Here is a 72089-nt window from a genome sequence, read left to right as displayed (position 1 = left end):
ACTAGGGGCTTTGCCTCGGCAAGCCAACCTTTACCAGCATCGCCATACCGTCGCTTCACCGCCCATCAGACAATGAGAATGCGGATCGAGTCCCAATTTTGGGAGTCACTTTTCTTTGGATTGCTACAATAAATAAACCAGGTGCTATTAATCCTAGTATTTTTTGCTTGTTTGGGTTTATTTTTCCCAAGGAATTATTACTCTGGTTTGTCCATCATCTGAACACACACTAGTAGAAAACAGACCATTAGTACCGGTTTGTAAGGGCCTTTCGGCACTAAAGGCCCCCCCTTTAGTACCGGTTCGGCACGAACCGGCGCTAAAGTGCCACCACGTGGGGTGAGCTCGTGCCCTGGTATGGGGGACCTTTAGTACCGGTTGGTGTTACCAACCGGTACTAAAGTTTTTTTTGAATTTTTTTTTTGAAAATTTTGGAAAAAATTTGGATTTTTTTTATTTTTAATTTTTCTGAATTATTTGATGATTTAGTCTCTAATCACCTCTCTTAACTGCTCAAGTGTGGATCACTCATTCCAAATCATCTAACTTCCCGACCGGTCACCCATCCCTCTCACTCCCCCAGCCCGAGCACGCTTAACTTTCAGGTTCTATTCTCCTTCGTTTCCGAGTCTACACTTGTTGTTTTCCTGACAAATGTAAGCTACCAATCCTATTAACCCTCAGGAGTTTAGCTTGAGCATGAAGTCACATATTTCACCGTTTGAGTTTGAAACTATTATTCTAAAAAAACAGTAATTATTTAGTAACGCTAATATTTCTTGAATAAGTTTGACCATAGTTTGACCACAGTTTGACCATAGTTTGACCAGATTTGACCAAAATTCAAAAAATTGAAATAATTATTTAGTAACGTTAATATTCTTGAATAATTATGTAGTAACACTAATATTTCTTGAATAAGTAGTTTGACCATAGTTTGACCACAGTTTGACCATAGTTTGACCAGATTTGAACAAAATTCAAAAAAACTGAGATACTTATTTAGTAACACTAATATTATTGCGTAATTATTTAGTAACACTCTATATTTCTTGAATCAGTTGTTTGACCAGTTTGACAAGATTTAACCAAAATTCAAAAAAACATAAATTAGAGCATATCTTTTTTCCTTTAACAATTTGTCATTTCAAAAATTGTCCTAAACCCTAAACCCGGGACTTAAAACGTCGGAAACTCTATGCTAAACAGTAAAAACTAAGGGTTTAGACCATAAAACCTAACCCTAAACGCTGAAATCTAAACCCTAGCACTAAACGCTAAAAACGTCCAAAAAAACGTCTAAAACGCCCAAAAACTCTATTTTCCCTTTGGAATTTTGTGATTTTAAAAAATTGTCGAAACGGAAAACTGGTTCATGGCACGAACCGGTACTAAAGGTGATCGTGGGGCCCCGGCCTGACGCCAGCCTGCCACCACCCCTTTAGTACCGGTTCGTGCCACGAACCGGTACTAAAGGTTCAACACGAACCGGCATTAATGCAAATCCGTTCGAACCGGCACTAATGGTACCATTAGTACCGGCTCAAATACAAACCGGCACTAATGTGTTTGACCCTTTTTCTACTAGTGACAGGTCTGTCAAATGATGGCCGCATTGACGACGGTCGCGTGGTGGTTCGGTCAGTTTCCGTACATAGTCTGGCGAACGCCGCATCCGGAACTCGGACCGACCTGTGAATTCAGGATTTGCCACACCTTTACCGCATCACGCCGACGCCCTGCATCGACATTGACTTCGGCGCCAGGCCATATTCCTTTTATTACTCACTTTGCATAAATTATTTATTATGCAAAAAAATTAATTTATCATTATTATTATTATCTCCGGTTTGCACTATTTTTTGTGCATAGGTAAATGATTCGGGTTGGACAGTGTTGTCACCTCGGCGTACTGACATACCACGTCACCTTGGCTGGACGGGGGGCTTCGTCAACACCTCATTAACCCACGCCGGGGACTTCGGTGGCCTGCATTGGTCGCTCTATGTCACCTCTTCGGAGTGCCGAGTTCTTCGCTCAGCCACATCGGGCTTGGGGGCTGAGACCTTGTCCCGCACCAAGCTCGGACCGCGTCATCAATGCCGAACACATTAACCAGCTAAGTCGCTTTGATGCCCAAAAACTCCCAGTTTTAAATTTTGTTCGATTCGACCAAGCATTATACCTTTTTGGCAAAAAGTGGCTTGTGAAAAACTTCCTTGTCGAAACTTTGTTTGTGACACACAAATTCAAATACCCCGTTTACTTGGGGGCTTCCTTTATGAAGCTTTTCCTCTTGCATATGATTATACTTGTACGGCATCGTTCCTTGTTCGTGTATTACGCCACAATATGCACCATATTGACTTAAGCGATTTGCAAGCTGGGTTGCCTCACTCCTGTGTTTACCTCTACGTTCCTGATTATTCGGCTAGGGAGTAAAGGGAGCACCTCTGCGATTGTCACGATCGGGTCATCCGAGCCGGACCTCAGACTGGGTGAAGCCGAAAGCTAGCGCTCTTACTGTTTTCAATTATGGTCGGCACACAACGGAACTCATGAGTACAAAATGTCTATTGCACAAGTCTCATAGTAACAATGAGCACCGAAGAAAGGTATCGGTGGGGGCACTATTTTCTTCGAAGATGCTTCTTACACTTCGTTAGTAATATAGCATAAGTTCCCTGAGCACGCTTTGTCTATTACAGCCTTATGGCCTGATTGCCTGGTTATCGGAAACACCGTCGATATTCTCGACAGGTGGAGTACATAACACTTTTCGGCCCTTGACCGAAGAGGGAGAAGCCGACGGTCGGTTAAGACGCATATAAAGTTCGGATGAACACAGATATGATATAAGTACTTTGGTGCATACAATCATTATACATAAAATTCTTTTACCCAAGTCACTTGGGGGCTATTAAATTTATATGAGCCGTTTTATAATAAGTGTTCTTCTTCTTAGTCGGTGTAAAGTTTTTTATTATTATTTATCACTCCTTTTTTCGACACGAGTGTGTGGTCACTAGCCAGGGAGCCTAATATCTCTCTCAAAGCCGCTAGAATTTAGTTTGCTAAGCTGGCCTAACGAGAAGTACTCCGCCTTAGGGATAGGTGGTTGAAGTCGTAGGCTGACCCGCTTGGGGTCTTAAGGTAAGATGTGTCATGATAAAGCACGACAGAAGCACCTTTTTTTTCTAAGACCAATTTTCGATTTGGCACCGAACACTTGATCTAGTTCGGGCGTCCAGTTTTAACTGAAGTTTTCTATTTTCCAAGCCTATGGCACTTTTAAACTATTTGTGTGTTTCCAGCATTAGTCCCGTAGTGCAACGCCGGACACCTTTAGAGATTCGGCAAAAACATTCTCGGATATTGCCATATATGCATCGGTTTCGAATTGTGTCTTCGGTCAATAGTTGGGTTGCTCGACTCCTGTGCTTGCCTCCTACGTTCCGCTTTGTTTGACTAGGTGTGCAAAGGGAGAACCACTGCAATTGTGCTTCCAGCTCGCATGGTTAAGCACCTCAGTGGAGAAAGCCGAAAACTGACTGCCACAATAGGAGTAAACTGGTCAGCGATCCGATGACTATGTTAAATGACAGGCCGTTCATAACATTGGCTGAAGTGTTTACGGCTTGACCTCGGCTGTCGCTGAACACTAACCGGGGGCTCATAGCTAGCTTCCCCAGTATAAAGCTCGTATGACTAAGCAAAAGTTATAAAGCCCACATATTTAATTGCCTCGTTCCCCCTAACACAACCGCCTTCGGGCACCGAGACGTCGGCTAAGGGTTGTTTTGTTATTGCGGAAACACCCTGCATAGTATCTACCAAGGGGTAGAAGCCGATGATGGGCCACTTTCAACTGATAAAACGGTCTCAATGGAGTGAAAATAATGATGAAAAGTACTTGGATACATAGAATCATTACACATAATCTGTGATTTTACTCTGGATATCGATCCTTAATTCGGCCACCCGTGCCCACATTAAGGCTCGGGGGCTACTGGGCTTTGCGCTCATTATTTACAAATATTAAAGGGGCACATCGATCCCCTGATCTGGTGTTTCCACCCGACCAGTGTCTCGCGGGCTACTGCATTGCCTATTTCAATGCAGAAAATTCCAACTGCCAAGTGTTCGGCTTGACCGAACTATGGGCAAATGTGTCTTCGGATAACAGTAGGTACCATTTGGACCTATCCGGCGTCAAGCTAAATATATTATGCCAACTTTTCAAGGCCCTCTCTCAAGGGCCCGTTCGCCGATCACTATTATCTCTAATATATTGCACTGCGTTTCTATTCCTACGTGTGCTACCGAGCTAGGAGTTGATCCTCAGGCAGATTTGCGCATAGACCTGAGTCTCAGGGGCAACTAGGATCAGCGGTTTCATGTTTTCCTTCAGGTGCATCTCGGGTTTTAGACCGACACACACCTTGAGGGCTACTAGTTATACATGTTGACTGCTAATAAATTTACGCGCATCGGAAATAAAATCCGTAAACAATCAGCCCATGCCCGAGGTGGTGCACCACCTTGGAGGTAGTCCGGCATAAAGCTCGGATTTGAATGGCTGGCTCCATAGAGGGCATTTCCGGCATTAAGCTCGGCTAAACTCCTTCAACTTTTTTGAACCAAGGTGATCTATGACACCTTGGATATAGTCCGGCGTTGGAGCTCGGATACAGTCCGGCGTTGGAGCTTGGAGACAGTCTGGCATTGGTGCTTGGCTGCAAAGGATACCTCGAATGTGGTCCGGCGTTGGGGCTCGGATGCAAGAGGACACCACCTCATGGGAACAACTTCAAACCCGAGGTGTGGCACAAAAAAATAAGGCATTGATATAGGCCGAAGAGTTAAAGGGTTCCTCGGATACCCAACGTATAAACTCGTCAGATTTAGCTCGGCAATCCTCAAGATGATGGGAAGATTTGTTGAACCAGTTTTCAAACCGAAGACCGAAGATGAAGAATAGTTCAGAATAATCTAGGAGCGTCCCTAACTTGAAGACAGGTTCAGGGGGCTACTGACGGTATCCTAGACTAGGGGGTACTCACCACGTCATCTCCCGATCTGTTAGATTGGGCCGAGGACCCCCATGGCCGTATACTCATGGGCCAGTTCGGACAGCTGCCGCATACAAGGAAGATTCCAGAAGACTTGGCGATCAAGACAAGGACTCCTCCCCACCGGCATATTCGGCTAGGACTCTTGTTATCCTAGGCCTCTGGTGCATTATATAAACCGAGACCAGGCTAGTTGATGGAGATAACAACAATCATAATCATAGGCTAGCTTCTAGGGTTTTGCCTCTACGATCTCGTGGTAGATCAACTCTTGTAATACTCATATCATCAAGATCAATCAAGCAGGAAGTAAGGTATTACCTCCATCGAGAGGGCCCGGACCTGGGTAAACATTGTGTCCCCCGCCTCCTGTTACCATTGGCCTTAGACGCACAGTTCGGGACCCCCTACCTGAGATCCGCCGGTTTTGACATCGACACTCTCTCTCTCCCCTCACTGCTGGTCTGCTTGTAGTTGCTCTCTTCACACTCTCTCAACCTCTCCAGATATAAACAAGACTTCATTGGCCTCTCTCTCTCCCCTCACTGCTGGTCAAAGAGCCGGCAGGATCCGTTCGCCGGGAAGGAAAGGAGGCTTAACGTTGTAGCCGTCGGTGAGGGAGGGAATCCATTACCGGCGCAGCTGTTCACTTTCACCCAGCGGCAGCGCGGGAGGGCCTCCGACCCCTTCTTCTTCGCCGCCGTAAATAGTGTGGGCCGAACGACCTCCGGTCGCCCACCGAACCACACCCCAAGAACCTTAAGGTATAATTTACTTATTCCTCATGCATTGCTCTAGCTGCATGTGGGCTTTTTTTGCTTCTGCACTCAAATCTAGTTGTTGGACCAAATAGGAAAGTAGTGGGGAAAGTTGTATACCATGAATCAAGGATGTGGTTCAAAGAGGAAAGGAATGGGGGAAAGTAGTGGGAAAAGTTGTATAGCTTGAATCTAGGACATGGTTCAAAAAGGAAAAGGAAGGGGGAAAGTAGTGGGGAAAGTTGTATCGCATGAATCTAAGATGTGGTTCAAAGAGGAAAGGAATGGGGGAAAGTAGTGGGGAAAGTTGTATACCATAAATCTATGACGTGGTTCAAAGAGGAAAGGAAGGGGGAAAGTACTAGTACATACTGGCTATCTAGCACCTACGTTGGTCGAAAAGGGAAAACAATGACAAACGCAGTACACACATCTGTAAAGAACTAATCTTTTGTTTTGGGGGACAAGGCTATAGAGTTTGAGAAGGATTACATTTGATGCGCTCACATAGGGAAAGGTGTCTAAAGATTAAAAAAATGGGACCAACACAAATATGCTCCTTGGTTGTTTGTTCTTTCTTGCAACAGACTGTGCATCACCCCAGTAGATTGGTAGATGCACATGGTGCTGGTGCGTCCACTGTCCCGTGCAACTCTTTTGCCGTTGTTAATCTAAGGCCCTGTTTGGTTAAAAACTCCCTAGTCCCTACATGCTTGGTTCCAGGGACTAAACATGGACTAGAGGTTATTAAATGACATGCTAAAAGACCATGTTACCCCTAGTAATGAACTAATAGAGACAAGGTGCGATGCGTGGCAGGGGCAATTGTTGGAAAAAGTCTCAAAAAGACTATCCCTCTGGGTCTTCTGTGTTTAGTCCCAAATGCCCACTTTTAGTCCCTAAAAGTCCCTCCTGTTTGGTTTAGATGGGACTGACACGGAGTTTTTTTAGTCCCTCCACCAAAATGTCCCTGTAAACAAACACCCTCTAATAATGCCGCTAGAAAATTGATGCAATGCCACAGTTAAAAGCAAATTACATGTTTAACGAATTTTATTGTTAATATAACCTCTCTGTTAATATTAATCAATGCAACCATTTGAGAAATGCTACTATCTTCCTTTCTATCCCATTTAGATAAGGTAGATGCTTCTTTTTGTTGGCTTCTGTGTCATCCACCGTTATTGACCACTAGTTGTTTCCTTTGCACCTCTCTGTAAACAGGGTTATCTACTTCACCTCGTTTCCATTGTGACCTTTTGTTGCAATACACAAAACACCTTTGTTTTAAGAGTGTTTTGTGCAGTTCAACCAAAATGTCACACCGACAATGTTGCTTGATTGCTTGATCTTAGTGGAACTACACAAGAGGAGATCTTACTTCCTATCCATGTTGGCAAATTTGGATCAGATCTTATTCTTGTGAGTTGTTTGAATTCCGCGTCATGAGAGGTCAGTACTAGCCTTCTTTCACATGATTCTGTAGTGTGCTTTCATATGTTGTGCAACTTGTACGGTAATGTTGCTTGATTTTTAGTGAACTGCACAAATGGAGAGAAGACTTCCAATCTGTATGTGCACCGTTATATCCCATTGAGGTAAGATAAGGATATTTCACAACTATTGGCCTGCATTTCTCCACTTTCATTAGAAAATTAATGTCATTGTTTAGTGCTATACTTGTGCAACCTAATTGACATGCCAAATCTTAGATTGAAGGCGAAGCTTGTCTATTATTGAACCAAGTGATGAAGGGGAAGAACAAGCGGAAGAAAAACAAAAATCAACTCCCGTTGCTGTAATGAAGCACTGGAACTGTGATGACACAAGTAATGATATTGTTTTTCATCTTAATTTATTGCTATGGCTGGAACGAGCAATTGTTTTGCCACTGATTTGATGCCACTTTTAATGTAATACGTAATTATCTCTACTTGTGCAAACAGGGATCTGCTTTGAAGATACCATATATTTTAGTGGAACTGCACAAGAAGATGTTGGAAACATTAAACTAATCGAGGAGTATATAGTAAGCATGGCCAGCACAATAGATAGCAACAGATGGTTCCGGAGAAGTGCTTCATCTGTATGCTCTACACAACAAGCCTCCTGACAAAGGTTGGTACTCGCCCACTGATTTCATCCATATGATTGAGCTTTCTCATCTCTATTGGTGTTGTGCTACTGTTTAGATACTGTCATGAAAAAGTGGTATTGTCCTTGAGAAGTGCTTCATCTGTGCTGTTTTAAATATTTCCTTTCCTTTTTTCGAGCAAACAGGGATGCTAGCATTTAGTTGTCCTCTTGTCTTTGCACAACAGGATCATCCTCCTCTGAAGAAGAATATGGAGTACGTGAAGTGACTAGTTCCGATTATTCCAGGATGAAGAAGCCCTGTCTATCTTCTCATCACAAGGAGCAGTTGAAGGATGGTCACATTACTCCCCACAAGACCAAACTAACTTCAGCTCAGAAGGACTGAAAAATCTCCATTTGCTTGCTGTGATGTGTGAGTACAATGTTGTTCTAGGATTCTTTCCGGTGAGTTCCATTTTTCTAAAAGTGTGCTCTACATGGACCATGTAGGTGCCTGTTTAAACTGGCAATTCATAGTACAGTTTGCTTTATACTAATCACTTTTTTTGTATTTGTGCAAACAGGGGTGCTCAGCTTGATTTCAATGGGAACTGCACAAAATGTTCATGAATACATCGAATCATTCATTTCCACCACAAGAAAGGAGGTGCCGATAAGTTCAAGGCGTTGCAACATATAAGGGTGAAATCATACAAGCTACGCGCGAATTTGGTTGATTTTGGTTGAACTGCACAAAAAGAACAGCTGGTTTATTTAGCACGAGGTGCCATGCCAATGTCCGAACAGATGGCAAACCCTGCCCATTCCACAATCGTAGGCATTTGATATTTTGGAATGGGACAACCTTGTCAAATTTTTCTCATTGATTTTAGCAAGAAGACATGCGTTTGATATTTTCGAATGGGACGCCCTTTGCTGTCAGCAGCGTCGATCCATTTTTTCTTTATTCTTTAGTTGTGAAGTAAATATTGGCTCTGACATGTGAATCGCTGAGATGCATAATCATCGTTTGTTTTGAATGTTCTCTATGAATTGCCAGGCCTGTGTGTTTGATTGCAATGTACAGGAATGCTAAAAAGTTGCTCAAACTCTTTGTACTCCTTCTGTTCCTTTTTACTTCGCACATTGTGAAAGTGCATACTTTTTTCTATAAGATTGGTCAAAGTAGAGACACTTTGACTGCAGACAAAACTTTTATGCAGACTAGAAAGGACCGGAGGGAGTACATGTCAAACTGCTGCAAACGAGGTGATCACCCTGGGAATAATGCTAGTACGTCTTGTTTTGCATGTTCATCCAATGCCAGTGATACAAGAATTCGAACTAATCGAAATAAATTCATTCATACACGGTCGGATTTCATTACATTTCATACATTCTTCAACTAAAAAGGGGTGCGCTGGAGGTATAATTAATTAACCGAAGCTACCCACCTGTGTCCGGATGTGCCGAACAGAAGCTTCAGTGACTTAACTACTGGTGCAGTTGCGTAACTGACATGTGGCCCAGATGCCTGTTGGGCCCACGTGCCAGTTAGCCAACTGCACCAGCAGTTAAGTAGAAGCAGCATCCTTCTCCAACATAGCTCTCCGACTCCACGTCGCCACCAAGAAGCTAACCGGCCGTCAGTGGTCAACCTGCCTAGTTTGGCTTCAACCGGAGGGTAGCAGCGGTGGCCTTACTTGGACCCGAGCTGCGGCGACCTACCGTGTTCTACTCTTCCTCGTTTTATGTGTGGCACGGCCTCGTTGGCAGCGGGGCAGGGCCTCGGTGGAGCCGGCAATGTCCTCTGTCTTGTTGCCGGGGGTGGGCGGAGCGGGGGAAATCCTCCCCCTCGTTGCCGGCAGGGTGGGGCCTCGGTGGAGCCGGCGCTGTCCTCTACCTCGTTGTTGGCACCGTGGGGCCTCGGCGGAGCAGGGCCTCGTCGACGCCAGAGGAGCGGGGACTCGTCGGAGCTGGCTTTATCCTCTGCCTCATCCTCGGTCTCGACAAACAGTGCCTCGCCTGCTTCATCACCCTCTTTGTAGGCGGCCGCAGCCTCCGCCACCCGCATGCAGTACCGCCAGAGCTCGAGGCGGCCCTCGCAGGCGGAATGATGACCCACAAGTATAGGGGATCTATTGTTGTCCTTTCGATAAGTAAGAGTGTCGAACCCAACGAGGAGCAGAAGGTAATGATAAGCAGTTTTCAGCAAGGTATTCTCTGCAAGCACTGAAATTATAGGTAACAGATGGTTTTGTGATAGGATAATTTGTAACGAGCAACAAGTAACAAAAGTAAATAAAGTGCAGCAAGGTGGCCCAATCCTTTTTGTAGCAAAGGACAAGCCTGGACAAACTCTTATATAGAGAAAAGCGCTCCCGAGGACACATGGGAATTATTGTCAAGCTAGTTTTCATCACGTTCATATGATTCGCGTTCGGTACTTTGATAACTTGATATGTGGGTGGACCGGTGCTTGGGTGCTGCCCTTACTTGGACAAGCATCCCACTTATGATTAACCTCTATTGCAAGCATCCGCAACTACAACAAAAGTATTAAGGTAAACCTAACCATAGCATGAAACATATGGATCCAAATCAGCCCCTTGAGAAGCAACGCATAAACTAGGGTTTAAGCTTCTGTCACTCTAGCAACCCATCATCTACTTATTACTTCCCAATGCCTTCCTCTAGGCCCAAATAATGGTGAAGTGTCATGTAGTCGACGTTCACATAACACCACTAGAGGATAGACAACATACATCTCATCAAAATATCGAACGAATACCAAATTCACATGACTACTAATAGCAAGACTTCTCCCATGTCCTCTGGAACAAACGTAACTACTCACAAAGCATATTCATGTTCATAATCAGAGGAGTATCAATATGCATAAAGGGTCTGAACATATGATCTTCCACAAAATAAACCAACTAGCATCAACTACAAGGAGTAATCAACACTACTAGCAACCCACAGGTACCAATCCCAGACTTGGAGACAAGAACTGGATACAAGAGATGATCTAGGGTTTGATAGGAGCTGGTGCTGGTGAAGCTGTTGATGGAGATTGCCCTCTCCCGATGAGAGGAGCGTCGGTGATGACGATGGAGATGATTTCCCCCTCCCGGAGGGAAGTGTCCCCGGCAGAACAGCTCTGCCGGAGCCCTAGATTGGTTCCGCCAAGGTTCTGCCTCGTGGCGGCGGAGTCTCGTGCCGAAGGCTTGCTTATGATTTTTCTTCAGACGAAAGACTTCATATAGCAGAAGATGGGCACCGGAGGTTCTGCCTCGTGGCGGAGGAGTCTCGTTCCGCTCATTATTTTTTATTATTTCCAAAAATAACTTCCGTGGAGTTTCAGAACTTTTGGAGTTGTGCAGAATAGGTCTCTAATATTTGCTCCTTTTCCAGCCCAGAATTCCAGCTGCCGACATTCTCCCTCCTTATGTAAACCTTGTAAAATAAGAGAGAATAGGCATAAGTATTGTTACATAACGTGTAATAACAGCCCACAATGTGATAAATATCGATATAAAAAGCATGATGCAAAATGGACGTATCAACTCCCCCAAGCTTAGACCTCGCTTGTCCTCAAGCGGAAGCCGATAATGATAAATATGTCCACATGTGTAGAGGTAGAGGTGTCGATAAAATAAAATACAGACATGAGGGCATCATGATTATTCTCATAACAGCAACATATATGGATATTGTCATATGATTTCTTATGCTCAAGTAATAATCTATTCACAATGCAAAGTATGAATCGGAAACATTATTGAGAACTAACAAACTGTAATCTCAGTCATTGAGGCAATTGTAATTTATCATAACATCAGAAAGAGTCTATATGTCAGAGCTTTCTAGCAAATCCACATACTCAACTATCATTTAGTCCTTCATAATTGCTAACACTCACGCAATACTTGTGGTTACGGAGTTTTAATCGGACACAAAGAAAGATAGGGGCTTATAGTTTCGCTTCCCAACCTTTTATCTCAAGGGTAATGTCAAAAATAATAGTTCATGTTAACTTACATCCAATTAGATATATATATATCAGGACCTTTCCAACACACTGTGCTTGCCAAAGGATAAAATGTAAAAAGGAAAGGTGAAGATCACCATGACTCTTGCATAAAGTAGAACATAATAATGAAAGATAGGCCCTTCGCAAAGGGAAGCAGAGGTTGCCATGCGCTTTCAAGGTTGGATGCACAAAATCTTAATGCGAAAGAACGTCACTTTATATTGCCACTTGTGATATGAACCTTTATTATGCAGTCTGTCGCTTTTATTTCTTCCACATCACAAGATCGTATAAAGCTTACTTCCTCCACACCAATCAATCATACATATTTAGAGAGCAATTTTTATTGCTTGCACCAATGACAACTTACTTGAAGGATCTTACTCAATCCATAGGTAGATATGGTGGACTCTCATGGCAAAACTGGTTTAAGGGTATTTGGAAGCACAAGTAGTATCTCTACTTGGTGCAAAGAATTTGGCTAGCATGAGGGGGAAAGGCAAGCTCAACATGTTGGATGATCCATGACAATATACTTTATCTCAGAAATAAGAAAACATAACCCATTACATTGTCTTCCTTGTCCAACATCAACTCTTTAGCATGTCATATTTTAATGAGTGCTCCCAATCATAAAAGATGTCCAAGATAGTATATTTATATGTGAAACCTCTCTTTCTTTATTACTTCCTATTAATTGCAACGATGAGCAAAGCTATGTTTGCCAACTCCCAACAATTTTTAATCATCATACTCTTTCTATGTGAAGTTATTACTCTCAATAAGATAAATATGATCTCTTTATTTCTTTTTATTCTTTTCTCTTTTCTTTTATTCACTCAAGATCATGGCAAAATAATCAAGCCCTTGACTCAACACTAATCTTTATTACATAGCTCACGGACTCTATTACATAGAGAGATCATAAAGCAAAACTCAAAACAAGATCATGCCAAAACTTTATTCTACTAGATCAAAATACTACTAATAGGATCGAACTAAGAAAAACGGTAAAGATAGGAGTGTGATGGTGATACAATACCGGGGCACCTCCCCCAAGCTTGGCAGTTGCCAAGGGGAGTGCCCATACCCATGCGATTATGTCTCCTTTGTTGGTGAAGAAGGTGGAGGTGATGATGGATAGTCGCACATCGAGCGTAAGAGATCCTCCAGCTTGCGGATAATGCCCTTGAGTGCAACGATATGCTCCTTCAACAAAATATTTTCATGTGTGAGATACTTGTTCTGTATATGAGCTAACTCAATCATCTTGAAAGCTTCAATCTCAGTTGGGGTAAGAAGATTGTGATCAAGTTGAAGGATGTCTTCTGCTGCCGGAGCTTGGTCCTCCGTGGCCTTCTTGATCCCTTCATCCTTGTTGATCTCCATGGGTTCTTCCCTCTTCAGCTCTATCTTCATTAGCCATCCAACGTTATCACCATTGTTGGAGGAGGGGGACGGCATGATGCTTGGCCTTGACAACCCTGACAGAAAACAGATCGAAACAATAACAGAGGATATTTGCGTGATACGAAGGTCAAAACCTTCGGGAGATTATATAATGAATTTTTACCGACCAAAATACGTATCGTGCAAGAAAACGGAGTCCGGAGAGCACACGAGGTGCCCACGAGCTAAGGGGGCGCGCCCAGGGGGTAGGGCGTGGCCTCCACCCTCGTGGAGGCCTCGTGTCCTTCCCGGACTGCTTCTTATTTTTCTATTTTTCTAAATATTCCAAAACGGAGAAATATTGCCATAAAAACTGTTTTGGAGTCGGTTTACTTACCGTACCACATACCTATTCCTTTTCGGAGTCTGAAACATTCTGGAAAGTGTCTCTTATGTAATCCTCCGGGGTTACGATTTCAATAACATTGGTTTCAACATTTATAGGATTACCTAAGATATAATGTTTGATTCTTTGACCGTTCACCGCCATCGGATTTGTGCCTTCGAAGTTGTTGATTTTTATGGCACCAGAACGATAGACCTCCTCGATAACGTAATGACCTTCCCATTTAGAGAGAAGTTTTCCTGCAAAAAATCTTAAACGAGAGTTGTATAGTAATACATAATCACCTACATTAAACTCACGCTCTTGTATTCTTTTGTTATGCCATATTTTAACTTTTTCTTTAAACAACTTGGCATTTTCATAGGCTTGGGTACTCCATTCATCAAGTGAGCTAATGTCAAATAACCTCTTCTCACCGGCAAGTTTGAAATCATAATTGAGCTCTTTAATAGTCCAATAAGCCTTATGGTCTAATTCAAGAGGTAAGTGACATGCTTTTCCATAAACCATTTTATACGGAGACATACCCATAGGATTTTTATATGCAGTTCTATATGCCCATAATGCATCATCAAGTTTCTTGGACCAATTATTTCTAGATCTATTAACAGTCTTTTGCAAAATTAATTGATATCTCTATTACTCAATTCTACTTGACCACTAGACCGCGGGTGATAAGGAGATGCAATTCTATGATTAACATCATATTTAGCAAGCATTTTACGGAAAGCACCATGAATAAAATGTGAACCACCATCAGTCATTAAATATCTAGGGACTTCAAACCTCGGAAAAATAACTTCTTTAAGCATTTTAATAGAAGTGTTATGATCAGCACTACTAGTTGCAATAGCTTCTACCCACTTAGTAACGTAATCAACAGCAACTAAAATATGTGTGTAACCATTAGAGGCAGGAAAAGGTCCCATATAATCAAAGCCCCAAACATCAAATGGTTCAATAACAAGTGAATAGTTGTCACATCCCTAGTTCTGGTATGGCCTGGACTAGCTGGTCATGTGTGCATCATGTTTAAATTTCATTTAAATTTGAAATGGGGATTTGTGAAACCGTCAGAATTCATTTCTGGAAATGACCCAGATAAAAATTGCTCCAAAAATGTCCAAGAAAATGTTCATGTTGCTCTTTCAAAATATTGGACAGAGATAAAAATCAAACCAATATTTTCAGGAGCTCATAAGTATTTATTTTGGGCATTTGGAATTAATGCCGTAATTATTTGCTTTGGATATATATTGTTATATATGTAAAATATTGTCCAAAAATTATGCTAGTAGTTGAGGAGCTCTGGAATAATACCACTAGTCCCTACAAAAATTGGCATAAGAAAATAAAATGGTTTAGTATTTTTATTAAACCAAACAAACGTCAGAAAATTAGAAAACGGAAACAAAATTGGAAAAAGGGAGAAACTTACCTGGCGCCTTTGGCCGGCCCGTTTTTGTTCTAGCCCAGCCCATCAGGGGCATAGCCGTCTTCCTCCTCTTGCCAGTAGGCAGAGGGGAAGCAGTGCCCGACGTCGTGCGCGCCGGCACGCAGCTACCTGCCTGGCCTTTCCAGGCCATCTCCTCACGCCAGACGTCGCCACGCACCCCCCAAGCCTCTCTCGCTCTCTCCCGTGTCATTCCCTCTTCCCCCTCGCTCCCTCTCTCGTGGCCAAAATCGCCGTCCCCGCCGTCCACAGCCACCGTGGCCTCGGCCACTGCCGCACCTCCCCGACACGCGCAGGATCTCCGCCTCCTCGCTCTGAAGCTCTCCGCCGAGCCACGCAAGCCGGAGTGCCCCGTGGAGCCGTCGTCGTCGCCATCTTCGCCTCCGGCCGCCGTGGATCCCCATCGCCGCCCCGCCGACTCTAGCCTCCCCCGAGCTCTCCGACGACGTCCCCGAGCCCACCGTGAGCCCCTACATTGGTTTCCCCTTCTCCCCTGCCTCCCCGCGCTCTATAGCCATGCGCCCGCTCAAGCCGAGCTCCGTCCGCTACCGCGAGCTTCGCTCCGGCGAGCTCCGCCGCCCCCGCAGCCTCCCGTCTGCTCCCTTGGATGCGCGCGAGCACCAGCTCCTCGGGGATGGTCTCCGCGGCCCATTTGGTCGCCGGAGATGCAATCCCGAGCCCCTCCGCCGCGTTCGGCCTCGCCGGCGGCTAAACGCCGGTGGGGTTTGACCCTTTGACCTCGCCGGCCCGTCAGGTGGCCCCCTTGGGTCAGGTGATTAGCTTAAGGCTAATCACCATTTAACTAAACCTGACACTGACAGTGGGCCCCAGCGCCACTAACCCTATAATTAGGATAAACTAACTCCCTGATTAACCTGTTACACTGACGTGTGGAGCCCACACGACAGGTTTGACCCTGGTCCGCGCCATTGACCCGCTGACATCATGTTGTCATCAACATGACGCAATTAACAGTTTCTGGATTTAAAATAAACAGGAAATTCCAGAAAATGTTCAAAACTTCAAAAATTCATATAAATTCAACCGTAGCTCAGATTGAAATAAGTTATATATGAAAAATTATCAGAAAAATGCAATCTACCCATCTGTACCAGTTTCATGCATAAAAAACCAAGTTATACCTGCTGTATATGTGAAAACACATAAATGGCATTTATAAGAGCTTATCTTGGAGTTGCATTTGAATCTTTGGTTCAAATGGACTTCATGCAAATGAATGCTAGTTGCATTAGCTCTAGCAACATCACATCTTCATGCCATGTTCATACATCATATTGTTGCATATGATTGCATATTGATTGTCGACACTGTTCCTTCTCGATAGGTCCTGCTCCGGAGACCGATCCAGAGTACCTGTCTGAGGAGCAGTGCCCCCCTTGTTGATCTACCAAGAAAGCAAACCCCCCTTGTTCATTCCGATACAATCTCACTCTCTCGCTCCTGCTCTCCTTTATTGCATTAGGGCAACAACGATTCAACTGCTACTTTATGCTGCGGTAGCTGAACCCATTCCTCTGCATGACCTGTCATTGCCACAGTAAATAGTTGAAACCCACTAGCATGTGTAGGAGTTGATCGAGCCATGTTGTGTTCCTACCATGCCATGCCTGCCATTGCTTAGAGTTGTGTCAGGTCTGGTTCATTGGGAATGAATTGGAGTGTTATGATATGTTCTGATGCTAAGAGTTAAGCGTGTGAACACGATTTGGTAAAGGTAGCGGTGAGAGGCCATGTAGGAGTACATGGTGGGTTGTCTCACTGGAACCGTCCTTAAGAACTGAGTTCTGTGTATGTTGTCCAACGACTAGCTACTACCACACATTGGGTTCCGGTAACTCGGCCCCTCTTGACTTATTAACCAACCTGATCTCTGTCCAGGAGTTGCAACTAGTTCATGGTGTTTGTAGGTAGTGCTATTTTTCTACCGAGTGGCGCCCGGCAGGGTGGGCTTGGGACAGACTAAGCACAGGTGGCACGGTGTACCAAGTGGCACCCGGATGGCGGGCTTGGGAACCCTGCTCACATCGTTTGGGGCCGTGAGCGACACCCCGGCCGGATCTCCTTGCGGATGGAACCCGAATAGGCGATAAACCTGGACTAGAGTCTTGTGTGGTTAGTTAGGTCATGCTCGACACCCTCGATAGGCTTCCGCTTGAAGGTTGCCGGGATACATGACGTGTACATGGTGATAAGTGGTGAGAGCGTGTGTGAAGAAGTACACCCCTGCAGGGTTATCCTGATCTATTAGAATAGTCGTGTCCTCGGTTATGGAATTCTTGGATGCTTACATGGTACATAGACAACTTAAAGTGGATACGCTAAAATGCTCAAGACAAGTGTGAGTGCTATGGATGGCCTTCTCGTAGGGATACGGGGATGAATCCATAGTAGTGTATTGATGTGGTGATTAGTGGACTCGTGTGCGCTGCCTCACCTCAAAGAAGTTTCTCGTAATCGTATAACAGGATAGCTACTGCGTCAAAGCTGGCTTGCTGCAACTAAACCCCACATTACCTTCTTGATACTAATGCATGTATGATAGGATCTGATGCAAGTCTTGCTGAGTACCTTTGTACTCACGTTTGCTTTATTTATGTTTTGCAGATGAGACATCTGTCTTACTAGTAGTTCCGCTTGGACTTCGACGAGTAGCTTGTTTCCTCAGCTACGATCTTGTACACTTGGGAGGGTCTTGTAGATAGTTAGGCTTCTTAGTCTTTTTCTTTTGTAGTTGTCTGTACTCAGACATGTAATGCTTCCGCTTGTTGCTTGTATGCTCTGAATGATGGGTCATGTGACACTTGTTTGTATTTAATGCTATGTGGCTCTTCTAGGCCTTTATCTATATGAGTTTGCGTTATGTTGTGATGCCATGTTGTACATCACATACTTGCATGTTATGCGTACGTGTAACGTCTATTGCTATGTGTGGGATCCGACAACCTAGTTGTCTATCCTTGGTAGCCTCTCTTATGGGGAAATGTAGTCTAGTGCTTCCATCGAGCCATGGTAGTCCGCTAAAGCCCGGTTTACCAGAGTCCTGCTAGCCCAGCACTACTGCTCCGGAACACTTAGACTGGCCAGCATGTATTCACTTCGTTCGTGTGTCTGTCCCTTCGGGGAAATATCACGCGGTGACATCCGGAGTCCTGCCTAGCCTGCTACAGCCCGGGTTCCCGGAGTCCTGTTAGCCCAGTTGCTACAGCCCGGATTCACACGCTGCTGACCGACATGCTCGATGTTGTTTCATGTATGCATGTCCCCGTAAGTTAGTGCCACTTTTGGTTCACGACTAGTCATGTCGGCCCGGGTTCTCTGTCATATGGATGCTAGCGACACTATCATATACGTGAGCCAAAAGGCACAAACGGTCCTGGGCCATGGTAAGGCGACACCCGTGGGAATACCGTGCGTGAGGCCGCAAAGTGATATGAGGTGTTACATGCTAGATCGGTGTGACTTAGAATCGGGGTCCCGACAATAGTTCATAGGCATTTCTTGACGTCTACTAATATTACCAATTCTTTGACATTCATCACAAGATAAGACAAACTTACGGGCATCCTTGAAGAGAGTAGGCCAATAAAAACCGGATTGCAGTACCTTATGTGCAGTTCTATCTCCAGCATGGTGTCCTCCATAAGCCTCGGAGTGACACTTGCGTAGGATCTGTTCCTGTTCATGCTCAGGTACACAACGTCTAATGACACCATCTACTCCTTCTTTATAAAGGTGTGGGTCATCCCAAAAGTAATGTCTCAAATCACAGAAAAACCGTTTTCTTTTGCTGGTATGTGAAACTAGGTGGTATAAATTTAGCAACGATGTAATTAGCATAATCAGCATACCAAGGAGTAGTATGAGAAGCATGTATGGCATTTAATTGTTCATCCGGAAAGCTATCATCGATAGGTACTGGGTCATCAAGAACATTTTCTAACCTAGACAAGTTGTCTGCAATGGGGTTCTCAGCTCCCTTTCTATCAACAATATGCAAATCAAATTCTTGTAGCAGGAGAACCCATCTAATAAGTCTAGGTTTAACATCTTTCTTTTCCATAAGATATTTAATAGCAGCATGATCCGTGTGAATAGTTACTTTCACTAGTAGAAAAGGGGGCAAAGGTTCAGGCCGGGTAAGCCCATTAGTCCCGGTTCAGTCTAGAACCGGGACCAATGGGTGCATTGGACCCGGTTCGTGAGCCCAGGGGGCCGCCCGGGCCACGTGGGCCATTGGTCCCGGTTCTTCTGGACCTATTGGTCCCGGTTGGTGGGACGAACCGGGACCAATGGGCCTCGCTCCTGGCCCACCACCATTGGTCCCGGTTGGTGGCATGAACCAGGACCAATAGGTCCCCTTTAGTCCCGGTTCATGCCACCAACCGGGACTAGATGGTTGGTCCTCGTTGCGATTCACAGTTTAGTCCCACCTCGCCAACCGAAGGGCGCCCACACGAGTTTATAAGCCCGTCCCTCTCTACCTTATTGAGCTCCTCTCAAAATGAAAATAGATGCCCCTATACAGGAAATTTGACCTAAATTCATAATGAATTTCTCTAAAATTCATAGAAATTGATTATGAATTTAGGTTGAATTTTCTCTATAGGCGCATCTATGTTCATTTTTTTGTAAAGTTAATCACAAACTTGTGATTCACACAAATTTCAAAGAATTCAAATTTTAACTATTCTAATTTGAAAACTAATGGCACTAACAGAAAGTTCGCATCCTTGATGAGTTCGCATCCGAGCGCTCCTCCTGGACCGACAAGGAGGCGATGCTGACCTCCGGCTTCCATGAGATCGAGGATCTCGTCGACAGTGAGCCTTTCCTTACTTTCCTTTTTGGAGCTGCCGGCTGTTGGTCGAGCCAACTTTTAGTTTTTTGACTTGTTCTTCATTCTTTGCCTTGGCAGACTTCTTCCCCGGCCACTCGAACGCTGCCAACCAAGCCATCGAAGCTGATCGTGAAGGGCGGAGGGAGGACGGCACGAAGACCGCCGCCGATGCCCCCCGAACTCTTGACGAGCAGATCCTGAGCATCGAGGTCCACCTACGGTCGGCACACCAGATGCTACGCCAGCTTCAACATGTCGGCGCCCAGGCGATCGCCGCCTTGTAGCCGGACATGCAGGCACCGCGTACCCCTAGCCGGACTGCCGACTGGCTGGAGGTAGCGGCTGGTCGCCTTGAGGCCTGGAAGGGCTCTTTGGCCCGGGCTGGAGCGCACCGGGACTTAGAGTTCGTCAAGGTGTGGTACCCTTGGCTGAGCCTAGACCATCTGGCCATGTTCCGGCTAGAAGCTCAGGCGGAGTTGGCGGTCGTGGAAGACGATCTCGTCAAGCGCGCGACGTCGATCGCCGAGTACACCGACACTAGCGTCTTCGTCCCAGAGCGGGTTGAGAATGGCGACGGGGCGCTGCTGGAGTGGTTCGGACTGAATCCGAATGACGGCGAGGACTCGGCGGAGGTGATTGACTCCAGTGGCGAGGAAGAAGGCGAGGTGGAGGAAGGAGTCGAAGAGGAGGCGCCAGAGGTCGGAGCGGATGGCCAACCCCAGCTCGACCGCGTCTCTAGCAACGAGCCGCGCCCTTCCGAGCCAGCCGTTGCCAGAGACGACCAAGCGGAGACCGACCAGCCGGCTGCTCCGGCAACTGGCACCGCCGACTCCTCCGATCCTCCAAACCCGTCTGCTGCTTCCTAAGCTGGCCACTTTATCTTAGTTTTTATCTGCTCAATAGTCTCGATGAACTTGTTAATTTGCACAATTCCACCCGTGGGGTGTATCTTGAACTTCTGTTTTGAAGATCCGGCCAAGGGCCTTTGCTATGTAATTATTTCTCCGTGTTCTATCTTTTCTTGCTCATTGCTCTTTTGGCTTTTTCCTTTGCCGCCTTCCCTCGGTTGCCGTCTTGCCAGCCAAATAGCCGCTCTGCGGACTGTTTCTAGGTCAGGTACTTGGCTACTTTGGGAAGGCAAGTACTTAGCCGTTTATAGTTTTTTAGCAAGTTGAGTAGAGGACGGCGAGCCGGCTGCTCAAGAGTCGGTTGTGAAAGGCTGGAAGCCGGCTTTAAACTATGTACATGCTTTGAGTCCTTAGCCATTTTTCATGTAGACACCCATTCTACCTTACTCCTGTCCACCAGACAGTCGCTCCGCGAGATGCGACTTCTGACAGGAGACGGCTTAGGTGCCACACACTACTTGTCCGGCTGCAGGAAGCATTTCATAGTTCAAGACGGCAAGTCCCTGGGCTGACTAGTCGAACCCGGTGCCAAGCGACATAACAAAGAATAACATACTCGTAGGCATAATTCTTATCATATAGATAAAAGAGGGCAGTCCCCGAGCTCTTCTCGGGGGGGCCGAAGTCTTCATACTTTAATACAAAAGGTAGTGTGGTACATACTGCATTAACTGTAAAATCTTCGGAGGAGATTTGCATTCCATGGCCGCTCCGTCTCTTTGCCGGAGTCGTCCCTCTTGCGTGCTCGGGGCTTCTGAGCGTCGATCAGGTAGTAGGAGTCGTTGCCCAACACTTTGCTGATGATGAAAGGGCCTTCCCAAGGTGCTGAGAGCTTGTGCTGGCCGCCTGTTCGCTGGATCAGCCGGAGCACAAGGTCTCCTTCTTGGAAGTATCTCTGCTTGACCTTCTGGTTGTAGTATCGGTGCAGGCTCTGCTGGTAGATGCTGGACCGGCTGAGTGCCAACAGTCGGCCCTCTTCCAGCAGATCAACGTCGTCTTGCCGTGCTTCTTCCGCCTCCTCTTCGGTGTACATGGTGACTCGAGGGGAGTCGAACTCTATGTCCGTTGGGATGACGGCTTCGGAACCGTAGACGAGGAAGAAGGGGGTGAAGCCGGTTGACTTGTTTGGAGTTGCGCGCAGGCTCCAGAGGACGGCCGGCAGCTCATCGAGCCAGCAGCCGGCCGAACGCTCCAGAGGCTCGACCAGTCGAGGCTTGATGCCGAACAAGATGAGGCCGTTTGCTCACTCTACCTGGCTGTTTGACTGTGGATGGGCAACAGACGTTAAGTCCAGTCGGATGCCCTGCGTCGCGCAGAAACGGGCCAAGGCACCTTTGGCAAAGTTTGTGCCGTTGTCGGTGATGATGTTGTGTGGTATGCCGTACCGAATTGTGATGTCGGAGATGAAAGTCACATCAGTCGTCCCATTCAACTTCTTAATTGGCTTTGCTTCTATCCACTTGGTGAACTTGTCCACCACGACAAGTAAGTGAGTCAGGCCACCTCGTGCTGTCTTGAATGGTCCCACCATGTCCAGGCCCCAAACAGCAAAGGGCCAGGCAATGGGAGTAGTTTGAGTGCAGAAGCCGGCTGATGTGGCTTGGAGCGGAACTTCTGGCACCCTTTGCATTTTTGGACCAAGTCCTTGGCGTCTTCAAGAGCAGTCGGCCAGAAGAAACCATGGCGGAAGGCTTTGGTGATGAGTGCTCTTGAAGCGGTGGCCACATTCGCCTTGATGGATGTCTTGGAGAATTGCTTGGCCTTGCTTTGTCTCCATGCAGCGCTGGTAGACACCAGTGACACTGTGCCTTACGAGCTCTCTGTTGACTATGGTGTAGGCTGCTGCCCGGCGTTGCACTTGCCGAGCTAAAATCTCATCGATTGGCAGCTCTTTGCTCACCAGGAATTTGAGGATGGGTTGGGCCCATGAGGGTGCTGCGGTTTCTTCGACTGTCAGTATTGCGACTTGGACAAGGGCGGCTGGGCCGGGAGGCGGCGGGATGGAGTCGACAGCCGCTTGCTGGACCAATGAAGTCCCCGGGCCGACTGGCGTAGTCCCCTGGCCGGGTTCTGAAGTGTGCGGGCTGACCGCTGCAGTCCCCGGGCCGGGTGCGACTGCCAGGGTCTCCGTGCCGCCTGCCAGAACACTCATGCCGTCTGTTGGAGCTCTTGAGTCAGATCCGACTGCTTCTGGAGGAGCCGGCACAAAGATAGAGTCTGACTCTGGTGATGGCTTGACAGATGACTTGAGGAGGCGTTGAAGGGCGACGCCGGCGGTATTGCTTGATTGGTAGAGCCGATTCGTGCCAAGGCATCTGCTTGCTCGTTGTCGTTCCTTGGCACATGGAGAAACTCGCACCCTTCAAAATATCTGCTGAGTTGCTGTACGAGGAAGCGGTAGCTTGCCATGTTTGCATCTTTGGCGTCCCAGTCGCCTGACGACTGCTGGACCACCAAGTCGGAGTCACCATAACACAGGATCCGGCGAATGCCGAGCTCTTTGGTAAGCCGGAGCCCGTGAATGAGTGCCTCTTATTCGGCGACGTTGTTGGAGGCGGCAAAATGGATTTGCAGCACATACTTGAGCTTGTCGCCTTTGGGAGAGGTGAGGATGATACCGGCTCCCAAGCTGGTGCGCATCTTGGAGCCGTCAAAATGCATCCGCCAATGGGTGGAGTCGGGCGCTGGCGGTAGGTACTGGGTCTCGGCCCAGTCGACAAGGAAGTAGGCCAGCACTTGTGACTTGATGGTGGTGCGAGGCTGATAGTAGATGGTGTAGGGGGCCAAATCTATGGCCCATTTGTCCACTCGGCCTGAAGAATCTTGGCTTCCAATGATCTCGGCCAGTGGAGCTGTGCAGACTACAGTGATTGGATGCTCTTGGAAGTACGGCTTCAATTTCTTGGCGGCAAAGTGCACGCCGTAGCACATCTTCTGGTAGTGGGGGCAGTTTTGCTTGGAGGTCGACAGTACTTCACTCAAATAATATACCGGTCTCTGGACTGGTAGTGCCTTTCCTTCCTCCTTGAGCTCTACTACGATGACTGTGCTGACCACTCGGCTGGTGGCGGCGATGTATAGGAGCATGGGCTCCTTGGGAGTCAGAGCCGCCAGGACAGATGGAGTGGTCAACATCTTCTTCAAGTGGAGAAAAGCTTCGTCTGCCTTGTGGTTCCACTCAAAAAAGGTGGTCTTCTTCATGAGTTGGTATAGGGGGAGAGCCTTCTCACCCAACCGACTGATGAATCGGCTGACGGATGCCAAACAGCCGGTGAACTTCTGTATGTCCAGCAGTCGGCTGGGTACTTCCATCCTCTCAATGGCCTTGATCTTCACAGGGTTGCACTCTATGCCGCGTTCAGAGACCAGGAAGCGAAGAAGCTGGCCAGCTGGTACTCCGAAGACGCATTTCTCTGGGTTGAGCTTGATCTGAAATCGGCGCAAGTTCTCAAAGGTCTCCTTGAGGTCTTCCGGCAGGGTTCCACGCTTCTCCGTCTTCACCACCACATCGTCCACGTACACGTGGGCATTTCTGCCGAGTTGCTTGAGGAGGCACTTCTGCATGCAACATTGGAAGGTAGCGCCGTCATTCCTTAAGCCGAACGTCATGGTCAAGTAGCAGAAGGCTCCAAACGGCGTGATGAAGGCGGTCTTCAGTCTGTCGGCCGGGTTCAACTTGATCTGGTGATATCTTGAATATGCATCTAAGAAACTCAACAGCTCGCATCCGGCTGTGGAGTCTATCACTTGGTCGATCCTTGGCAAAGCGAACGGGTCCTTGGGGCATGCTTTGTTGAGGCTGGTGTAGTCAATACACATTCGCCATTGTTTGTTCTTCTTCAGTACCAAGACCGGGTTGGCTAGCCATTCTGGAAAGAACACCTCCATGATGAAGCCGGTTGCCATCAGCCGGGCTATCTCTTCTCCGACAACTCTTCTCTTTTCTTCTGACAGGCAGCGCAAGGGCTGCCTGACTAGTTTGGCATCAGACCGGACACGTAATTTGTGCTTGGCGAAATCTGTCGGGACACCTGGCATGTCTTTTGGGGACCATGCAAAGATGTCCCGATGAATACTATAAATACTCTGTCTTGAATTGGTGTAAAGATGATCCCCTGCCATGTAATACTTCCGTGTTGCTATCATCTTCATACCTCACTAAATTTCCTCTATCAAAGTTGCCGCGCTGATCGTGCCAAGGCTTCTGCAGGCAGCCAGCCAAGGCGCGAAGCGGGACGCCAACTCGCCAGCAACATAAAAGGGCTACGACACCTGCCTCAGCACCACCAATGGCGGGCTCCTCAACCCAGGCGTCTACTACTTCCTGCACCTCCTCCTGGCGTCGATCAAGAAGGCCACGACAAGTGGTCGACCCTTCCCCTTCACCCTTCGGTACGTACATAGACGCATCTATGCACCCTCCTCCGCCATACATAATTTTTAACTGAAATTAATTTGTAGTGGGACGATGTAAGTGAGTTAATATTGCTCCAACTAAAATAGAAACGGAGTTGAACCCTAGGATGTATTTCGTTCACTTCTAAATATATCGGCATACATATTTTTGCTACTTAATTAGTTTGCGAGTAAGCACGTGTATCGCTGCTGCCATTACTAAAACATGACATAGGGCTGAGAACAAACAGGCAAGTAAACAGAATCTTCTATTCTTTTTGCCGCATAGTGATAAGAGAAAGCAAAAATAGCATGTTGGTCGGGATAAATAAGAGATAACTGAAAATCACATTTTCATCGAGCATCTGTATCAGTCCCGTAGCATTGGTAAACATGTACTTAGTATGTAGTCCCGTAGCATTAGTATGTAGTCTGCAATTAATTGGTAGCGACATGTACTTGTTGTTCTTTCTGATTATGTGACATCGAATACACTGTTCAGAAGCAAACCTAACTATACAAACATATTGATATATGTATCAGAGTGACAAACTTAGCTGTACAAACATATTAATATATGTACCAGAGTGACAACTTAAGTAACATCTGAATGAGTATATTAGCATATTCTAGTTAGTAATGCATTGGTACCGAACTATAAACAAATAATTATTTGCTCACCTTCTGAAATAACCAGAGATTGTATATATGAGAAGTCAAAGAGAGTTTAATAAGGTGGTCACTTGAGACTGGCCTTCGTGCTGAGTCTTACTTTGCCGCCGACTCGACGTCATGGTAACCAACAACCAGCTAAAGAGAAAAAAAGTGATAATTCTTGGGAGAAGAAATGCACGCAGTAATGTGTATGGCAGCAAAATTAGAGTGTCTCTTGGCGTAGAGGGTAATGAAATTAAATCTACTTTTCCTGCAAACTCCTAAGCACATAAAGTTGTCAGTGTATCCGTCCAAGCTTCTAAGAAAATTAAGAAAGAAGTGCACACAAACAACAGCAGGATTGCATGCATACCTCGAGCAGGTAGGCCACGGTCTTGATACCCTGGTGTGTATGGTTGGGAAACCCGTCCAGAGCAGAAATGTTCACTGCATGCAGCAAATTCGTATAAGGAAGGAAACTGATTATGTTTATCGCAAGAATTATATCTAGTGCTTGTCTTGATTTCAAACATGGTTCCAATAATCCTCTTAGATCATGAACAACACCTTCAGTTCATTATAACATTGTACTGCGACAGTCCTCTTAGATCATGAACAACACCTTCAGTTTCTATATGAGATGTGTACCGACCACAGTCCTCTTAGATCATGAACAACACCTTCAGTTTCTATATGAGATGTGTACTGACCACAGTCCTCGTTTCTATATACGTTCAAGTATGTTTCTTCTTTTTCAGAAGGAAGTGCAAGCAATAATAACATGTGGCTGTTTTTGTTTTTATGTAGCTGACTGAGCCTCTGGACCAAACGAATTGGCAAGTGTTGTGGTTCATAAGTTTGGCATATCTGCGTTCCTCTTCGATTTGCATATATTCTATTTTTGTTACTCTTATGTTGCATAACATCGAAAGAATCTCGGTAACATCAGATAGTGTTAAAAGAAAGAATACACATATTTGATTATGGTTGATTTGCTACTGGAGATTCTTCGCGATGCCCTGTTGAAAACAGTTGCTCAAGCTAATGGCATCTGTTGAGGTATCTCTCGAGCAAAGGCATTCAACTTTGCGTTCTTGTGGTGTTCACTATACATGGCTGATTTAACAATTTGTGAGCTCACACGAAAGCGATCATGGAATTAGAAGGTGAGCTAGAAAACATCTTGCTATGTTTTTGTTCTGAATTTTCCAGTAGGTGTATGTGTAGCATATCCCATAATAAAGCAAGTTTATATCATGAACAGGGCAATGATCAAGGCGGCTGACCTGTGCCTCCTTCTCCGGTGGACCGCCGGCGAGACTGGAGTTGTGGAGAATCAGTGCTCGCAGCACCGCCCAGGAGAAAGATCGCTGGCGAGACTTGAAATCTCGGAGAACCAGGGCTCGCCGCCCGGCTTAGGAGAAAGTTTTGAACTGTGATATGTGTTTCGTCGTTGATTGATGTTGTATATGGTAAGATTGAATAAAAGAGGCGCCCAGGATAAAATTTCCATCTTTGATCGATCGCTGATCACTTTTTCAATCTTACCATATACAACATCAATCAGCGTTGAGTCACTGATATGTGTTGAATCGTTGATTGATGTTCTATATGGCTGCATGCCCTGTTGAATCGCTGATCTGTGTTGTATATGGAATGATTGAAAAAAAGGAGAAGGAAAGTGTTGATTTGAGTACGGTTAGTTTTTAAAAACCAGATGGGAGGTGGGCTGGTAGCGCTGAAAAAAATCGGTGGAGCCTCGCGATCAATAAAAATCGGTGGGGGGACTTCCATCGATGGGGTGGGTGGCCTCTGGTTCGATGAGAGGGTATGGATCATGTGATGTGGGGCCTAGACACGCTGATTGCAGAACCCAATGTCGGCACAGTCATCACAAGCCGTTCATCCCTCAACACCAAGCGGCTGGACCGAGAACAGTGCCAACCTTTTTGTTGAGCAAGAATCAATCTCCCACTATGTGCTCAGTCATCCATTGTGAATGATTTGTTACAATAGATAATTTTGATTGGTTGATAACCACCATGTAGGAACATAGTGGTTACACTTTTGATGGAAAAAGCCACTTTTTAAAAAGTAGAATGTGCAGTTATTTGCTTTCCTGATTCTTGATCAATTGTTCTTTCACTTGCTCTATTTTTGAGAATGTAGATTCATTTCGTTGGGATATTGTTGGTATTGGACTTTTAGATATCCATTGTGAATAATTTTAGACTATTCCACTGGGCTAGAATTTTATCCTTTTGCAATTTTTTATTACATGAAATGACTTAATATAATGGACTGTGATGATATATGTCTTGATAAGATGATTATATTTGTTTGTTTTCTGGCCGTAACTAACAAGAAAGATGCTTCTCTACATCCACAGAGTGGCAGTTCAAATTCACTTCTTTTAGTCTGCTTTGAGGATGTGGTGCTTTTATTTTCTCTCGCATCATTGACTCAGGTGGATACTTGGCATATGCAAACTACTACTTAGAAATTTCAAACGTCTAAAGCTTATTTGAGATGTTCTTTTTCCATCAGGGAAGCAACAAGCATCTACATAAAACCAAGCTCACAAATAAATGGTGTTGGTCAGCAATTTTCAAGAACAAGGATGATAAAGCTTGTGGATTGATATTATTTCATCAGACAAGCATCATAGAATTGAGGCAGTTACTAGTTTGTCATGTTATTTGCTTGATATGCTAGAACTTTTGATATGAAGGTCTTTGCCATGTTGTCTTCAAGATTACATATCACTAGTAGAAAAAGGGGCTTTCGTTCGGGCCTGGTCAGCCCATTAGTCCCGGTTCGTGAGCCCAAGTGGCCGGCCGGGGCATCGTGGGCTTTGGTCCCGGTTCGTCTGGACCCATTTGTCCCGGTTCTAGGCACGAACCGGGACCAATGGGCCTCGCTCCTGGCCCACATCTATTGGTCCCGGTTCCAGCCATGAACCGGGACAAATGAGTTGCCTATATATAGTCCATCGCCGGCGAGCAGAGCACTCCACACTGCTCTGTTTTTTGCTGGCCGGCGAGGGGAGGACATTTGGATGCTCTAGCTCACCTCCTATGCACATGAGGTGTTCGATGAAATGTCCGAGCCACACTAGTTAATATTTCTTCTCTCGAAACTCGACCTCCGAACTCCATTTTCCCCGAGATTTTTCTAGGTTTAGCGGTCCGTCACGTTCCGTCCCCGTCTTCACCGCCGTCGATCGCGCGCCGTTCACGTCGCCGGCACCACCGTGATGAGCCTCTTGTTCTTATCTTCTTTCTGAAAGAAAAAAAATCTTACTTCAGATAGATACTTGTCTAATTTTCTTAATTTTATTATTCCTTGTTATGATATAGTGTGATGGCTCTGGTATCCGCCCCCGTCGGCCCTCGTCCTGTCTATGATTAGGATGTGGTATATATATTATATTTTTATAACTATTTGGTTCATTTATTGTTTATGACAATTATGGCGACCAACGTGACATATATTTTATTTATGTAGGAGGTGGTTGAACCGGAAATTCCAACCGACCCTATTAACGAGAGGTTAAATTTAGTTGAAGAAGAAAACAATTACTTGAAGGAAAAAAATTGAGATGTTGCATGTTGCGGATGTCGTCAATGATCACAAGATCAAGATGGATGCAATGCGGTTGAAGATTAGAAAGATTAGAAAATATGCCATTCATACCGAGGCATGGTATCATTATGGCGTTGGATTAATTGTTACCTTAGTTGCGATTATGATCGCATTTATTGTTGCATTGAAAGGTTTTACATAGTTTCAATGTATGGTTTAACTAGATGCTCTGGAGAGCTATATGTTGTTCAATTTGAACTATGTATGTACTTTGGTTTTAATGTGATGATGAACTACTATTAATTTGGTCACTTATCTATCCATGTTCATTTCTAGTGCTTTTCAATTTCAGGGTCTTATAGCTCAAAAAATTCCGTAAATGCATGAAAAATAACAAATGAAGTCAGAAATGGTTGAAAATTGATGACGTGGCTTTGAATGGTGCATTTTGAACACAAAAAAACTATGGAGTTGAAATAAGTTCAAAAAAATGAAATCCCTTTGTAACAGACGAATTTCCGTATGAAACCCTGATACTTCGAAAGAGATTGTCCGTTTTGTACACGAAGTGCATCCAGTTTTTGCCGTAAGCCTCTCTACTTTCTTGCACATGCTATGTGGGTGAAATGATGATACCATGCCAACTTTCAACCTTTTCAGAGTTCATTCGAAATGCTTTTCAATTTCAGGGTCTTATAGCTCAAAAAATATCAGTAAATGCATGAAAAATAACAAATGAAGTCAGAAAGGGTTGAAAATTGATGATGTGGCTTTAAGTGGTGCATTTTGAACACAGAAAAACTATGGAGTTCAAATAAGTTCAAAAAAATGAAATCCCTTTGTAACAGACGAATTTCCGTATGAAACCCTGATACTTCGAAAGAGATTGTCCGTTTTGTACACGAAGTGCATCCATTTTTTGCCGTAAGCCTCTCTACTTTCTTGCACATGCTATGTCGGTGAAATGATGATACCATGCCAACTTTCAGCCTTTTCAGAGTTCATTCGAAATGCTTTTCAATTTCAGGGTCTTATAGCTCAAAAAAATTAGTAAATGCATGAAAAATAACAAATGAAGTCAAAAAGGGTTGAAAATTGATGATGTGGCTTTAAGTGGTGCATTTTGAACACAAAAAAACTATGGAGTTCAAATAAGTTCAAAAAAATGAAATCCCTTTGTAACAGACGAATTTCCGTATGAAACCCTGATACTTCGAAAGAGATTGTCCGTTTTGTACACAAAGTGCATCCAGTTTTTGCCGTAAGCCTCTCTACTTTCTTGCACATGCTATGTGGGTGAAATGATAATACCATGCCAACTTTCAACCTTTTCAGAGTTCATTTGAAATGCTTTTCAATTTCAGGGTCTTATAGCTCAAAAAAATCAGTAAATGCATGAAAAATAACAAATGAAGTCAGAAAGGGTTGAAAATTGATGATGTTGCTTTGAATGGTGCATTTTGAACACAGAAAAACTATGGATTTCAATAAGTTCAAAAAAATGAAATCTCTTTGTAACAGACGATTTTTTGTATGAAACCCTGATACTTTGAAAGAGATTGTCCATTTTGTACACGAAGTGCATCCAGTTTTTGCCATAAGCCTCTCTACTTTCTTGCACATGCTATGTCGGTGAAATGATGATACCATGCCCACTTTCAACCTTTTCAGAGTTCATTTGAAATGCTTTTCAATTTCAAGGTCTTATAGCTCAAAAAAATCAGTAAATGCATGAAAAATAACAAATGAAGTGAGAAAGGGTTGAAAATTGATGATGTGGCTTTGAATGGTGCATTTTGAACACAGAAAAACTATGGAATTCAAATAAGTTAAAAATATGAAATCCATTTGTAACAAAATAACAAAATCTGTTTTTGAATAGAATCATAGAACACAGTGATATTAAATAGCAGGAAAAAGAATCACTCCAAAATCTATTTTTATAGTAAAGTTAATCACAAACTAGTGATTCACACAAATTTCAAAGAATTCAAATTTTAACTACTCAAATTGAAAACTAATGGCAGTAACAGAAAGTTTATAACTTTGTGACCTAAAAGAAAATTAATTAAAAATAAACTTTAATAAAATGAATAGAAATAGCAACAATAAGTATTTTGTTGTAAGTAGAAACAAAATAAAATAAATAAAGCAACAAAGAAAACAAAAAAACAAAGAAAAAGTGCCACCTACTGGGGCCCCCACGGCCTGAATACGACTAGAAACCCAAACACGGGCCAGGATTCAGGCCCGCAGGAGGCCTAGTAGGCCCACATGCACACAACGTACGGTTAGGCCCGAAAGCCTGTAATTGAGAGGAGCTCGAGAGGGTGGGCGCAGCAGCGCTTATAAACCACTCTCGAACTCTCTCAGCTAGCGAGGTGGTACTAAAATTTCGATGCGGGGCGGCACAAGGCCTTTGGTCCTGGTTGGTGGCACCAACCGGGACTAAAGGGTTGCATTGGTACCGGTTTGTGGCAACAACCGGGACCAATGCCACCCTTTAGTCCCGGTTGGGGCCACCAACCGGGACCAAAGGCCGCCGCTTCCCGCCCTTTCGGCTACCAAAAACTGACCTTTGGTCCCAGTTCGTGCTACCAACCGGGACTAAAGGGTGGCATTGGTCTCGGTTGGTGCCACGAACCGGGACCAATGCTCTTGGTATATAAGTGGCACTTAGAAATTTTGCAGAGTTCATCACACCAGTTGCCCCCGACGACGCCGAGCACATCGACGCCGCCAGGCTGCCCCTGCCTCGGCCCGCCCCCGCCGTCGCCTTCGCTCTCGTCGCCTTTGCCGTCTCCCGTGCCCCTGCTCCGGCCCGCCCCCCCCCCCCATCGCCGTCGCCCGCGCCCCTGCCCCAGCCAGCCCCCTCCATCTCCGTCACGCGCGCCCCCTGCCCCGGCCCGCCCCCATTGTCGTCGTTGCCCCTGCCCTAGAGCCCGCGCCCTACCCCGCCCCCCCCCCGTCGTCGTCGCCACCCACGCTGTGAGCTGCCGCCACCGCGACCCACTGTGGTTTTTTTATTAGTAAAGTTTATGTATTTTTTGTTCATATATATATATCGATGTATGTATGTATATATGGATGGATGAAAATATTGATCTGATGTTTTTTTGTTCGTAGGCCTTTTTATGTTCATAAAGTTAGTATTTTTTTTGTTCATATATAATGTAGATGGATATGTATGTGTATGTATGTATGGATAGATGTGTAGTTATATTATTTTAGTTTATGTTTAGTTTAGTTTCAAGATTAGGAAAATTTCAGATGTGTAGTTATATTTATTTAGATGTATAGTTAATTTAGATGTTTTAATTTGTTCATAAAAATTGCGCACTTTTGTATAGAAAATTTATTTTTTTCATATGTACAAAAATGTAGAATGAAAACGAAAACAAACATATAAGAAAAAATGAAGGAAAAAATGAAGAAGGAAAAGAAAACCGCCCGGCCCGGCCACCACCGCATTCTCATAAAGTGTTTCCTCCGAGTCCACGTCGCACCGATCGAGCACCCGCGGCGAAGCAAGTCTTTTTTTAAGGTAGTTCTTTGTTAAAGTGAGGGGGGACATTGGGAGCACCCCCCCGGCCCTCTCGCTTGACCAAAACTCTCGAGGACACCCAAACCCTGGAAAAAAACGATGTCGGTCTCCTACCCCCTCCCGCCGCGCCCCTACCCGATCGACAAACTCTCTTGAGGCCACCCAAATTTACCATGTTAAAAGAGCGTTGTCGTCGAGGCCACCCCGAACCCTTGGAGCGTTGTTGAGGCCACCCCAAACCCTTGGAGCATTGTTGAGGCCACCCCAAACCCTTGAAGCGTTGCCGAGGCCACCCCAAACCCTAAAGAAGCGTCGAGGCCAGGCCACCCCAAACCCTAGAGAACGTATGTTTGCCACTAATATATCCATCTGTCATGTTTGAATAATAATTGCCATGTTGTAAATATTTGGAGAAACTATGGATCCGCACCCCCGAGATGAAGCAACAGAAGCGGTGTTGGGGGATATAATCGCACACGGAAGTGATGTCGTCTTGTCGTTTCTCAACGACACATGCACCGATGGTCTGGAAAGACATGATGAAGAAGCAGGCTACGACGATGATAAAACAATGGAGGAGGAAGGACACCATGATGATGGCTCCGGTGACCGAATGGAGGAGGAAGGACACCGTGATGATGGCTCCGGTGACCGAATGGAGGAGGAAGGACACTGTGATGACGGCTCCGGTGACCGAACGGAGTCTGGCTAGGTATATATATTAATTAATTAAGCATGTGCTGACTATAGCTAATTGATGCATTAATTGTTTTTGGTATGTACACATATTAACTCTCTTCTTTTTCTTCTTTTCTAGCCCTCCGGATCGAGCAACACTTCGGTAACGAGACGAGGCCCAAAGAGAAAGTTGCGCACGGATGAAAGGTACACAATCATCGAAATTGATCGCGCTGGCCAAACGATTGAACCCCTCCGGACCAAGCAAAAGTTTAATGCTCAGTGTGAGGTTCTAGTTAGGGACATGATCCCGATCAGCATCGAGCAATGGTTGAAGCCTAAGGACAAAGACTCTTAGGTGTCTTATGTCAGCGATAAGCAGAAAGCTGATCTTTGGACCGCGCTGCAGGAAAATTTCACCTTCCCGCTAGAGGAGGATCCGGAGAATCCAGTTAAAAAGCCAATGATCAAGGCTTATGCTCTTAAGAAGATGGCTGAGCTATTCAGGAGGTGGAAGAATGAGCTGAAGTCATCATTTGTCGACCAAGAAAAGACTCCAGAATTCATCGGCCGATTTGAGAAGATCAAAGATCAATGGCCCGCATTTGTCACCAAAAAGAAATCTGAGAGAGTAGCGAAGATGTCAGCGACAAATAAGAAAAATGCTGCAAAGAAGAAGCATCACCATCGCACGGGGTCAGGTGGCTACCTGAAAGCCCGGCCGTTGTGGGACAAGGCTGAGAATGACCTCCTTGATAAAGGGATCGAACCAGAGACGCGACACTGGCCAGACCGTTGCAGGACTTGGTTCTTCGGGGTTGGGGGAAAATTGAACCCTGTAATAGGGAAGTGCGTTTGGACCAACGAGCAGCTGAACACACCCATCGAGAAGCTTCAGGAGTATATCGAAAAAGCGCAGCAAGGGACGTTCGTTCCGGACAGAGAGAATGACGAGCTCACAGGGGCCCTCGGGAATCCTGAGCACCCTGGACGGACACGAGGCACGCCAGGCTCCCTTTCGTGGAAGGCTGGATTTCCCGACGCAGGCGGTTACAAACGCCGGGAGAGGAAGAAGAAAAAGGAGTTGACCCAACTACAGGCGCTGCACGCAAGGGTACAAGCGCTAGAGGAATGAGACGTAGTTTGCAGCACTCGACCTGCCAAATCTACACCCAAAGCTACCCCGCCATCTCAGCGGAGAAGAAGTGTGGCTTCCACGGAGCCGCTTCAGGAGCCTGTCTTCACGGCTCGTGCTAGCTACCCCGTGGATGCTATCACGAAGTCTCAGCATTGCCACCTTATGACGTAGTGGATGAAATTGAAAGTCAACGCGGCTATTGGCTCTGTTGCACCTCTTGAACCTGGCGCAACTTTTCATTGCCAGCCGATTCCAGAAGGATATGCTAGGGTGATGGTGGATGAAATCACAGACGGATTTGAGGACCTCGAGCTTGACCACCCTACGGGTGACGGGGAGACTCGGCTGGGTTCTTGTCTGAAGACTCCATGCCTATGGCGGAAGGAGCTCATCAACCTTCCGAATTGGACGCCTCCTCCTCCTCCGGCGAGTGATCAGGGCACTCAGCCTCCTTCTCCGGCGCATGGCGGCACTCCGCCTCCTTCTCCACCTGCGCCGGCGCGCCCGAGCAGCCAGACTCCTCCTTCTCTGCCTCGTCAGCAAGGGAGGAAGAGACCCGCCGCCGCTCCAGCTGGTCCGGAGCATCCTAGTCCTTCTCCTCCGCCTCATAAGCAAGCATGAAAGAAGATAGCCGCAGCCGCTCCGTCTGCTCTGGCTTCTAGCAGTACAGCCAGAGGCGGGAGGCAATACAGATTCAGTCCTTCTCTCAAGACTCCAGAGAAGTTACCATACGAGAGTACCAAGGAGGAAACCGCGAAGATCGTGCGAGCCGAAGTGACGAACTTCTTTGAAGGGGTGAAAGCAAAGAAACATCCACCTCCGGAGGAGAAGATAGATCCGGTGAAAGCGAATCGCACTCTGGCTGCCCTGAAGAAACCACCAAAGTCTCCGCCGAAAGCCAACTATGACTGCATTATTGAAAAGTCATTTCTCGAAGCGAAGCGGTCGGGAAGTACTATCATTGATCAAAGGTTAGCAGAACGATGAGCTAGGAAAAAAATTGCCCATCTCGGCGAACAAGCGGACCAATCGTGCCCCCCGCTCAAGGTGTCTAGCGACATCGTCGCTAATGATCCGAGGATGGTGCCTGGTTATAGCAATCTTGGAGATTACCTGCCCGACGATGTACATTATGATTTCTTGGAGGTGGACGAACACAGATACGAGTACGGGAAGCCTCTCGTCAAAGATGAAAAATCTCTAACAATGATGATGCGAAGATTCCATGATTGGTACATGAAAACCTGCAGAGAGTCTGGGGGGACGAATACTTTGACGCTATTCGTTAAAGAGAAGCATGACCTCGTTGGAATTGATCTGTTGCATGTTCCATTTAAGGAGTTCTTTCAGTTTTTCAATCAAATGGCCCTCGATAAATTAACGATCACTTGCTACTGTTTTTAAGTAGTACTATTTCTGTCATTAAGTCTCTATATATAGGTCAGCTCTTTCATTGCATGTATTTTTAATTATCCTCACTATATTATGCAGATTGAAGATCACCGAATTGAAAAAAAGACAAACCGGTGATATTGGGTTCATTAACACAAATCTCGTAGATGCAAATGAGGTTAAATTTCATGCCAAAGATACCTAGGCCAACTTGCTACGATCGTTGATAATAAATGAAAACAAAGATATAATACTCTTTCCTTACGGCTTCAAGTGAGTGTTACTGTCTTGTGCATATTCGGTTTCCCTTATTAGTCCAGGTTATAGTAATGTAATTGATGAGTTATGCATGCGTGCGCAGCTTCCACTATATTCTCCTAGAGATTAAGCTTGAGCGGGGCCTAGTAACCGTCTTAGACTCGAGACGAAAAGATCCTAAGGAGTATGCGGACGTGACTGAAATGCTCGAGAAGTAAGTTAAATCGATCATTATCACACCATATCATCAACTTTGTTCATTTCCTGATATCAAGTAATTGTTTTCTTTGTCTGGCAGGGTTTGGACAAAATTCACCAAAAAGGCTCCGGGACTGCCGAAGAAGCTGCAATTTAGACACCCGAAAGTAAGTACTACTAACATGTTCCGCGCATCTCCTAGTGATTCAAGCGCTAGTTTCATCAATACCATTTATAGCATGCTTGCTTATCAGTTTGATTGACCTCTATTTCTTGTAAAGTGGTTGTGCCAGGGTCCATCCGCCACACGACCTGTGAGCGGGGCTACTCTGACGAACAATATGAAGTGCGTAAGCAATAATATTCACAATTTTATTTTATTACCATCATTTGTGTTGAGTTTCATTTATTCATAGATATATGTCTTGACCCCCTTCTTCAAATTAGATCTTTCAAATGCGGGATGAACTCCTACCACCAGGTCGTATGCGAGCAATTCAAGAGGAATTGGCGGCATTCTTCCTTACCACGTGATCGCTAAAGACGGAGAATACCATGTGGACCCTGAGTTCATATATAATTAGGAGATTATATTGCAAGAGATAATTATATTGTATATATGTAGCCAGTAGCGTCGGATAGATATACGAGAACTTGTTGTTCGACCAATCTCTCGGAGAAGGAGAGGTGGTTGATATCACTTCTCTCTGTATGCATATGTCCATGACGATCTTCTGTTTCCTTCATTTGCTTACTAGCTAGCATGTCGAGTCCTCTCTATACGTATAATACGTAGCGTACGTCGACCAAGCACGGAGATAAGAGAGGACACTTCTCTCTATTAATTAGCTAGATAACACAATATATGAAACACCTAAATTAACCCCCCAAAACCCCTAAACCACCCCCTTAAAAAAAACCTCAGCTCCTGCTAGCTGCTGACGCGTGGATGCCTATTGGTCCCGGTTTGTGCCACCAACCGGGACCAAAGGGCCTCCTGCCTGGGCTCACCGCACGGGGCACGTGGAGGCCCATCTGTCCCAGTTCATGTAAGAACCGGGACTAAAGGCCCAGGGCATTATTAACGACACTTTAGTCCTGGTTCAACAACCGGGACAAAAGGCCCTTAAGAACCGGGACAAATGACCCTTTTTCTACTAGTGTATTATAATCATGTGGATTATCTAATACAACACTTATTGTCAAAGTATGATGGTGGAGAACGGATTCACTCTTTACATTTGTATCCTCTTACTGCAAGTTTACATTGACTTATTTTTTCACATGCTTGTCAAAATTTAGATTGCTAACAGTTAATAAATCTATAAAGTACAACCTGGTAATACTATCATCATCAATATTTGTTGTTCCCTATGTCCCATGTGCATCACCATGAAGAATTTCTTGGGAATATGAGTTTGTTATAGAGAAAAACAGTCTTTGATTGTAAATCTTCACAGTATTTTTTTTCTTTTAGAACATCTTGTGTATATTTTAAAGATTTCAAAAGGAAGACATTTCAGGTGGTTATCATCTATTACCTGTAGTTGTGTACATCCATGCAAGGGCCACGTGAAGTTATGCACATACCTTAACTGTTTTACGTTCCTCATGACAGATCTTTCCCAAGCCTAGATATTCTCGCTGAGAGCTCCTTGATGGAATCACTAAGATGGACTTACAAGACAGGCATGGATAAACCATGAGGTCCTCAAATGGACAGATTGCTCTGGTAAATTGTTCTGCTTGCTTAACTTGATGTTCAACTTTTGACTGTTCACTAAATTTTAGCACCACATTGTATCTTAACATTATTTTGGATTATGAAGTTTGCTTGGCTATGCAAAATTAGGCAGTGAGCCCTATTCATCGGTTGAAAAGCTAGGGGTGTGCCGCAGTTGCAATGTCCAGAATAGACTGTTAGCCTAAAATATCTAAATGAACTGTTTTTCATTAGTTGCAGCCCACTTAATAGGACTGCTTGGTTAGATCTACAATTAATTGTATTGGCTATGAGATTTTTATAAGTTGGCACTATCTCCACTGGTGTTCTTTATCTGGAATTTGATGGTATACCTAAACCAAAAGATGATACTAATCTAATAGCTATTACACTTTTAGAGAAGAGAAAGATGCAGAAATTGTCATACCTAGAGGAACTCGCCTTCTTGATGTGGTCCTTGCTTACACAACGTACTCCTCGGGAAATTCTCCTCCAGGCCTGGGCGAAGGGAGAGTAAGGAGGGGGAGGAGGGATGGCAGAGTAGGTTAACATATATAGTATGCCATGCGGAGGACAGCTGGTTAGCAGATCATGGCTTATTCCAGTTATACCATATATATTTCTGTATGGCGCAGATCTGTTTCCTTTTCTATCAAATTCACACCTATTAATAAATTAGAAAAGATGTCAGAAATCAGAACTTACTAAAGAATTAAATTACTGTATTCGTTAAATAAATAACTTATCATTGATTGAATGCCACTTTTCCCTTTTCTTTTTTTTTTGAGAATTTTTTCATTCATATCACGAATCAGTACAAAGAAGTTGACCCTTACAAGCACACTGAAACATAAACACAAAGGACCATGAACACCTAGAGTACCCTAAGACAACCATAACACAAGAAGATCTCCGGAGCCCTGTGTCATCATCCCTGAATCTAGAGAGAAGACCCATGCAACAGAAGGATCTGCAACCAGTCGCAAGCAGGTCATCATCTTCGACCATGGTACAATTGCCGCCACACTGCTTCCTCCTTTCTTGACACCAGCGCTGAGAGGGCATGGACATCAATCCAACACACCTGCAACAGTCGTCGCCATCTTTGGCTTTGAGTACCGCGAAAAGTGTCCCTTCCGGAGAGAAGAGAACTCGAGTCATCCGACCGGTCCAGCACCGCGGCTGGGCCATCCGCCCGGACCAAGCAGGATCTCCCACCAGCATCAGCACAGAGGAAGGAGAAGAACAGCAACAGCAAATCATACCAACAAGGAAGAAGAAGGGTCTTCGTCTCCCTGAATCCATCGCCCATCTGAGGACCCAAACGGCCAGTGCCGATGGACCTCCAGCCAACAACGCCCGCGACCTCGACGAGACCCGGGGATCCCCAACTCCGCTGGCTCCTAGACGAAAGCAAAAGCCTTGCCTGACCGCGAACGGAGCCCGGAGAAACTTATTCCGACGCGACACCACCGCAACGGCCTCGGCAGCGCCTCCCTCAACCCTAACCCTACCACACACCCACCTAGCGAACAGACCCGAGGTTCCCCCTCCCTCCCGCCGCCGAAGCGGCCGACGGAGAGAGAGGGAACCAGAGGCGTCACCAGCGGCGTGCAAGGGCCTCGTCGCCTCCTGATCGCCTCGTGCGATCCGATCCAACTTTTACGGGAGTGGTTGCTGGGAAAGGAAAAGGATGTAGCCTGATTTCCTCACTTTTCCCTTTTCTGACTATATAATCTCTGCATAATTGGAGCATGATTCACACAGGGTTATACCTGGAAGCGTCGCATAATTATCGTCTGCATTTCGAGCTACCGTTATGATCCTTGCATTGTATTCTTCAACATTTGTCCCGTTAGTAAGGCCTGCAACACATTACGTATAGAGCTTGTCACTGGTTAGAAATGCAAGGATCGCATGTGTAGCAATTTATGAAAGCGTGCATCATACCTGTAGTTAAGTCATCTTCTGGTTTACATTCACTTGCCTGGCTTTTTGAATTCCCCATACTAACCTATGGAATGAAAGCTCCCTGAAACAGCGGGGGTGGGGTGCTCAAGCTAACTACTTCTTGATTATGTGTAAAATATCATTGACATACAAAAAAGTCAATTGTCTAAAATAAATGGCAATATTTAATTGCAGAAGTAAAGGCTGATAATACTCAAACATGAGGATAATTTTAGAAGTACTCAGTTGTTTTTACTAAGTATATCAATGGTAGTCTCCTAAAGGAAGACATTTTACTGTTACCATATTGCTCTTAGTTTCCTAAAGGCACAGTACTGTTATATGTTGAATTTGACAATGTATAAATTTTGATTTGTAGGTAGAGCAGATCTCTCAGAGCTGCTTACAGATATGGATGACCGAATTGCAGAAGCAAGAGATCTTGCTCTAAGCAGAAAGGACATTCTAGAAAAGGTGGTAAAATGGACATCAGCAACTGAAGAGGAGGGTTGGCTCGGTGAATATGAGGGGGGAAATGATTTTTTTCTTATCTTTAAATGCTTTATAGTCAAAGTATTATATTGTTGCATCTGCCATAGACCATTTATATGGCTTCAATTTCAGGATCAAAATCGCTATAATGCTGGTCGAGGAGCTCACATAAATCTCAAGCGTGCGAAGAAGGCAAGGACGTATTGGTCAGCAAAATTCCATGTATGCCTCCATACTTTTGTGTGTGTTTCTACTGGAAATTTCTATTGTTTGGTTGAGCCTTCACGTGATTATCATTTTGGATTGCTTGGACAATAGCTGTGTGTATGTTGAATTTTACCCGCTGCTTAATTTGTTCTAGATGAATACTATCATTGGACATAACTGAATCTTTATTTAAAATATTCAACAATGTGAAATCTTCTGGAAACATGCTTACGGGTCATTTGATGCACCTGTTAGTCAGATACACTCATTCCCACCTGTTTTCTGAACTTCAATATTGTTTTACCATGTAGCCCTGCTGGAGATTTTGACTACTAAAGTTAAAGCGTGGGAAAAGGAGAAGGGCATGTCATTTATGTATGATAAGGCAACTTCAGTTACCAAATGCTCTTTCCAAACGAATATGTTTCAATTTGCCAACCTCATCTTAATTATGTCTACACTCAACTATGGCTTACAATGTTTTCTTTCATGATCCTAGACTATCCTGCCTAGCACGTTCATGTATAGAGTAACCTACAGGCAAGTCGATGGTTCAGCCCTATTCTCCTATTTGCTATTCAGCACCACTTCACTTTGGACAGCTTATTCATTATCAACAGGATCATTTCATAACAGCTGGTTACTACCAACTGTGCTCAGAAAGATGCAAGGAGTAATTTCAAATGTGGGCTACTGAGGCTAGACTCTATAAAAAGTAACGACCATTTGTGTTAAAATTTTGTACTGTATAAGCTGGATCATGTGTTGTTTACCTATATTCCGCAATCAACGACTGCCGATCCTGGTGTAGTTTCGGCGCCGGATCCTGTACGCGATCAGCGGCGGCGCCTGAAAGCGATAGGCGCCGGATCCGGACGCGGATCCTGAATCCTCAACAAGAACAGCGCCGCATCCGGGGATCGCCGTCGGACTCCAGATGGGGATCGTCTTTGAACTGGGAGAGCAGCGGCGAAGGGATGTATCGGCGGCGAAGGGGACGTCAGCGGCGTCGACGTACGGACGGAGAACGGCGGCGAGCATCTCGTGCGTGCGACTGATTCTAGGTCAGGAGGAATCGCTCGTACGTGCGACCAATTCCACCCGGTTTTTTTCGTAGGTTTATTTTCATAGATTTTTTTCTAAGCGTTTTGTTCTCGATCGACCATGTGGGAGGTGGGAATCGATCGCTGTAGGAACCTCGCATGGGCATCGTATTTTTTGGTTCAGCGCTGGAACCAGGGTGGATTGCTGGTAAGTGGGAGGTGGGAATGAGGACAAAAAAAACCGGCTATGGTGGGACGAAATTTAACCGTGGAAGCGAGACTATCAACTGCTTCATTAGGAGTAGACATGAAACAAGCCCACCCCTAATAAGTGTATACCTCAATCAGTGCTAGAAGTTATGGAGAAGGTTGGAAAATAGGATGTTGTTTTTGATGGCCATAGGAATTATAGAAATATCAGTAGAAAATGTATGTGTGAATAAACCAACCTTGGGGTCTTTGATCAAATAGGAAATACGGGGCAAAGACCATTCGCCCCTTACCATGTTATCTTTTACTACTTTGATTAAATCATGTCACTGTTCAGGTAAATTAATCATAACACAATGATTCAACTTCGAGGTGGTGTTAGTTAATAATCAGGTGTGTTCGCTTAGGTAAGTAGGGTTAAATCTTGCCTTGTGCACTTTCTTCCAAAACTCTTGAATGGAAGTGAGGATTGGATTTTGCGCTTCATGCCAACCCACCCAATGGACCATTTACTGTTAATATTGAGCAAGTAGCCTGAAACAACGACTGTAAAATATCTGTTCTCTTTCTATGCTATGTGATACTGGTTTTTATGTGAAAGCGCTAGAATTTTATTATTCTATAATTGTCATGGTATATAGACGTACATGGAGCATCGATATTTTGTCTAGAAACCCCATTGAACATTGATTTTATGGAATCCGCCACCTAAACCTTTGAATGCACCCAGGAATTTGAACAAGTATTTAGTTTTAGACCATCTAAATTTCACTGTCACTTGTTCTTCCCTTAAGACGAACGGGCGCAACAACGTGCGCCTTTATGTTCTAGTTACTCTAGTAAAAAAAGAGACTCGGCTGGGTGGCTCTTGGGCCTTGAAACCAGGATGGAGGGAGCTGTATTCTGTCTGTATTCTAAACATAAACATATGGCCGGAGTTTGTTTTGCACACATAGCAAGGGTTGGAGGAAAAAAACAATTAAGATAATCTAGCCAGCAAGCTTGTCGTCTATCTATAATTCTATATTAGGTAGGGAGAACAAGTCGATGGATTCATGGCCACAACTATTATTTTGATTGTTATGTGGCCACAACTAAATTAGGTAGGTCCTTCTCAACTGCCTGCGCTGAAATTGGCCGAGCTACTAAAAATAGGCGTCCAAAAGCAAGGAAGCATGCATGCGGTGCTATCTATCTATCTATCTATCTGGTGTATGTGTATGCCTATATAAGAAGGGGAACACCAGCTAGCTAATCTGCTCTCTCGCTGCAAGTGCGCACACACCCACCCACCTGACCAAATATATCCATCATATAACAATAGAGAGGGAGAGAAAGATCATCCATTCATCGACTACCATGGCCATTTCTCTGCTGCCTTACACCGCCTCGGCTCTGCTTGCCATCGTCATCGCCATCGCCATCGCTGTCGCCCCTGCAGTTGTTCGATCGGACCAAGAGCCTGGGCCCAGCATTGAAGCCATCAACGCCACATGCGCGACTGCTACGTACAAATTTGAGTGCACCAATCTGCTACTAAACAATCTGGATGTCAGGACGCCTCAAGTGAAGGACGTGATCGCAATGTCAGTCCAAGTCGTCGCCAAGAAGGCGGCGGAGGCGGCCGCATTCGCCAAGGCCATCAAGAAACCCTCCAAGTGCGTCACCGACTGCCTCGACGATCTTGCCGTACTATCCAAGCACATCAAGACGCTCCCGGCGACGCTTGAAACCGCCAACGACGCGGGCTTCTTTGAGCAATTTGACACAAAGAGCAAATGTCACGGAGATTGTTGCTCGGACAACTTCTCGGTCGAGGAATGCAACGCAAAGAGCCAAATCGGTGGGGTGTTTGCCGCTCTTCGTATCACTGATGACCTGTTGATGAGGAGGGCGTATTTTAGGAAGCAGCAGCTTGACAACAAAACAACATCACCTAACTCTAACTGAAGAGGACAGCCGGTGTGATTTGCTCTTACATTGATATCGCATGCGTATGAATAATGGTCCAATGGAATTGGGAGCGGAGTAAGAAGCTCATGTTGGCTTTATGCATGTAATAATCATGCCTGCCTGCATGGCCTGCTAGCTGTTGGTCCAATGCCTGGCTGCTTGCCTGAACTGGCGTCAATTTCCAGTTTGTTTTTGTCACATATAATAACTCTTCTGTATTGTGCATTCCATTTGCTGCCATAACCTCTTCCTCCCCCGTCATACGCCGTCGGTAGGAGAGGACGGCCAATTTTAGGGCGGCTCTCGTATATGGTACTGCTCGATGGAGCGGGACTCGCGACCGCCGGAGGCGCTGGATGGGCCGCGCTCTTCGTACCCCGGCCGCCGCTAGGGTACTACTGCAGCCGCTCATCACCTCGTCGCCGTCGTCCCTTGCGGCACGGCCAGATCCCGATGGATCCATCCAGGATCAGATCGAGGCCGCGCACGAGGGGACTACGAGAACGGAGGAGGGGTTGCGGTGGGCGGTGCTTTTCTGAGATTCTTGTGGATCCGGGGAATGGATCGTCGGCCGGCTACAACATTCCCCGTCCTCTCGATGGACGGCGGTGATAGATATGGACAATGACGTCCTCGCCGGCGATTTTTTAGCGATGGACGACCAGATTAAGGTAGGATCTCGTTTGCGCATTGACATTTATGATGTGGTCGTGGATCATCATGTGCAGGTGAGCCCCAACGCGGAAGATTCGATCGAGCTCATTGATTTCTCCTCCATGTCCGAGGGATGGAAGCCGGATACGCGAGTTGGAGGCCACTTCTTGGTTCTCGCGGATAGCGAAGAAGACGACAAGAGCGAGAGTGATGAGGTCGCCGAAGATTATGGCAAAGTGGAGGTCAGAACGGCGGCTCCGGCGATGACAAGGGACGCGGAGAAGCCGATTGCTCATCGGATTAACGTCACGCAGAAGAAACCTAGGCCATGGATCATGACTTGGATCGGGCCGATCCCCAAGGTAAACCGTACGCTCACAACTCTTTCAGATTTTATTCCGGATGAATGGATGCTAGTCTCTAAGAGGAAGAAAGGGAAATTAGCCAGGCCGCCGGGGCGGCAGCCACCGCCGCCGAAGATGTCGCCGGCAGTCTCGATTCAAACGGTCAGACGGGTTCGTTTGAAATCGCTGCTAATGGGCCAGGAGGAGGGACTGTGGTTTTCGGAGGTTGTGGGCTCTATTGCACCTGGGCATGCGGCCTAGGTAGAGACCCAAGCCAACGTGCCCGGTTCGACGTACATCCCTTCTTTTCATGAGTCTGCCTCGGATCGGGATTCGGGAGCCGCCACAAAGAAACGCTGTACGTACGTGTGCTAAGGTTTTGCGAGTTGGGACTCCAAGTTTTTCGTCGATCCGTGCTGGTCGGGCTGTCCGGCTGAGATGAGGCAGCTCTTCCACTCCGATGGCTAGCTGCGGTGGCCCAAAGCTGTCTGCCTAAACTATTGTCTCCCTAAACTCTAGCTCGAACGAGAGAGAGAGGATTCTGACAGGAAGAACACACAGAGACACTGAAGTTTTTATGCTGCGCTCAACATCTGCAGCTTTTCTGTTTTGCTCTTCTTATTCATCAAGAGTACACCAACGTGCCCGAGCAACGTGCTCCACTACTGACCACGTCCATCCCCATGATCCGAGCTTCGTGCTGGGCCTACTACGACTGAGCCAAGGCGCACAAGACGCAACCAATTGGCGAGAAAAAACGCTAACATAAAAACGACTAGCTACTGTCGAAACTGAATGTGTCTAGCGACACTTATCTGAAGAAAACAAACTAAATTCAGAGAAGGCCGAGGGAGACAGGGTTTAACCAACAATCTCCCCCTCAACCCTGGCGAACGAGCTTGACGTCGATGATCCCAATCTTTCCAAGCAGCTCCTGCAAGCAAACACGGCTCAACGGCTTCGTCAGTATGTCTGCTTTCTGCTCCCTTGTACCGATGAACTCCACGGCCACCCATCTCTTCTCAACACAATCACGAATGAAATGATATCGAAGGTCGATGTGCTTACTGCGATCATGGAGAACTGGGTTCTTGCAGAGGGAGATCGCAGACTTATTGTCAATGAACAGTGAGAACGGCGCCGCTGGTTGATTCATCAGCTTGCCGAAGAGACGCACAAGCCAAATTCCTTGGCAAGCCGCCGTCACCGCCACGATGTACTCCACCTCGCAAGATGAGATTGCGATGACCTTTTGCTTCTGAGATTGCCAGCTGACGGGGCTTTCACTAAGAAAGAACAGCACGCCAGAAGTGCTCTTCCTGGTATCCACGTCGCCGGCGTGATCGGAGTCACTGAAGCCTGTCAGGGACTCGCCGTCGCCGTAGCGGCACACGCAGCCGTAGCTCAGCGTGCCCGCTATGTATCGAAGGAGGTGCTTCACTGCTACATAGTGGTCTGCTGCCGGCGCCTCCATGAACCTGCTCAGGAAACCCACAGCGAACGAAATGTCCGGGCGTGTGTGTACGAGGTACCTCAGGCTGCCGATCACGCTGCGGTAGAGCGTTGCGTCCACCGCGGCTTCCTTGCTCTCCTTCCTCAACGGGCACCGTGGCTCCATAGGAGTGCGAGTTGGATAGCACCCCATCAGCCCAGTTTTGTCGAGCAGCTTGGAGGCGTACGCTGCCTGTGTGATGGTGGTGCGTCCACGCTCCTGCTTCACTTCCAAGCCGAGGTAGTAGCGAAGCAGGCCCAGGTCGCTCATGGAGAAGAGCTGCTTCATCTCCTCCTTGAACCCGAGGACCTCCTGTTCCTTTGCCTCGGTGATCACCAGATCATCCACGTACACCCCGACGATGAGCAGGCTCTCCCCGGTTCCACGCGCGTACATGCCATGCTCTGCAACGCTGCGCGTGAACCCGAGAGATGTCATACTAGCATCCAGCTTGTCGTTCCATGCTCTTGGAGCTTGACACAGACCATACAGGGCTTTGTGCAGCCTGTACACAGCCTACTCACGCCCCTCTGCGACGAACCCAGGTGGCTGGGACACATAGACCACTTCCTTGAGGTCGCCGTTCAAGAACGCCGATTTGACGTCCATGTGATGCACTTGCCAGCCACGGTGCGCCGCCAGCGCCAGGATGAGCCGCACGGACTCCAGTCTGGTCACCGGTGCGAACACCTCCTCGAAGTCCACGCCAGGACGCTGCACATAGCCTTTAGCAACGAGGCGGGCTTTGTGCTTGAGGACGTTCCCTTCCTCATCCTTCTTCAGCTTGAACACCCATTTGAGGCCGATCGCTTGATGACTTGCAGGGAGCATGGTGAGTGTCCAGGTGTTGTTGTCGTCGATGGACTGCAGCTCATCGAGCATCGACCGGCGCCAACAGTCCTCGTGCTTGGCTTCGGCGAAGGACGCCGGTTCCTCCCCCGTCACTAGGTGTAGCTCCTCATCATCACCACTACCATCCGATGGCGGGGGGCTCTCAGCACCTCCTGGTACTTTAGAGGTTGAGCCAAGCAGCTCCTTGACCAGGCGATATCAATGTGGTGCAGAGACCTTGTCCGCGTTGTCGAACAAATCCGGCTGTACCGCCGGTGGTGACACGAGGGGCACCGGCGTGGTCTCTGATGTGACCACATCCGCTCCTCCCCCATGCGTGGGCGGCGACGTGGCCGCGGGCGTGTCGGGGACGATGCTGCCTGCAGCAGACGAGGCACGAGATGAACTTGCAGAGGTAGGTGACGACGCTGCTTTTTCTGCTGCAGCGGCCTTGGTGACGCCGGTTCTTGTGGCGTACGCAGGGTACACGACGGTAAAGGAGCTGCTCACCGGCGACCCCCCCGGCGCCTCCTAGTTCCAGCGCGCCTCCTCGTCAAAAACCACGTCTCTAGACACGTGCAGGCACTTCGTCACTGGATCATACATGCGGTACGCCTTGGACCCGATCTCATAGCCGATGAAGACCATCGGCGTGCTCCTGTCATCCAACTTGCGGAGATGTGGTCCTGCTGCCTTGACATGGCCAACGCACCCAAAGATGCGCAGGAACCTCACATCAGGCTTCTGGCCATACCACGCCTCGTACGGTGTCATGCCATCGACGGAGCGCGTGAAGCTGTGGTTGAGGATGAAAGCAGCGGTGAGCACGGCCTCCCCCCAAAACAGGTTGGGTACCTGCTTCGCCTTGAGCATGCTCCTTGCCATGCCCAGGAGCGTCTGGTTATGCCGCTCGACGACGCCATTCTGCTGCGGCGTGTACGGCGCGGTCAGGTGCCGCTGCACACTGCTCTCCTCGCAGTGTTTGTAGAACGTGGCCGAGGTGAACTCTCCGCCACGATCGGTGCGAAGCACACGAAGCTTGTGTCCACACTCCAGCTCGGCTGCGGCCTGGAACTTGACGATGGCACGCGCGGCTTCATCCTTCGTCTTGAGTAGCTCCACCCACATGAAGCGACTGCGATCATCGATCAGTACGAGCACGTAACGCCGCCCCCCAGGTGTTGGTGGAGAGACGGGGCCGCACAGGTCACTGTGCACAAGCTCCAGTGGTGCCGTCGCCCTGTACTTGGCCTTCTGTGGGAATGGAATGCGACACTGTTTCCCTGCGAGACAGGCCTCGCACAGCTCCTCGGCGTGAGCAATGTGAGGTAGCCCACGCACCAGCTCTTTCTTGGCCATCTTCTCCGGGCCGTCGAAGTGCAGGTGGCCGAGCCGTGCGTGCCAGCGCCAAGCATCAGAGACCGCCCCCACAGCAAGGCACACTAGATGTACAGGCGTGAAGACGAGTTTGTACAGGCGATTGGTGGAGCGCGATACCTCGGCGAGGAGCTGCCCGCGATCATTGCAGATGGTGAGTACGCCATGCCGGATGTGCACATCGAACCAACTCTCATCCAGCTGTCCCAGGCTAACCACACTGTTCTTCAGTGCAGGTATGTAGTACACCTGAGTGAACGCATTGTGATCAACCGTCTCGGCGGCGAACACCACCGTCCCACGGCCGCAGATCTTCACCATTGATCCGTCAGCGAAGCGCACCGTCCGGAGTGACTTTCTTTCTTCTCCGTGGGGGTGCGCTGGCGCACCTGCGGGTCGTAGTCCCTGAGATTTGGGCCGACTACCGAGCAGTCAGGCCGGATCTCCCCGGTGACCTTTCTTGCTGACGACTGACGCTTTTTTTCTTCTTCTTTCTGCAGAGGCCAACGCCACCCTGCAGCAGCAGCTGGGCGAGGCCAACACCGCGTTGCGTACCAAGGAGGAGGAGTGCGGCAAGCTGGCCACGGAGCGCGATCTGCTGGTCACGCAACTGGCAGAGCAGAAGGAGCTGCTCAAGAAGACCCAGAAGGAGGCGGAGGACAAGGAGACCGCCCTCCTTGATGAGTTCGCATCCGAGCGCTCCTCCTGGACCGACAAGGAGGCGATGCTGACCTCCGGCTTCCATGAGATCGAGGATCTCGTCGACGGTGAGCCTTTCCTTACTTTTCTTTTTGGAGCGGCCGGCTGGTGGTCAAGCCAACTTTTAGTTTTTTGACTTGTTCTTTGTTCTTTGTCTTGGCAGACTTCTTCCCCGGCCACTCGAACGCTGCCAACCAAGCCATCGAAGCTGATCATGAAGGGCGGAGGGCGGACGGCGCGAAGACCGCCGCCGATGCCCCCGAACTCTTGACGAGCAGATCCTGAGCATCGAGGCCCGCCTACGGTCGGCACACCAGATGCTGCGCCAGCTTCAACGTGTCGGCGCCCAGGCGATCGCCTCCTTGTGGATGGACATGCAGGCACCGCGTACCCCTAGCCGGACTGCCGACTGGCTGGAGGTAGCGGCTGGTCGCCTTGAGGCCTGGAAGGGCTCTTCGGCCCGGGCTGGAGCGCACCGGGCCTTAGAGTTCGTCAAGGTGTGGTACCCTGGGCTGAGCCTAGACCATCTGGCCATGTTCCGGCTAGAAGCTTAGGCGGAGTTGGCGGTCGTGGAAGACGATCTCGTCAAGCACGCGACGTCGATCGCCGAGCACCGACACTAGCGTCTTCGTCCCAGAGCGGGTTGAGAATGGCGACGGGGCGCCGCCGGAGTGGTTCGGACTGAATCCGAACGACAGCGAGGACTCGGCGGAGGTGATTGACTCCAGTGGCGAGGAAGAAGGCGAGGTGGAGGAAGGAGTCGAAGAGGAGGCGCCAGAGGTCGGAGCGGATGGCCAACCCCAGCTCGACCGCGCCTCTAGCAACGAGCCGCGCCCTTCCGAGCCAGCTGTTGCCAGAGATGACCAAGCGGAGACCGACCAGCCGGCTGCTCCGGCAACTGGCACCGCCGACTCCTCCGATCCTCCGAACCCGTCTGCTGCTTCCTAAGCTTGGCACTTTATCTTAGTTTTTATCTGCTCAATTGTCTCGATGAACTTGTTAATTTGCACAATTCCACCCGCAGGGTGTATCTTGAACTTCTGTTTTGAAGATTCGGCCAAGGGCCTTTGCTATGTAATTATTTCTCCGTGTTCTATCTTTTCTTGCTCATTGCTCTTTTGGCTTTCTCCTTTGCCGCCTTCCCTCGGTTGCCGTCTTGCCAGCCAAACAGCCGCTCCGCGGACTGTTTCTAGGTCAGGTACTTGGCTACTTTGGGAAGGCAAGTACTTAGCCGTTTAGAGTTTTTTAGCAAGTTCAGTAGAGGACGGCGAGCCGGCTGCTCAAGAGTCGGTTGTGAAAGGCTGGAAGCCGGCTTTAAACTATGTACATGCTTTGAGTCCTTAGCCATTTTTCATGTGGACACCCATTCTACCTTACTCCTGTCCACCAGACAGTCGCTCCGCGAGATGCGACTTCTGACAGGAGACGGCTTAGGTGCCACACACTACTTGTCCGGCTGCAGGAAGCATTTCATAGTTCAAGACGGCAAGTCCCTGGGCCGACTAGTCGAACCAGGTGCCAAGCGGCATAACAAAGAATAACATACTCGTAGGCATAATTCTTATCATATAGATAAAAGAGGGCATTCCCCGAGCTCTTCTCGGGGGGGCCCGAAGTCTTCGTACTTTAATACAAAAGGTAGTGTGGTACATACTGCATTAACTGTAAAATCTTCGGAGGAGATTTGCATTCCATGGCCGCTCCGTCTCTTTGCCGAAGTCGTCCCTCTTGCGTGCTCGGGGCTTTTGAGCGTCGATCAGGTAGTAGGAGTCGTTGCCCAACACTTTGCTGATGATGAAAGGGCCTTCCCAAGGTGCTGAGAGCTTGTGCTGGCCGGCTGTTCGCTGGATCAGCCGGAGCACAAGGTCTCCTTCTTGGAAGTATCTTGGCTTGACCTTCCGGTTGTAGTATCGGTGCAGGCTCTGCTGGTAGATGCTGGACTGGCTGAGTGCCAACAGCCGGCCCTCTTCTAGCAGATCGACGCCGTCTTGCCGTGCTTCTTCCGCCTCCTCTTCAGTGTACATGGTGACTCGAGGGGAGTCGAACTCTATGTCCGTTGGGATGACGGCTTCGGAACCGTAGACGAGGAAGAAGGGGGTGAAGCCGGTTGACTTGTTTGGAGTTGTGCGCAGGCTCCAGAGGACGGCCGGCAGCTCATCGAGCCAGCAGCCGGCCGAACGCTCCAGAGGCTTGACCAGTCGAGGCTTGATGCCGGACAATATGAGGCCGTTTGCTCGCTCTACCTGGCCGTTTGACTGCGGATGGGCAACAGACGTTATGTCCAGTCGGATGCCCTGCGTCGAGCAGAAACGGGCCAAGGCACCTTTGGCAAAGTTTGTGGCGTTGTCGGTGATGATGCTGTGTGGTATGCCGTACCGAATTGTGATGTCGGAGATGAAAGTCACAGTAGTCGGCCCATTCAACTTCTTGATTGGCTTTGCTTCTATCCACTTGGTGAACTTGTCCACCACGACAAGTAAGTGAGTCAGGCCACCTCGTGCCGTCTTGAATGGTCCCACCATGTCCAGGCCCCAAACAGCAAAGGGCCAGGCAATGGGAATAGTTTTGAGTGCAGAAGCCGGCTGATGTGGCTTGGAGCGGAACTTCTGGCACCCTTTGCATTTTTGGATCAAGTCCTTGGCGTCTTCAAGAGCAGTCGGCTAGAAGAAACCATGGCGGAAGGCTTTGGTGATGAGTGCTCTTGAAGCCGCGTGGTGGCCACATTCGCCTTGATCGATGTCTTTGAGAATTGCTTGGCCTTGCTTTGTCTCCATGCAGCGCTGGTAGACACCAGTGACACTGTGCCTTACGAGCTCTCTGTTGACTATGGTGTAGGCTGCTGCCCGGCGTTGCACTTGCCGAGCTAAAATCTCATCGGTTGGCAGCTCTTTGCTCACCAGGAATTTGAGGATGGGTTGGGCCCATGAGGGTGCTGCGGTTTCTTTGATTGTCAGGATTGCGACTTGGACGAGGGCGGCTGGGCCGGGAGGCGGCGGGATGGAGTCGGCAGCCGCTTGCTGGACCAATGAAGTCCCTGGGCCGACTGGCGTAGTCCCCTGGCCGGGTTCTGAAGTCTGCGGGTTGACCGCTGCAGTCCCCGGGCCGGGTTCTGAAGTCCCCGGGCCGGGTGCGACTGCCGGGGCCTCCGTGCCGCCTGCCAGAACACTCGTGCCGTCTGTTGGAGCTCTCGAGTCAGATTCGACTGGTTCTGGAGGAGCCGGCACAAAGATAGAGTCTGACTCTGGTGATGGCTTAACAGACGACTTGAGGAGGCGTTGAAGGGCGACGCCGGCGGTATTGCTTGACGGGTAGAGCCGATTCGTGCCAAGGCATCTGCTTGCTCGTTGTCGTTCCTTGGCACATGGAGAAACTCGCACCCTTCAAAATATCCGCTGAGTTGCTGTACGAGGAAGCGGTAGCTTGCCATGTTTGCATCTTTGGCGTCCCAGTTGCCTGACGACTGCTGGACCACCAAGTCGGAGTCACCATAACACAGGATCCGGCGAATGCCGAGCTCTTTGGCAAGCCGGAGCCCGTGAATGAGTGCCTCGTATTCGGAGACGTTGTTGGAGGCGGCAAAATGGATTTGCAGCACATACTTGAGCTTGTCGCCTTTGGGAGAGGTGAGGATGATGCCGGCTCCCAAGCCGGTGCGCATCTTGGAGCCGTCAAAATGCATCCGCCAATGGGTGGAGTCGGGCGCTGGCGGTAGGTACTGGGTCTCGGCCCAGTCGACAAGGAAGTAGGCCAGCGCTTGTGACTTGATGGTGGTGCGAGGCTGATAGTAGATGGTGTAGGGGGCCAAATCTATGGCCCATTTGTCCACTCGGCCTGAAGAATCTCGGCTTCCAATGATCTCGGCCAGTGGAGCTGTGCAGACTACAGTGATTGGATGCTCTTGGAAGTACGGATTCAATTTCTTGGCAGCAAAGTGCACGCCGTAGCACATCTTCTGGTAGTGGGGGTAGTTTTGCTTGGAGGTCGACAGTACTTCACTCAAATAATATACCGGTCTCTGGACTGGTAGTGCCTTGCCTTCCTCCTTGCGCTCTACTACGATGACTGTGCTGACCACTCGGCTGGTGGCGGCGATGTATAGGAGCATGGGCTCCTTGGGAGTCAGAGCCGCCAGGAAAGATGGAGTGGTCAACATCTTCTTCAAGTGGAGAAAAGCTTCGTCCGCCTTGTGGTTCCACTCAAAAAAGGTGGTCTTCTTCATGAGTTGGTATAGGGGGAGGGCCTTCTCACCCAACCGACTGATGAATCGGCTGATGGATGCCAAACAGCCGGTGAACTTCTGTACGTCCAGCAGTCGGCTGGGTACTTCCATCCTCTCAATGGCCTTGATCTTCACAGGGTTACACTCTATGCCGCGTTCAGAGACCAGGAAGCGAAGAAGCTGGCCGGCTGGTACTCTGAAGACGCATTTCTCTGGGTTGAGCTTGATCTGAAATCGGCGCAAGTTCTCAAAGGTCTCCTTTGCAATTTTATCCTTTTGCAATTTTTTATTACATGAAATGACTTAATATAATGGATTGTGATGATCTATGTCTTGAGAAGATGATTATATTTGTTTGTTTTCTGGCCGTAACTAACAAGAAAGATGCTTCTCTACATCCACAGAGTGGCGGTTCAGATTCACTTCTTTTAGTCTGCTTTGAGGATGTGGTGCTTTTATTTTCTCTCGCATCATTGACTCAGGTGGATACTTGGCATATGCAAACTACTACTAAGAAATTTCAAACGTCTAAAGCTTATTTGAGATGTTCTTTTTCCATCGGGGAAGCAACAAGCATCTACATAAAACCAAGCTCACAAATAAATGGTGTTGGTCAGCAATTTTCAAGAACAAGGACGATAAAGCTTGTGGATTGATATTATTTCATCAGACAAGAATCATAGAATTGAGGCAGTTACTATTTTGTCATGTTATTTGCTTGATATGCTAGAACTTTTGATATGAAGGTGTTTGCCATGTTGTCTTCAAGATTACATATCACTAGTAGAAAAAGGGGCTTTCGTTCGGGCCTGGCCAGCCCATTAGTCCCGGTTCGAGAGCCCAGGTGGCCGGCCGGGACATCGTGGGCTTTGGTCCCGGTTCGTCTGGACCCATTTGTCCCGCTTCTAGGCACGAACCGGGACCAATGGGCCTCGCTCCTGGCCCACATCCATTGGTCCCGGTTCCAGCCACGAACCGGGACAAATGAGTTGCCTATATATAGTCCATCGCCAGCGAGCAGAGCACTCCACACTGCTCTGTTTCTTGCTGGCCGGCGAGGGGAGGGCATTTGGGTGCTCTAGCTCACCTCCTATGCACATGAGGTGTTCGATGAAATGTCCGAGCAACACTAGTTAATATTTCTTCTCTCGAAACTCGACCTCCGAGCTCCATTTTCCCCGAGATTTTTCTAGGTTTAGTGGTCTGTCATGTTCCGTCCCCGTCTTCATTGCCGTCGATCGCCCGCGCCGTTCTCGTCGCCAGCACCACCGTGGTGATCCTCTTGTTCTTATCTTCTTTCTGAAAGAAAAAAAATCTTACTTCAGATAGATACTTGTCTAATTTTCTTAATTTTATTATTCCTTGTTATGATATAGTGTGATGGTTCTGGTATCCGCCCCCGTCGGCCCTCGTCCTGTCTATGATTAGAATGTGGTATATATATTATATTTTTATAACTATTTGGTTCATTTATTGTTTATGACAATTATGGCGACCAACGTGACATATATTTTATTTATGTAGGAGGTGGTTGAACCGGAAATTCCAACCGACCCTATTGTCGAGAGGTTAAATTTAGTTGAAGAAGAAAACAATTACTTGAAGGAAAAAAATTGAGATGTTGCATGTTGCGGATGTCGTCAATGATCACAAGATCAAGATGGATGCAATGCGGCTGAAGATTAGAAAGATTAGAAAATATGCCATTCATACCGAGGCATGGTATCATTATGGCGTTGGATTAATTGTTACCTTAGTTGTGATTATGATCGCATTTATTGTTGCATTGAAAGGTTTTACATAGTTTCAATGTATGGTTTAACTAGATGCTCTGGAGAGCTATATGTTGTTCAATTTGAACTATGTATGTACTTTGGTTTTAATGTGATGATGAACTACTATTAATTTGGTCACTTATCTATCCATGTTCATTTGTAGTGCTTTTCAATTTCAGGGTCTTATAGCTCAAAAAATTCCGTAAATGCATGAAAAATAACAAATGAAGTCAGAAATGGTTGAAAATTGATGACGTGGCTTTGAATGGTGCATTTTGAACACAAAAAAACTATGGAGTTGAAATAAGTTCAAAAAAATGAAATCCCTTTGTGACAGACGAATTTCCGTATGAAACCCTGATACTTCGAAAGAGATTGTCCGTTTTGTACATGAAGTGCATCCAGTTTTTGCCGTATGCCTCTCTACTTTCTTGCACATGCTATGTGGGTGAAATGATGATACCATGCCAATTTTCAACCTTTTCAGAGTTCATTCGAAATGCTTTTCAATTTCAGGGTCTTATATCTCAAAAAATTCAGTAAATGCATGAAAAATAACAAATGAAGTCAGAAAGGGTTGAAAATTGATGATGTGGCTTTAAGTGGTGCATTTTGAACACAGAAAAACTATGGAGTTCAAGTAAGTTCAAAAAAATGAAATCCCTTTGTAACAGACGAATTTCCGTATGAAACCCTGATACTTCGAAAGAGATTGTCCATTTTGTACACGAAGTGCATCCATTTTTTGCCGTAAGCCTCTCTACTTTCTTGCACATGCTATGTGGGTGAAATGATGATACCATGCCAACTTTCAACCTTTTCAGAGTTCATTCGAAATGCTTTTCAATTTCAGGGTCTTATAGCTCAAAAAAATCAGTAAATGCATGAAAAATAACAAATTAATTCAGAAAGGGTTGAAAATTGATGATGTGGCTTTAAGTGGTGCATTTTGAACACAAAAAAACTATGGAGTTCAAATAAGTTCAAAAAAATGAAATCCCTTCGTAACAGACGAATTTCCGTATGAAACCCTGATACTTCGAAAGAGATTGTCCGTTTTGTACACGAAGTGCATCCAGTTTTTGCCGTAAGCCTCTCTACTTTCTTGCACATGCTATGTGGGTGAAATGATAATACCATGCCAACTTTCAACCTTTTCAGAGTTCATTTGAAATGCTTTTCAATTTCAGGGTCTTATAGCTCAAAAAAATCAGTAAATGCATGAAAAATAACAAATGAAGTCAGAAAGGGTTGAAAATTGATGATGTGGCTTTGAATGGTGCATTTTGAACACAGAAAAACTATGGAGTTCAATAAGTTCAAAAAAATGAAATATCTTTGTAACAGACGATTTTTTGTATGAAACCCTGATACTTTGAAAGAGATTGTCCATTTTGTACACGAAGTGCATCCAGTTTTTGCCGTAAGCCTCTCTACTTTCTTGCACATGCTATGTGGGTGAAATGATGATACCATGCCCACTTTCAACCTTTTGAGAGTCCATTTGAAATGCTTTTTAATTTCAAGGTCTTATAGCTCAAAAAAATCAGTAAATGCATGAAAAATAACAAATGAAGTGAGAAAGGGTTGAAAATTGATGATGTGGCTTTGAATGGTGCATTTTGAACACAGAAAAACTATGGAATTCAAATAAGTTAAAAATATGAAATCCCTTTGTCACAAAATAACAAAATCTGTTTTTGAATAGAATCATAGAACACAGTGATATTAAATAGCAGGAAAAAGAATCACTCCAAAATCTATTTTTATAGTAAAGTTAATCACAAACTAGTGATTCACACAAATTTCAAAGAATTCAAATTTTAACTACTCAAATTGAAAACTAATGGCAGTAACAGAAAGTTTATAACATTGTGACCTAAAAGAAAATTAATTAAAAATAAACTTTAATAAGTATTTTGTTGTAAGTAGAAACAAAATAAAATAAATAAAGCAACAAAGAAAACAAAAAAAACAAAGAAAAAGTGCCACCTACTGGGGCCCCCACGGCCTGAATACGACTAGAAACCCAAACACGGGCCAGGATTCAGGCCCGCAGGAGGGCTCGTAGGCCCACATGCACACAACGTACGGTTAGGCCCGAAAGCCTGTAATTGAGAGGAGCTCGAGAGGGTGGGCGCAGCAGCGCTTATAAACCACTCTCGAGCTCTCTCAGCTAGCGAGGTGGTACTAAAATTTCGATGCGGGGCGGCACAAGGCCTTTGGTCCTGGTTGGTGGCACCAACCGGGACTAAAGGGTTGCATTAGTACCGGTTCGTGGCAACAACCGGGACCAATGCCACCCTTTAGTCCCGGTTGGGGCCACCAACCGGGACCAAAGGCCGCCGCTTCCCGCCCTTTCGGCTACCAAAAACTGACCTTTGGTCCCAGTTCGTGGCACCAACCGGGACTAATGGGTGGCATTGGTCCCGGTTGGTGCCACGAACCGGGACCAATGCTCTTGGTATATTAGTGGCACTTAGAAATTTTACAGAGTTCATCACACCAGTTGCCCCCGACGACGCCGAGCACATCGATGCCGCCAGGCTGCCCCTGCCTCGGCCCGCCCCCGCCGTCGCCTTCGCCCTCGTCGCCTTTGCCGTCGCCCGTGCCCCTGCTCCGCCCCCCCCCCCCCCCCCCGTCGCCGTCGCCCGCGCCCCTGCCCCGGCCAGCCCCCTCCGTCTCCGTCACGCGCGCCCCCTGCCCCGGCCCGCCCCCATTGTCGTCGTTGCCCCTGCCCTAGAGCCCGCGCCCTACCCCGCCCCCTCCATCGACGTCGCCACCCACGCTGTGAGCTGCCGCCGCCGCGGCCCGCTGTGGTTTTTTTATTAGTAAAGTTTATGTATTTTTTGTTCATATATATATATCGATGTATGTATGTATATATGGATGGATGAAAATATTGATCTGATGTTTTTTTGTTCGTAGGCCTTTTTATGTTCATAAAGTTAGTATTTTTTTTTGTTCATATATAATGTAGATGGATATGTATGTGTATGTATGTATGGATAGATGTGTAGTTATATTATTTTAGTTTATGTTTAGTTTAGTTTCAAGATTAGGAAAATTTCAGATGTGTAGTTATATTTATTTAGATGTATAGTTAATTTAGATGTTTTAATTTATTCATAAAAATTGCGCACTTTTGTATAGAAACTTTATTTTTTTCATATGTACAAAAATGTAGAATGAAAACAAAAACAAACATATAAGAAAAAACAAAGGAAAAAATGAAGAAGGAAAAGAAAACCGCCCGGCTCGGCCACCACCGCATTCTCATAAAGTGTTTCCTCCGAGTCCACGTCGCACCGATCGAGCACCCGCGGCGAAGCAAGTCTTTTTTTAAGGTAGTTCTTTGTTAAATTGAGGGGGGATGTTGGGAGCACCCCCCGGCCCTCTCGCTTGACCAAAACTCTCGAGGACACTCAAACCCTAGAAAAAAACGATGTCGGTCTCCTACCCCCTCCGCCGCGCCCCTACCCGATCGACAAACTCTCTTGAGGCCACTCAAATTTACCATGTTAAAAGAGCGTTGTCGTCGAGGCCACCCCGAACCCTTGGAGCGTTGTTGAGGCCACCCCAAACCCTTGGAGCGTTGTTGAGGCCACCCCAAACCCTTGAACCGTTGCCGAGGCCACCCCAAACCCTAGAGAAGTGTCGAGGCCAGGCCACCCCAAACCCTAGAGAACGTATGTTTGCCACTAATATATCCATCTGCCATGTTTGAATAATAATTGCCATGTTGTAAATATTTGGAGAAACTATGGATCCGCACCCCCGAGATGAAGCAACAGAAGCGGTGTTGGGGGAGATAATCGCACACGGAAGTGATGTCGTCTTGTCGTTTCTCAACGACACATGCACTGATGGTCTGGAAAGACATGATGAAGAAGTAGGCTACGACGATGATCAAACAATGGAGGAGGAAGGACACCATGATGATGGCTCCGGTGACCAAATGGAGGAGGAAGGACACCGTGATGATGGCTCCGGTGACCGAATGGAGGAGGAAGGACACCGTGATGACGGCTCCGGTGACTGAACGGAGTCCGGCTAGGTATATATATTAATTAATTAAGCATGTGCTGACTATAGCTAATTGATGCATTAATTGTTTTTGGTATGTACACATATTAACTCTCTTCTTTTTCTTCTTTTCTAGCCCTGCGGATCGAGCAACACTTCGGTAACGAGACGAGGCCCAAAGAGAAAGTTGCGCACGGATGTAAGGTAAACAATCATCGAAATTGATCGCGCTGGCCAAACGATTGAACCCCTCCGGACCAAGCAAAAGTTTAATGCTCAGTGTGGGGTTCTAGTTAGGGACATGATCCCGATCAGCATCGAGCAATGGTTGAAGCCTAAGGACAAAGACTCTTAGGTGTCTTATGTCAGCGATAGGCAGAAAGCTGATCTTTGGACCACGCTGCAGGAAAATTTCACGTTCCCGCTAGAGGAGGATCCGGAGAATCCAGTTAAAAAGCCAATGATCAAGGCTTATGCTCTTAAGAAGATGGCTGAGCTATTCAGGAGGTGGAAGAATGAGCTGAAATCATCGTTTGTCGACCAAGAAAAGACTCCAGAATTCATCGGCCGATTTGAGAAGATCAAAGATCAATGGCCCGCATTTGTCACCAAAAAGAAATCTGAGAGAGTAGCGAAGATGTCAGCGACAAACAAGAAAAATGCTGCAAAGAAGAAGCATCACCATCGCACGGGGTCAGGTGGCTACCTGAAAGCCCGGCCGTTGTGGGACAAGGCTGAGAATGACCTCCTTGATAAAGGGATCGAACCAGAGACGCGACACTGGCCAGACTGTTGCAGGACTTGGTTCTTCGGGGTTGGGGGAAAATTGAACCCTGTAACAGGGAAGTGCGTTTGGACCAACGAGCATCTGAACACACCCATCGAGAAGCTTCAGGAGTATATCGAAAAAGCGCAGCAAGGGACATTCGTTCCGGACAGAGAGAATGACGAGCTCACAGGGGCCCTCGGGAATCCTGAGCACCCTGGATGGACACGAGGCACGCCAAGCTCCCTTTCGTGGAAGGCTGGATTTCCCGACGCAGGCGGTTACAAACGCCGGGAGAGGAAGAAGAAAAAGGAGTTGACCCAACTACAGGCGCTGCACGCAAGGGTACAAGCGCTAGAGGAACGAGACGTAGTTCGCAGCACTCGACCGGCCGAATCTACACCCGAAGCTACCCCGCCATCTCAGCGGAGAAGCAGCGTGGCTTCCACGGAGCCGCTTCAGGAGCCTGTCTTCACGACTCGTGCTAGCTATCCCGTGGATGCTATCACGGAGTCTCAGCATTGCCACCTTATGACGTAGTGGATGAAATTGAAAGTCAACGCGGCTATTGGCTCTGTTGCACCTCTTGAACCTGGCGCAACTTTTCACTGCCAGCCGATTCCAGAAGGATATGCTAGGGTGATGGTGGATGAAATCACAGACGGATTTGAGGACCTCGAGCTTGACCACCCTACGGGTGACGGGGAGACTCGGCTGGGTTCTTGTCTGAAGACTCCATGCCTATGGCGGAAGGAGCTCATCAACCTTCCGAACTGGACGCCTCCTCCTCCTCCGGCGAGTGATCAGGGCACTCAGCCTCCTTCTCCGGCGCATGGCGGCACTCCGCCTCCTTCTCCACCTGCGCCGGCGCGCCCGAGCAGCCAGACTCCTCCTTCTCCGCCTCGTCGGCAAGGGAGGAAGAGACCCGCCGCTCCAGCTGGTCCGGAGCGTCGTAGTCCTTCTCCTCCCCCTCATAAGCAAGCATGAAAGAAGATAGCCGCAGCCGCTCCGTCTGCTCCGGCTTCTAGAGTACAGCCAGAGGCGGGAGGCAATACAGATTCAGTCCTTCTCTCAAGACTCCAGAGAAGTTACCATACGAGAGTACCAAGGAGGAAACCGCGAAGATCGTGCGAGCCAAAGTGACGAACTTCTTTGAAGGGGTGAAAGCAAAGAAACATCCACCTCCGAAGGAGAAGATAGATCCGGTGAAAGCGAATCGCACTCTGGCTGCCCTGAAGAAACCACCAAAGTCTCCGCCGAAAGCCAACTATGACTGCATTATTGAAAAGTCATTTCTTGAAGCGAAGCGGTCGGGAAGTACTATCATTGATCAAAGGTTAGCAGAACGATGAGCTGGGAAAAAAATCGCCCATCTCGGCGAACAAGCAGACCAATCGTGCCCCCCGCTCAAGGTGTCTAGCGACATCGTCGCTAATGATCCGAGGATGGTGCCTGGTTATAGCAATCTTGGAGATTACCTGCCCGACGATGTACATTATGATTTCTTGGAGGTGGACGAACACAGATACGAGTACGGGAAGCCTCTCGTCAAAGATGAAAAATCTCTAACAACGATGATGCGAAGATTCCATGATTGGTACATGAAAACCTGCACAGAGTCTGGGGGGACGAATACTTTGACGCTATTCGTTAAAGAGAAGCATGACCTCGTTGGAATTGATCTGTTGCATGTTCCATTTGAGGAGTTCTTTCAGTTTTTCAATCAAATGGCTCTCGATAAATTAACGATCACTTGCTACTGTTTGTAAGTAGTACTATTTCTGTCATTAAGTCTCTCTATATAGGTCAGCTCTTTCATTGCATGTATTTTTAATTATCCTCACTATATTATGCAAATTGAAGATCACCGAATTGAAAAAAAGACAAACTGGTGATATTGGGTTCATTAACACAAATCTCGTAGATGCAAATGAGGTTAAATTTCATGCCAAAGATACCTAGGCCAACTTGCTACGATCGTTGATAATAAATGAAAACAAAGATATAATACTCTTTCCATACGGCTTCATGTGAGTGTTACTGTCTTGTGCATATTCGGTTTCCCTTAGTAGTCCAGGTTATAGTAATGTAATTGATGAGTTATGCATGCGTGCGCAGCTTCCACTATATTCTCCTAGAGATTAAGCTTGAGCGGGGCCTAGTAACCGTCTTAGACTCGAGACGAAAAGATCCTAAGGAGTATACGGACGTGACTGAAATGCTCGAGAAGTAAGTTAAATCGATCATTATCGCACCATATCAGCAACTTTGTTCACTTCCTGATATCAAGTAATTGTTTTCTTTGTCTGGCAGGGTTTGGAAAAAATTCACCAAAAAAGCTCCGGGACTGCCGAAGAAGCTGCAATTTAGACACCCGAAAGTAAGTACTACTAACATGTTCCGTGCATCTCCTAGTGATTCAAGCGCTAGTTTCATCAATACCATTTATAGCATGCTTGCTTATCAGTTTGACTGACCTCTATTTCTTGTAAAGTGGTTGTGCCAGGAAGCCGGGAATAATTACTATGGATACTACATTTGCGAGTCCATCTGCCACACGACCTGTGAGCGGGGCTACTCTCACGAACAATATGAAGTGTGTAAGCAATAATATTCACAATTTTATTTTATTACCATCATTTGTGTTGAGTTTCATTTATTCGTAGATATATGTATTGACCCCCTTCCTCAAATTAGATCTTTCGGATGCGGGATGAACTCCTACCACCAGGTCGTATGCGAGCAATTCAAGAGGAATTGGCGGCATTCTTCCTTACCACGATATCGCTAAAGACGGAGAATACCATGTGGACCCTGAGTTCATATATAATTAGGAGCTTATATTGTAAGAGATAATTATATTGTATATATGTAGCCAGTAGCGTCGGATAGATATACGAGAACTTGTTGTTAGACCAATCTCTCGGAGAAGGAGAGGTGGTCGATATCACTTCTCTCTGTATGCATATGTTCATGACGATCTTCTGTTTCCTTCATTTGCTTACTAGCTAGCGTATCGATTCCTCTCTATACGTATAATACGTAGCGTACGTCGACCAAGCACGGAGATAAGAGAGGACACTTCTCTCTATTAATTAGCTAGATAACACAATATATGAAACACCTAAATTAACCCCCCAAAACCCCTAAACCACCCCCTTAAAAAAACCTCAGCTCCTGCTAGCTGCTGACGCGTGGATGCCTATTGGTCCCGGTTTGTGCCACCAACCGGGACCAAAGGGCCTCCTGCCTGGGCTCACCGCACGGGTCACGTGGAGGCCCATCTGTCCCAGTTCATGTAAGAACCTGGACTAAAGGCCCAGGGCATTAGTAACGACACTTTAGTCCTGGTTCAACAACCGGGACAAAAGGCCCTTAAGAACCGGGACAAATGACCCTTTTTCTACTAGTGTATTATAATCGTATGGATTATCTAATACGACACTTACTGTCAAAGTATGATGGTGGAGAACGGATTCACTCTTTACATTTGTATCCTCTTACTGCAAGTTTACATTGACTTATTTTTTCACATGCTTGTCAAAATTTAGATTGCTAACAGTTAATAAATCTGTAAAGTACAACCTGGTAATACTATCATCATCAATATTTGTTGTTCCCTATGTCCCATGTGCATCAGCATGAAGAATCTCTTGGGAATATGAGTTTGTTATAGATAAAAACAGTCTTTGATTGTAAATCTTCACAATATTTTTTTCTTTTAGAACATCTTGTGTATATTTTAAAGATTTCGAAAGGAAGACATTTCAGGTGGTTATCATCTATTACCTGTAGTTGTGTACATCCATGCAATGGCCTCGTGAAGTTATGCACATACCTTAACTGTTTTACGTTCCTCATGACAGATCTTTCCCAAGCCTAGATATTCTCGCTGAGAGCTCCTTGATGGAATCACTAAGATGGACTTACAAGACAGGCATGGATAAAACCATGAGGTCCTCAAATGGACAGATTGCTCTGGTAAATTGTTCTGCTTGCTTAACTTGATGTTCAACTTTTGACTGTTCACTAAATTTTAGCACCACATTGTATCTTAACATTATTTTGGATTATGAAGTTTGCTTGGCTATGCAAAATTAGGCAGTGAGCCCTGTTCATCAGTTGGAAAGCTAGGGGTTTGCCGCAGTTGCAATGTCCAGAATAGACTGTTAGCCTAAAATATCTAAATGAACTGTTTTTCATTAGTTGCAGCCCACTTAATAGGACTGCTTGGTTAGATCTACAATTAATTGTATTGGCTATGAGATTTTTATAAGCTGGCACTATCTCCACTGGTGTTCTTTATCTGGAATTTATGGTATCCTAAACCAAAAGATGATACTAATCTAATAGCTATTACACTTTTAGAGAAGAGAAAGATGCAGAAATTGTCATACCTAGAGGAAATCGCCTTCTTGATGTGGTCCTTGCTTACACAACCTACTCCTCGGGAAATTCTCCTCCAGGTCTGGGCGAAGGGAGAGTAAGGAGGGGGAGGAGGGATGGCAGAGTAGGTTAACATATATAGTATGCCATGCGGAGGACAGCTGTGTAGCAGATCATGGCTTATTCCAGTTATACCATATATATTTCTGTATGGCGCAGATCTGTTTCCTTTTCTATCAAATGCACACCTATTAATAAATTAGAAAAGATGTCAGAAATTAGAACTTACTAAAGAATTAAATTACTGTATTCATTAAATAAATAACTTATCATTGATTGAATGCCACTTTTCCCTTTTCTGACTATATAATCTCTGCATAATCGGAGCATGATTCACGCAGGGTTATACCACTAGTAGAAAAGGGGCAATGGTCAAGGCCAGGTCAGCCCATTAGTCCCGGTTCAGTTCAGAACTGGGACCAATGGGGGCATTGGACCCGGTTCGTGAGCCCAGGGGGCCGGCCGGGCCACGTGGGCCATTGGTCCCGGTTCGTCTGGACCTTTTGGTCCCGTTTGGTGGGACGAACCGGGACCAATGGGCCTGTCTCCTGGCCCACCACCATTAGTCCCGGTTGGTGGCCTGAACCGGGACCAAAGGCTGCCCTTTGGTCCCAGTTCAGGCCACGAACCGGGACCAATGAGGTGCCTATATATACACTCGCCCGCGAGCAGAGCACTCCAGTGCTCTATTTTTCTCTGGCCAGCGAGGGGAGGGGTTTGTGGTGCTCTAGCTCACCTCCTATGCACATGAGGTGTTCGATGAAATGCCCGAGCCACACTAGTTAAGCTTTCTCCTCTCGAAGCTCGACCTCAAAGCTCCATTTTCCTCGAGATTTGTCTAGATTTAGCGGTCCGTCACGCCCCACCCCCGTCTTCACCGCCATCGATCACCCGCACCGATCTCATCACCGACACCACCGTGGTGAGCCTCTTGTTCTTATCTTCTTTCTGAAAGGAAAAATATTCTTACTTGTATGTTTAGATAGATACTTGTATCATTTTCTTACTTTTATTATTGCATCTTATATAGTGCGATGGTTTTGGTATCTGCCAACGTCGGCCCTCGTCCTGTCTATGATTCGGATGTGGTATATATATTGTCTTTATAACTATTGGTTCATTTATTGTTTATGAAAATTATGCGGACCAACGTGACATACATTTTATTTATCTAGGATGTATGTGAACCGGAAATTCCAACCGACCCTATTGTCGAGAGGTTAAATTTAGTTGAAGAAGAAAACAATTTCTTTAAGGAAAAAATAAAAAAAAATTGAGGAGGAGAAGATGATATTGGAGTTGCATGTTGCGGATGTCGTCGATGATCACAAGATCAAGATGGATGCAATGCGCTTGAAGATTAGAAAGATTAGAAAATATGCCATTCATACCGAGGCTTGGTATCATTATGCCGTTGGATCAATTGTTACCTTGGTTGCGATTATGATCGCCTTTGTTTTCACATTTAAATGTTTTACATAGTTTCAATGTATGGTTTAATTAATTAGATGCTCTGGAGAGCTATATGTTGTTAGATGAGAACTATGTATGTACTTTGGTTTTAATGTGATGATGAACTTCTATTAATTTGGACACTTAATTATATATAATGCACGCAGATGAACCGGCAATGGATGTACGGTGACAGACACACCTCCGGGTACATTAAGGGCGTGCATGAGTTTCTCGATGCGGCTGAGGCAAACAAGCAGAATGGTTTTATGTGTTGTCCATGCCCTAATTGTGGGAATACGAAGTCTTACTCTGACCAGAAAATCCTTCACACCCACCTGCTTTACAATGGTTTCATGCCACACTATAATGTTTGGACAAGGCACGGAGAAATAGGGGTTATGATGGAAGACGGCGAAGAAGAAGAGTACGATGACAACTATGTGCACCCTGAATACAGTGATGCTGCAACGGGGGGAGCTGGTGAAGATCAAGAGGAACCAGACGATGTGCCCAATGATGCTGCAACGGGTGAAGCTGCTGAAGATCCAGAGGAACCAGACGATGTGCCCGATGATGATGATCTCTGTCGGGTCATTGTCGATGCAAGGACGCAATGCATTAGTCAAAAGGAGAAGCTGAAGTTCGATCGCATGTTAGAGGATCACAAAAAAGGGTTATACCCCAATTGCGAAGATGGCAACACAAAGCTCGGTACCGTACTGGAATTGCTGCAGTGGAAGGCAGAGAATGATGTGGCTGACAAAGGATTTGAGAAGCTACTGAAAATATTGAAGAAGAAGCTTCCAAAGGATAACGAATTGCTCGACAGTACATACGCAGCAAAGAAGGTCGTATGCCCTCTAGGATTGGAGGTGGAGAAGATACATGCATGCCCTAATGACTGCATCCTATACCGCGGTGCATACAAGGATCTGAATGCATGCCCGGTATGCGGTGCATTGCGGTATAAGATCAGACGAGATGACCCTGGTGATGTTCATGGCGAGCCCCACAGGAAGAGGGTTCCTGCGAAGGTGATGTGGTATGCTCCTATAATACCACGGTTGAAACGTCTGTTCAGAAACGGAAAGCATGCCAAGTCGATGCAATGGCACAGTGAGGACCGTAAGAAAGACGGGAAGTTGAGAGCACCCGCTGATGGGTCGCAGTGGAGAAAAATCGAGAGAAAGTACTGGATGAGTTTGCAAAGGACCCAAGGAACGTATGGTTTGCTTTAAGCGCGGATGGCGTTAATCCTTTCGGGGAGCAGAGTAGCAATCACAACACCTGGCCTGTGACTCTATGTATGTATAACCTTCCTCCTTGGATGTGCATGAAGCGGAAGTTCATTATGATGCCAGTTCTCATCCAAGGCCCTAAGCAACCCGGCAATGACATTGATGTGTACCTAAGGCCATTAGTTGAAGAACTTTTACAGCTGCAGAATGGAAATGGTGTACGTACGTGGGATGAGCACATACAAGAGGAATTTAACCTAAAGGCGTTGCTGTTCGTGACCATCAACGATTGGCCCGCTCTGAGTAACCTTTCAGGACAGACAAACAAAGGATACCACGCATTCCCACACTGTTTAGATGACACTGAAAGTATATACCTGGACAAATGCAGGAAGAATGTGTACTTGGGCCATCGTCGATTTCTTCCGACCAACCATCAATGTCGAAACAAAGGCAAGCATTTCAAAGGCGAGGCAGATCACCGGAAGAAGCCCGCCATGCGTACCGGTGATCACGTACTTGCTATGGTCAATGATTTACATGTAATCTTTCGAAAGGGTCCCGGCGCACTAGCTGTTCCGAATGACGCTGAGGGACAAGCACCCATGTGGAAGAAGAAATCTATATTTTGGGACCTACCCTACTGGAAAGACCTAGAGGTCCGCTCTTCAATCGACATGATGCACGTGACGAAGAACCTTTGCGTGAACCTTCTAGGCTTCTTGGGCGTGTATGGAAAGACAAAAGATACACCTGAGGCACGGGAGGACCTGCAACGTTTGCACGAAAAAGACGGCATGCCTCCGAAGCAGTATGAAGGTCCTGCCAGCTACGCTCTTATGAAAGAAGAGAAAGAAATCTTCTTTGAATGCCTGCTCAGTATGAAGGTCCCGACTGGCTTCTCGTCGAATATAAAGGGAATAATAAATATCCCAGAGAAAAAGTTCCAGAACCTAAAGTCTCATGACTGCCACGTGATTATGATGCAACTGCTTCTGGTTGCATTGAGGGGGCTTCTACCGAAAAACGTCCGATTAGCCATTGTGAAGCTATGTGCATTCCTCAATGCAATCTCTTAGAAGGTGATCGATCCAGAAATCGTACCAAGGCTAAGGAGTGATGTGGCGCAATGTCTTGTCAGTTTCGATCTGGTGTTCCCACCATCCTTCTTCAATATTATGACGCATGTCCTAGTTCATCTAGTCGATGAGATTGTCATTCTAGGGCCCATATTTCTACACAACATGTTCCCCTTTGAGAGGTTCATGGGAGTCCTAAAGAAATATGTCCGTAACCGCGCTAGGCCAGAAGGAAGCATCTCCATGGGCCATCAAACAGAGGATGTCATCGGGTTTTGTGTTGACTTCATTCCTGGCCTTAAGAAGATAGGTCTCCCTAAATCGCGGTATGAGGGGAGACTGACTGGAAAAGGCACGCTTGGAGCGGACTCAATAATATGCAGGGACGGGCATTCTTGGTCTCAAGCACACTACACAGTTCTACAGAACTCTACCTTGGTGACCCCGTATGTCGATGAACACAAGAACAGTCTGCGCTCCAAACACCCGGAGCAGTGCGACGACTGGATTACATGTGAACACATTAGGACTTTCAGCAGTTGATTGGAAGCACGTCTCAGAGGTGACAACACTATTTGTGATGAGTTGTACTTGTTGTCCAGGGGACCATCTATGACTGTATTGATTTACAAAGGATACGAGATAAATGGGAATACATTTTACACGATTGACCAAGATCAAAAGAGCACCAACCAAAACAGCGGTGTCCGCTTTGATGCAACAACCGAGAAGGGAAAGGACACATATTATGGTTACATAGTGGACATATGGGAACTTGACTACGGACAAGATTTTAAGGTCCCTTTGTTTAAGTGCAAATGGGTCAATCTGTCAGGAGGCGGGGCACATGTAGACCCATAGTACGGAATGACAACAGTCGATCTGAAAAATCTTGGGTACACTGACGAACCGTTCGTCCTAGCTAATGATGTGGCACAGGTTATCTATGTGAAGGACATGTCTACCAGACCGAGAAAAAGAAAAGATAAGGAAATGAATACATCATACGATGAGCCAAAGCGCCACATAGTTCTTCAGGAAAAAGGGACATCCTGAGAGTGGAGGACAAGACAGACATGTCTAAAGATTATGAAAAGTTTCATGAAATTCCTCTCTTCAATGTCAAGGCTGACCCAAGCATCCTGATAAACGATGAAGATTATCCATGGTTACGGCGCAATAAGCAAATGACACAAGCGAAGAAAAAGTGAAGACTTTCTCCCGCAACTATTATGATGATACCATGCCAAATTTGTAACAGTATGCTATGCCAACTTTTTCAGAGTTCATTTGAAAACTATGAATTTAGGTCGAATTTTCTCTATAGGTGCATCTATGTTCATTTTTTTAGTAAAGTTAATCACAAACTTGTGATTCACACAAATTTCAAAGAATTCAAATTTTAACTATTAAAATTTGAAAACTAATGGCACTAACAGAAAGTTTATAATTTTTCTAAAACTAATGGCACTAACAGAAAGTTTATAATTTTTCTAAAACTAAAAGCAAAAAGAATTAAAAAATAAAGCAAAAAAACAAAAGGAAATAAATAATGCAGAAAACAAAACAAAAAAACTGGAAAAAAATAGGGCTCGCCCCTGGCCCATGACCATTAGTCCTGGTTTCTGCCACAAACTGGGACTAAAGGGTTGGCCCTAGTTGCACCCAGAGTTTAGTCCCACCTCGCCAACCGAAGGGCGCCCACACCTGTTTATAAGCCCGTCCCTCTCTGCGTTGTTGAGCTCCTCTCAAAGTGAAAATAGATGCCCCTATACAGGAAATTGGACCTAAATTCATAATGAATTTCTCTGAAATTCATAGAAATTGATTATGAATTTAGGTTTAATTTTCTCTATAGGTGCATCTATGTTCACTAACAGAAAAATTTATAATTTTTGCGACCTAAAAGAAAAAAGAAATTACTAAAAAACTATAAGTATTAAGTTCTAAGTAGAAATGAAAAAATAAATAGCAAAAAGGAAAAAATGCTTATAATATTTGTTATGACTAACTAAAATTACCAAATTGAGTATAATGATAAAACACAGTAATATTAAATAGCAGGAAAAAGAATGACTCAAAAATCAATTTTTATAGTAAAGTTATTCATAAACTAGTGATTCAGACAAATTTTAAAAAATTCAAATTTAAACTATTCAAATTTTAAAACTAATGGCACTAACATAAAGTTTATAATTTTTGAGACCGAAAATAAAAAAGAAATCACTACGAAACTATAAGTATTTAGTTCTAAGTAGAAATGAAAAAATAAATAGCAAAAAAGAAAAAAATGCCACCTACTGGGCCACCACGGCCTGAATACGACTAGAAACCCAACCATGGGCCAGGATTTAGGCCCGCAGCAGGCCCAATAGGCCCACAGGCATTGCAGTGACAGATTAGGCCCGAAAGCCTGCAGTTGAGAGGAGCTCGAGAGGGTGGGCGCAGCAGCGCTTCTAAACCACTCCCGAGCCCTCTCAACTAGCGAGGTGGGACTAAACTTTTGGGCGCGGGGCAGCACAAGGCCATTGGTCCCGGTTGGTGGGACGAACCGGGACCAAAGGGGGGCAATGGTCCCGGTTGGTGGCACAAACCGGGACCAATGCCCCTCTTTAGTCCCAGTTGGTGCCACCAATCGGGACCAAAGGCCGCCGCTTCCCGCCCTTTGGGCTGCTGAAAAGAGGCCTTTGGTCCCGGTTGGTGGCACCAACCGGGACTAAAGGGGGCATTGGTCTCGGTTTTTGCCTCGAATCGGGACCAATGCCTTAGCTATATAAGCAATACTTAGGAAATTTTCACCATTTCCCTCGCCAGTTGCCCCGACGACGCCGAGCTCATCGACGCCGCCAGGCTTCCCCGACGCCGTCCGCCGCCCCTACCGTCGCCCGTGCCTCGCCGTCGCGTCTCCGTCGCCGAGCCCGCATGCCCCTGCCCTCGCCCCCGAGCGGGCCTCCATCGTCCCCGACGCCGTCCGCCGCCCCTGCCGTCGCCCGTGCTTCTTCCTCGTCGCCGAAGCCACCTCGCGGTGAGCGCCGCCCCGTTCCCCTGCTCCTCCCCCTGTACTGGCTGCCGTCGCCGCCGCGCACTGCCATCGTGCCGCCGCCCTGCCTTGCGCGGCCGCCGCGCGCCGCCCCTGCCCTTCGCTGCCGCCGCGCGCCACCCCTGCCTTGCGCGGCCGCCGCGCGCCGCCCCTGCCCTTCATTTTTTTAAGTTTAGTTTTTTTGTTCATATATATATATAATGTATATGTGTATGTACGTATGTGGCTATGTGTATGTATTTGTTCATAGAAAATTTTGTATAATGTATTTG

The 72089-nt window shown here is 46.6% G+C and overlaps 1 protein-coding gene and 1 long non-coding RNA gene across 2 annotated transcripts; one reads left to right on the top strand and one right to left on the bottom strand.

Moving 5' to 3' along the window:
• Positions 1-38953: 38953 nt before the first annotated feature.
• On the bottom strand, positions 38954-40555 carry LOC147993218 (uncharacterized). Its single transcript, XR_015615466.1, has 3 exons — positions 40472-40555; positions 40297-40386; positions 38954-39185 (listed from the first exon to the last, which is right to left on the bottom strand). It is a non-coding gene; the product is annotated as an uncharacterized LOC147993218 (long non-coding RNA).
• A 3129-nt stretch (positions 40556-43684) lies between these two features.
• On the top strand, positions 43685-44440 carry LOC147993217 (uncharacterized). The gene has a single exon (XM_087542547.1). The coding sequence runs from the start codon at positions 43783-43785 to the stop codon at positions 44371-44373; it is 591 nt and encodes a 196-aa protein (XP_087398673.1). The 5' UTR covers positions 43685-43782; the 3' UTR covers positions 44374-44440.
• The last annotated feature ends 27649 nt before the right edge of the window (positions 44441-72089 follow it).

The sequence above is a fragment of the Triticum urartu genome, chromosome 1A, assembly GCF_056163025.1.
Source record: "Triticum urartu cultivar PI428250 chromosome 1A, HENAU_Tu73, whole genome shotgun sequence".
In the NCBI taxonomy this organism is placed as follows: Eukaryota; Viridiplantae; Streptophyta; class Magnoliopsida; order Poales; family Poaceae; genus Triticum; species Triticum urartu.
The sequence above is the reverse complement of the archived record's forward strand: the minus strand, read 5'-3'. Positions and strand labels throughout refer to the sequence as shown.

What these genes read in the sequence shown, in the direction of transcription:
- LOC147993217 (XM_087542547.1), top strand. Translation starts at nt 43,783, where the DNA reads ATGGCCATTTCTCTGCTGCCTTACACCGCCTCGGCTCTGCTTGCCATC.